At 37.2% G+C, this 72,089-nt stretch overlaps 1 protein-coding gene across 1 annotated transcript; it reads right to left on the bottom strand.

The window, feature by feature from the left end:
* Nucleotides 1–34,468: 34,468 nt before the first annotated feature.
* LOC149152665 (disease resistance protein RPS5-like) lies at nt 34,469–35,709 on the bottom strand. The gene is made up of 3 exons (XM_089443562.1): nt 35,586–35,709; nt 35,124–35,504; nt 34,469–34,911 (listed from the first exon to the last, which is right to left on the bottom strand). The coding sequence occupies exons 1-3, from the start codon at nt 35,707–35,709 to the stop codon at nt 34,469–34,471; spliced, it is 948 nt and encodes a 315-aa protein (XP_089299688.1).
* Nucleotides 35,710–72,089: the final 36,380 nt, after the last annotated feature.

The following is a 72,089-nucleotide window of genomic DNA, read 5'->3' as shown; positions in this document are numbered from 1 at the left end:
TTTTCTATTGATTTCTTTTGCGTCATAAAACATCATCAGTTTCACTCTCATAATTCCCCCTGACTTAAAGAACAACTATATAAAATCAAGTGATCTAATAAAATGAACGAGAACTTTTATTGTTGTCATTAATAAACACCAACAAGTTTAGGTTCACTAGGGCCTTGGAATATGTGAGTGGAGAGTTAACTCTCCAAGGCTGCTCAAATTACAAAACTTAGAAGTTGAATAAAGAGCGAAACCTAATATTGTTAGAAACATCAAGAAAGCTCTGTGACTGAGAGTTAAACACGAGGGAGAGTGAAGACAAGGAAGAGAGATACCCCTCTCCTACTTGTTGGATCTCGCCTCACAATTGTTTTGCCAAGATTTTGATACGAGTTGGTATCCATAGTTTCCTTTCCTAGGGATTGCATAGGTGGCTGCAGAGGGGAATCCCATGGCACCTTAGGCTAACGTTGCATCACATTCAGTAGTACTTCTGGAGGGTACCCTTGCAAAGCTTGGGTGCTTGCACCAACAAAGGTTGTTGTTTGGAGGTCAGTGTAACTGCTCTCGATACCTTCGCTAGTAGGCTCGGGGCGTAATTACCCCAGACTATTTTCGGAAAGCCTTGATTTTGACTTCCTTGTATTTTGGTGTCCGGTCCTAATCACCCGAAATACTTGAAAATTGTTTCATTTATTGTATCTTTAGGGACTTTTAGAGAGTTCTCTTTGCTCCTAGTTGGCCGAGCTTTAATTTTTTTGTTCTTTAAGTATATCTCTTAAAAATAATTCAAAGTGGTTGATCGACTGACTCGTCGGTCCAGGAGACTTCTTGGGTTATCACCTATGAGTCCTGAGCCTTCGCCTCAAAGGCGTAGGAGAAATCCTGCTAGTGGTTTTCATCCGGTGGCAGTAGGTGCATCGAAGGTTGATCCTCCGGTTGGAGTTATTGATTCACAAGATAGACCTAGTACAAGTAGAGAGTTAGAGAGGAACACTCCAGTTCTTTCTCGAGTCCTCTTCCAATTGGAAGAAAAGTATTGAGCTTGAAGAGCTTTCTGAGTCTATTGCAGCTCCTAATTCTCCTCTTCCTCCTGATTATCCAGATGTTTTATTATACGTCGGGACTCCGACCAACAGGCCTTCGAGCCTAGGTCATTGATATTTTCCTTCGGTGACCACTACTGGAAGCATGGCATCCATGACAAGTGTTACGAGTATGCAAACTCTTGTATCCGTACAATGAGGAGGAACCATTTCTATACCTTTTGTTACTCCTAGCACTGCTATATTTGGTTCTACTTCCATTCCATCTTTGAGTGGAAGTTGTCAAGTTGTTGCCTCTAGCATTGGCTTTTTCCCTTTTGGAATACCAACCAGCGTGATTCCTTCGGTTCCTTTAAGTATTCCATCAGCTGCCTCCACATCCATGGCAAGTGGATCATCTTCTTTTCAGGGTTTCCCTTTTAGGGGTGGTCATATACCACATTCAAATCCAACTTTGGGATCGATGCCTCTTTCCTCTACGGGTCAAAGTTATAATCTGTTTCAAAGTTGGGCAAACCCTGCGGTTAGTGGGTTAGGAGTCAGGAATCAATATTATTTAGGCCAACAAGGGAATATGTTGTATTCTTTTGTCAGTTCTTTCCAGAATGTTTCTCCCTATGCTAATGCATGGAACCCTTACCAAGGGCTCTCTGCTTCTTTTAACACTTCTCTAGGGGGCAACTTTACTAGTTACAGAGGTTTTTCGGCAAGAGTTGGTCAAACTCCGGTTTTTTCTAGACCACAAGGAGCTCCTTATGGTTCAGCTGGGTCTACGAGTTACTTCAGGCAACCTGGCCCCTTCACAAATCCAGGCCATTCTTTTCAGAACGTTGGGTGTTCTGCCCACACTGGGTGGAATCCTCAGGGTCCACCATGACTCCCTTTTTTGGCAATGTTAAACTTGCCAGATCTCTCTAAATTGACTAATGATCTGATTAGGTATAACCCGGTTTGGCCTCCGGTCCCAACCAAAATTCCCTCAGATATACCAAAATTCGAGGGGAAGAAAAGAAGAGTGAAAAATTAGAGTTTGTGCATACAGATGTATGGGGACCTGCTCAGGTATCATCTCTCTATGGCTCTCATTATTATGTTACTTTTATTGATGATGCAACCAGAAAGACCTGGATTTATTTTATTTGAAATAAATCTCAAGTATTTGATACTTTCAAGACATGGAAAGCTTTGGTTGAAAATGAGACAGGAAAAAGGTTGAAGTGTTTCAGATCAGAAAATGGAGGTGAATATTGCAGCAAAGAGTTTGATATGTACTTTTTAGAGAATGGAATTCGTAGAGAGAAGATAGTTCCAGGAACACCAAAAGAAAATGGTATGTCAAAAAGGATGAACAGGACAATCATGGAGCGTGCAAGGTGCATGAGATTGCATGAAGGATTGCCTTTACAATTTTGGGCAGATGCTGTAGATATTGTTATTTATCTAATAAACAGAGGGCCTTCAAGTTCCTTGGATGGTGGTATTCTAGAGGAGGCATGGATAGGTAAAAAGGTAAATTACTCATTTTTAAAAACTTTTGGTTGTGAAGCCTTTGTCCACATTAATAAAGAAAATAGAACAAAGCTTGAGGCAAGATCAAAGAAATGTACCTTTATTGGATATGGTGTTAATGATTTTGGTTATCGCTTTTATGATTATGAAAAACAAAAAATAATTAGGAGCAGAGATGTAATATTCAATGAAAAGGTTTTGTATAAGGACCAACTACAGGAAAAGAAACAGGCAAAAGAAAACAAATAATACATAGTGCTTGATGAGATCACAGAAAAAGTGATGGTGCCTAAAAATCATAATGATCAACAACTAGAACAAAAACCACAACAACAACAAGCACCTCAAACTCCTGAAAGTGGTGTTAGAAGATATACCAGGATAGGTAGACCCCCTAAAAAATACTCTCCTTCATTATATTATGTATTTTTTTACTTATTCTGGTGAACCGGAATGTTATGAAGAAGCATTGTAGGCAAAAACCAAGAAGAAGTGGGAGCAAGCGATGAAAGAAGAGATGGAATCCTTAACACATAAACAAACTTGGGACTTAGTCAGGTTGCCTATAGGTAAAACAAGACTGCAAAATAAATGGGTTTCCAGGTTGAAGGAAGAACATGGAGGTAGAAAAAGGTATAAAGCTAGACTTGTGGTGAAAGGGTTTGCACAGAAAAAGGGTATAGACTTTGATGAGATATTTTCCCTTGTTGTTAAAATGACTTCAATCCGAACTATTTTAAGTCTAGTAGCAGCTGAAGATTTGCATCTTGAGCAGTTAGATGTAAAGACAACCTTTCTCCATGGTGATATGGAGGAAGAGATATATATGTAGCAGCCACAAGGATATGAGGTAAAAGGGAAGGAGAAACTAGTGTGTAGGTTGAAGAAGAGTTTGTATGGCTTAAAACAGGCTCCAAGGTAGTGGTATCTAAAATTTGATAGGTATATGTCTGAACAAGGTTATACTAGATGTCACTCTGATCATTGTGTTTATCTCAAAAGGAAAAATGATGGAAACTATATTATATTGTTATTATATGTAGATGACATGCTTGTTGCAGGTTCTAACATGCAGGAAATTAATGTACTCAAAAGAAAATTTGGAAACTCGTTTGCAATGAAGGATTTGGGTGTTGCAAAACAAATCCTTGGTATGAGAATAACTTGAGACAGGAAGAATCACAAATTAACAATATCTCAAAGTGAGTATGTACAAAAGGTGTTGAAAGGGTTTAATATGTAGAATGCAAAACTAGTTAGTATACCTTTGGCTAGCCATTTAAAAATAAGTAAGGAAATGTGTCCCAAGACTTAGGAAGAAATGGATTATATGCTTAAAGTTCCATATGCATCAGCAGTTGCAAGCTTAATGTATGCAATGATCTGCACAAGGCCTGATATTGCACATGTAGTGGGAGTTGTAAGCAAGTACATGAACAATCCAGGAAAGGAACATTGGATGGCAGTGAAGTGGATTCTTAGGTATTTGAGAGGTACCACAAATCAAGAATTATGCTTTGGTGGTTCAAACATTGCTCTACAAGGATATGTTGATGTAGATATGGCAGGTGATAGAGATAACATGAGGAGCACAATAGGGTATGTGTTTATTGTAGGTGGAACAACTGTCAGTTGGGTTTCAAAACTGCAAAGTGTTGTTGCACTCTCAACAACAGAAGCAAAGTATGTTGTTGCTACAGAGGCTAGTAAAGAAATGATTTGGTTACAAAGGTTTCTGGATGAATTGGGTAAGAAGTAGGAGTTGGGAAGGTTATATAGTGACAGCCAGAGCACCATACATCTTGCAAAGAACTCTACATTTCATTCCAAGATAAAACCTACATCTCAAGTATCATTTCATACGGTCAGGGTTGGAAGATGGACATTTGAAGCTGGAAAATATACACACTAGCCAAAATCCTGCAGATATGTTAACAAAAGTTGTAACCAGGGAGAAACTGAGATTCTTCTCAGTTTCAATTGGTATTCAAGTATGATGAAAAAGATGAGAAACAACCATGTCCAAAGTGGAGCCATTGTCCAGCAAATGAAGAAGTGATGGAGTTGCTATAATCAGTCTCCAAGTGGGAGATTGTTGGGTGTGGAGCCTGATTATCTTCTTTATTCAGAGGTATCACTGCATTGGACCCCAGTTCATAATGTGGCGGCAACACCGCTCGTGATATTTACGCTGCAGGGGGTCAAGGGGGGGGGGTTACGACCTTTGGGAGCCCCCCTCTAGCAAGGGGATTTGGGGCAGTTTCCCGGAAGCTAAAAATAGATGTAAAATTGCCTTGTAAAATTGTAATTTCGTAGTCAATCTGAGCTGTTAATTAGGCAAAGATCTGATGGTAGAAGTTATGTTTAATTTAGGGCTTTTTTCCCTAGAAGGCAACCCCTCGCTATATATGAGGGAATTGTATTACATCTATGGAGATCTCTATTCTGAGTGAGAAAGAGAGAGGAGATTGTGTGAGAGTGAGGAGGGAATTACAGCAGATCTGTGGTAGGTTTTATCTCTTCAGTTTTCTAGATAATATAAAAGGAAGGGCTGGATGTTTCTCCATGGACATAGCCCAAATTGGGTGAACCACGTATATCTATGTCTCTCTTGTTTTATGTTTTTTCTGTGTTTTGATTTCTGCAATATATTTTATGTGTTCCGTTGCTCTGTAATATATAATTTCTAATAGCACCCCGCTCAGAGGAGTGCATTACTCTCGGCAATCGGAGTAGTAGATCCAAAACTCACTTCTAATATGTCAAACGTCAAAAAGAGACTCCCCCATCATATGGATTTTCAGATAAAGTGTACATATCGAATGACCAACATCTTTTGAATCGTTATCGATGAGGGAGCATCCCCATGTGTGAAGTCCATGTCATGTTGGAAGGCCACTGGATCGACTCAAGTTGTTCCTTCCCCAACCTTATTGACAGAATTTGATGGACATTCTCATAGGCCACATGAGATTATTCCAGCCTTTCCCATCTATGTTTGGGGAAAGGTGGTAAATATTGAGGTAGAAATAGTCGATGCGAATCTAGATTACAACCTCCTCTTAGGCAAGAATTGGATTTACGAGATGGATGCCATAGTTTCATCATTATTTTACATCCTTTGTTTTCCTCATGAGGGGAGGATTGTAAAAGTTGATCAGATGGACTATTCTCCGGGTGACTCCCACACATCTTCTGATTCTATTGTTCCATTAGTGGACAATCCCAGGCAACCTATAGAGAATTTAGGAGTTGGGATGTACTCTTCTTTAATGGGTATTTTTGATCTTCCTTCTCCTATAGCTAGAATCAATGATATTTCATCCTCCAAGGGACCTTCTTGAAGAGACTTCTTTCGAACTCATTATTTTTCAGACCCTTTGCCTTTACCTTTTTCTAACACCACATTAGATGGAGGGCAGGTAGGTAGAATGGCATGTCCTATGTCTACAACAGAGATTTATTATCAATCTATTGTTAAATTTGTTGAATCCCATCCTACTCCTTTCTCATCAGAGGAGTTAGATGGAGATGTGGCTTTGGCCTGGACCCTTGATTCAACTTAAGCTCATGATTTCTTAGATACAACCTTACCATCTAAGGAAGCAATCCTAGAAGCAATGATGGGTGTTGATAGACCATGGGATGATTTACATCATCATTCATATTTCCTCCCTCATTTGCAATAAATTGAGTTGAGTTTGTCCAGTCCTTCTACTAGTGATGTTCATACCGTTTTAAACCCTTTGGCCCAGCACAGTTTTCTGCCAAAGGTAACATGTCTGTCATCTTACAAACTGTACCAGTGAACATCTCTAGGAATCCTAACATAATCGAAAATGTCTTCACTGGAGCTGACTGTTCCCCTAAAGAAATCCAAATTTATATTGATCTCTTCGAAGAGTTTCATGATGTGTTCGCTTGGTCTTATGAGGAAATGTTTGGAATAGATCCATCTATTATCCAACATGAGATCAAGACATACAAAAATGCTAAACCTATTTGAAAAAAAAATTGACCGATTAACCCTAGAAAAGCAGCTATCAAATCTGAAGTCAAAAATATGCTAAAGGCGAGTTTCATATACCCCATTCCTCTAACTGAGTGGATCTCTAATCCAGTCCCCGTAGACAAAAAGCAAGGAATGATTCAAGTATGTATTGACTTTAGGGACTTAAATAAGGCTTGTCTGAAAGGCAATTACCCCATGCCCTTTATTGATCAAATTATTGATGAATGTGTGGGTAAATAAGTTTTTTTGTTCATCGATGGATTCTCTGGTTACAATCAAATTACTATCTGTCTAGAAGATCAACACAAGACAACATTTATTTGTCCTTGGGGTACGTTTGTGTACAAAAGATTCCTTTTGGCCTAAAAAATGCTAGAGCCACTTTTTAGCAGACCCTGTCTTATGATTTTCACGACATCAAGCATGTTATCGAAGCATATATGGATGATTTAACTGCTTGTTATCAAAAGAAAATTGATCGTCCTAAGCACCTTCGGTTGATTTTTGAGTGGTGTCATTTTTATAAAATCTGTTTGAATCCGAATAGTCCGTTTTCGTGGTCACATCCGTTCGGTTGTTAGTAATCATCGTGTCAATAGAGGGGATTCGTGTTGATCCCTTCAAGGTTGAGGCAATACTTCAGTTGCCTCCCTCGTCGTCCATACATTAACTTCAATTTTTTCAAGGAAAATAAATTTTCTTGAGGAGATTTATAGCCAATTATTCCGAGATCACAAAAGGATTTACGTGTTTTCTTAATTAAGGGGTACCATTTTTATGGGATGATTTTGCGCAACGACCATTTGATCCTTTGAAAAAATCATTAAGCTCTGCTCCATTATTGAGTCCACCTAATTATAGTAGAGAATTCCTCTTGTATCTCACTGCAGCAAAATCAACCATTGGTATGGTTTTGGTTTAGGAAGATGATGCCTTATGTGAGTATGTGATCTACTATCTAATTCGAGGCTTGGTAGGTCCTGAACCACGCTATTATCCCATTAAGAAATTATCTGTGGCAGTTTTACATGTTATCCAAAGGCTTCGACATTACATTCTGCTTCGAAAAACATTCGTCTTAGCAGCCATCAATCCATTTTATTTTGTTCTAATTAGGGAAGTGATTGGGGGGAAATATAATAGATGGATTGTCATTTTGCAAGAATTACATCTCGAAAGAATGCATATACAGAAAGAATGCCTTACAAGAGCCCATCAGAAGCTCAGACCATTCCGACATGATCCTTACAACATTACCAAGGTTATGGGAAACAATTCTTTGGAGCATAGCATTCCTCCATTCCTTCACTTGGACTGAGTGTTCAATGTGGAATTCCCTCAATCATGCTTCCCACCATTACTGGACACATCGGAGATAGCAAAACAACTCACTAGGGACCAAGATCAGCAGATGGAGGAACTCAACGCAATTGGGACCACTGCTTCCTAAGGGGGGAGGAATGATCCAGGTGGATGTTTGCGGCAACCCACCTATCCCACTTAGACCCCCACAACTATCTCTTTCATTTTTCCAGTTTCCGTAATTGTAGCACAATTTACTATTTTTAGTTGTTTTTCGGGTCTTGAACTTCCGAAGCTATTTTGAGGCCTAAACGATGCGTTTTCTGAAATCTAGGAGCAACATGGGTCGATCGACTAATGTTTCTCTTCCCAAAGTTGTAATGCTCAAATATATCTTTCTAACGAGCTATTGTATGAGTCAAACTGAGATCGGGTGCCAAAGTTACGACCTCGGGAAGTTGATCTACCAACTTACCCAAAATGGGGCCCACAATTTTGGTGTTTCATCTTCTAGGGTTAAGTTTCTAGATTTTTATGGTTTTCCATTGTTTATCAACAATAAATAGGCCTTCGAGCCTCATTGTAACACAGTTCAGAGGCACAGTTTTCTGTCGAAGGTAACGTGTCTGTTATCTCACAAACTGTACCAGTGAACATCTCTAGGAATCCTAACATAATCGAAAATGTCTTCACTGGAGTTGATTGTTCCCCTAAAGAAATCCAAATTTATATTGATCTCTTCGAAGAGTCTCATGATGTGTTCGCTTGTCCTTATGAGGAAATGTCTGGAATAGATCCATCTATTGTCCAGCATGAGATCAAGACATACAAAAATGCTAAACCTATTCGTAAAAGAATTTGACCAATTAACCCTAGAAAAGTAGCATCTATCAAATCTGAAGTCAAAAAGCTGCTAAAGGTGGGTTTCATATACCCCATTCCTCTAACTCAGTGGATCTCTAATCCAGTCCCCGTAGACAAAAAGCAAGGAACGATTCGAGTATGTATTGAATTTAGGGACCTAAATAAGGCTTGTCCGAAAGACAATTACCCCATGCCCTTTATTGATCAAATTATTGATGAATGTGTGGGTAATGAAATTTTTTCCTTCATCGATGGATTCTCTACTTACAATCAAATTACTATATGCCCAGAAGATCAGCACAAGACAACCTTTGTTTGTCCTTGGGGTACGTTTACATACAAAAATATGCCTTTTGGCCTCAAAAATGCTGGAGCCACTTTTCAGCGGGCCATGTCTTATGATTTTCATGACATCAAGCATATTATCGAAGCATATATGGATGATTTAGCTACTCGTTCTCGAAAGAGAATTGATTGTCCTAAGAAACTTCGGTTGATTTTTGAGCGGTGTCATTTTTATAAAATCTGGTTGAATCCGAATAAGTGTGTTTTCATGGTCACATCTAGTCAGTTTTTAGGAATCATCGTGTCAACAGAGGGGATTCGTGTTGATAGCTTCAAGGTTGAGGCAACACTTTAGTTTCCTCCCTCGTCGTCCATACATTAACTTCAAATTGTTCAAGGAAAAGAAATTTTCTTGAGGAGATTTATAGCCAATTATGCCGAGATCACAAAAGGATTTATGTGTTTTCTTATTAAAGGGGTCCTATTTTTATGCGATGATTTTGAGCAATGATATTTTGATGCTTTGAAAAAATCATTAAGCTCTGCTCCATTGTTGAGTCCACTTGATTATAGCAGAGAATTCCTCTTGTATCTCACTACAACAGAATCAACCATTGGTATGGTTCTAGTTCAGGAAGATGATACCTTATGTGAGTATGTGATCTTGCTAGGTCTTGAACTACGCTATTCTCCCATCGAGAAATTATTTTTGGTAGTTTTCCATGTTGTCCAGAGGCTTCGACATTACATTCTTCTTCAAAAAACATTCGTCTTAGCAGTCGTCAATCCATTTCAGTTTGTTCTGAGTAGGCAAGTGATTGGGGGAAAATATAATAGATGGATTTTCATTTTGCAAGAATTTGATCTCGAGTTCATGTCGACTAAATCTAAGAAATATTTAGTATTTGTAGAGTTGATATCAGAGATGCCTTGTGAGGAAGAAATTATTCACGAGGAAAGTTATCCTAATGAACACTTATTTCTTATTTTTCCACAAGATCCTTGGTATGGGGATATTGTTATATATCTCCAGACTTCGAAGTTCCCACCCGCTTTTTCCAAAGATGAGTGTAGAAATTTGTGCCACTTTGGTAAGAATTATGTTATTATAGGTGACACATTGTATCGTCACAAGACTGATTCAATCCTTGGGCATTGTTTAACCTTGGAATAAGTCGAGTCAGTTCTTAATGATTTCCACAGTGGAGCTTGTGTGAGTCATCTTTCTGGGCTTGCAACAAGCCAAATGTTTTTGCGAGCAAGCTAATTTTGGCCTTTGATATTCAAATATTGTATTGAAGCAGTCAAAATATTCCATCCTTGTCAAGTTTATACTCGGAAAATGCGCGCACATCTAACTCCTCTTTTCCCTGTTATCACTGTCGGTCCTTTCACGAAGTCGGGCATTGATTTTACTACTTGTAATCTGCCTTCGACCAGAAATCACAAGTATATCGTAGTGGCTGTAGACTACTTTACAAAGTGGACTGAGGCCATGTCTACTTTTAAGAATGACAATGAAACAATGGCCTTGTTTTTCTTCAATCAGGTTATTTCCTGGTTTGGTATCCCTAAAGAGATTGTCACTAATCATGGCAGTCATTTCCAAAATCAAATGATGTTTGAATTGGCTCTCAAGTTGGATTTTCGACAGGATCATTCATCTTCGTATTATCCTCAGGCCAATGGGTAGGTTGAAGCCATGAACAAATCCCTTAAGATCATCCCTCAAAGGATGATTAACAAAGCTAGATCCAATTGGCACATCATGTTGTATCTGGCACTTTGGGCATACTGAATGTTAGTTAAGACAGCCACTGGCTTTACTCCTTTTCAACTGGTTTACAGGTCAGAATCTATCTTCCCTATTGAATGTGAAATTCCTTACCTTAAACTAGTTGTTGAACTTCTTCCAAAGACTTCTAGTCTCGAGGAGCACCTCGTTCATTTGGAGCATCTTGATGAGTAGCTTCGAGATGCTGCCACAATAAATGAAGCCCATAAAAAGAGGGTAAAAACTCAATATGATAAAGTTGTCCGTCCTAGAAATTTTTCTAAAGGTGACCTTGTCCTAGTCTACGATCAAGACAAAGACGCCTTGGGGGCAAGCAAGTTTAAGTCTATGTGGTATGGTCCCTTTATAGTCAAGCAAGTTTTGAAAAAGGGAGCTTGTGAATTAATTGACTTCGAAGGAAACAAGTTGGTGGAGGCCAGAAATGGACTCTATCTTAAGAAGTACTTTGTTTAGGCTTCGGCCGAGCACTTACTTGTTTATATATATTGTATGTTTTTACATATCTATTTATTGGTTTTAGTGATGTCAATATTTTTTATCTGCTTTTGCAGGTATTAATGGAAGATTCAATATATTTAGGATTCACCGATGGTTCGAGTAGGCATACCCGAAACCTTGCTTCCATGGCTTAGGTGATTTATTATCCATTTGGCCAGTTGATGGTTTCGAGAGGAGTATGTATCGATCCGGCTTCGAATAATATTGTCGAATATACTGTCGTTCTTAATTTTCTACCTGAAGCGATATCTCTTGATATTGCTTCATTAGTGGTTTATTTAGACTCACAACTGGTGGTATCTCATCTTAATAACATTTATCGGGTACGAGATCCCTATTTGTATCGCCAATTTCTGAGAGTACGATTGTTGCAACGATAATTTATTTATATCACATATGTTCACATTCCATGATCAGAAAATTCCTTAGCTGATTCTATTGCTAATCAAACATTGGACTGGCATATAAATCATTCATCAAATTAAAAAACATAAAAAAATAATCGAAGTATCATCTGTATATATGATCATCATAATATATCATGTATATAGATAGAGTGCTCATGCCCAAAATAATATACAAAAATCGGGACAAAATGCCCTACAAAATTTGGGCTTATGCCCATCATCATGTCTAATCATAAAAAGATATGATCATCTATCTGGTTAGCTCAGGATAAGCAACAAGAAAATAAACAACGGCATTGGCCACATGTCAGAAGAGTTGCACCCAGTTTTGTGGCACTCCCACCACGCGACGATGCATCTCCTCAGGTAAGTCCTCTATGGATATCATGGGTACTTGGTGAGTCAGTCTCACCAAGCTCCTCTAAATTTCATGGAGAACTCTCTATGTCTCAGCTGTAGCTCCTTCGGCATCTCTTCCACAACACCTATGTCCGGAAAATCCGTCAGGTCTCGTTGGCCCCACATTTGAAACATGATCATATATTATTTAAGTTTCTTGTCTCATAAAAATATTTTTTCATTTATATTAAAAATCCAAAAAATCTTAAGAAATTCAAAAAATAAAAAATTGTTACCTATGGTGCCCCATTCTACATCTGGTGGTAATACTAAATCTGGATCTCCTCGGAAATCCATTTTGGCGTAGGAGTAGTTATCGACTGCGATGACCTGTTGATCCCATCATGTGAAAAACTCATCATGAAAGGTCATCTTTGGGACATCACCACCCCCTAGGCGTTTCATCGGGTCAGCCCATCTACCCATCTACGAATCCCTCGGGCTGCTGATGGTCGATATTACCTTGGGTTGAAGCCCAGGTACTTTCTCAAAAAATAACGAGCATAATATTGTGTCGTATCCAAAATTATTTGTCTGACCCTTCTGAATGGAAGTGAGTTGGTTCTTCATGTTGGTCAGTAGAGGTGTACACCAATCAAACACAGTAGTGAGGAATTCCACTGCTAGGCTCATGCATACTCATGAGGCTTAATGTAAAGCAGCAGAACTATTTACCCTAGTGATGGTAAATAGTAGGATCTTCGAGGATAAGCTCTCTATGTGCTTGATTGGAATATGACTTCCAATATTTTCAAGATGACCAGGATAGTATATGTGGACACAGTCTTCAACACTAAGACTACCTCCTGTCCTGCCAGTAGAATGCACTATCTCTCCTCCGAGAAAGACTGGTAATGAAGTAAATATCTTCGATCTCGATCCTTAGGGGCATCTGATCGATCATGAAAGAATCATCCTCCACACTCCAGTAATGAATTAACAACTCAAGCAATCGTGTGTTTGCTTTCATATTTGGCATTTAACATAATTTTAGCAAGCCACGGTCTCTCAAAGCATCCAAAGCATTTTGATTCTCCATTACTTGGTTATCAATGGCACTATTCTCCCTTTCCGTCCAGTTGATTGTCATCATGCCCAAAAAAGATGTTTCAAATCATTAGATATATGTTTTAACTTTTTTACTCATGCACACGCGGGTTAGCTTTTTACATAGTCACGTGTAGGGCCCTTGTATATGCGGGTTACCTTTATTCAACTCACGAGTACACAGAGTTGAAAATTTTAACATATTTTTCTATGGTCAGATTTTCAAAAAAAAACATTAGTCACGTGTAGTGCCCTTGTATATGCGGGTTACCTTTATTCAACTCACGAGTACACAGAGTTGAAATTTTTAACATATTTTTCTATGGTCAGATTTGAAAAAAAAACATCTAAAAATTATCACAAATGATTAAAATCATGATAAAAGGGTTACTTGGAAGTTTTGGAGCGATTTGAACGGTTGAATTGGATGGAGGAATGTTGTTTTAGTTTCTCTGCATAGCTCCTTGCTCAAAACAAAAATGACAAATATGTGAGCCCAAAAGTCCTTATATAAGTTGCAAAATGAAAATTATTTTTCCAAAAGTTGAATTTTATCTTATGAACTTTTTGACCTTTTGGCTTTGAGTGTCAGGAATGGGTTGTCTTTACAGGAAATTTTGGATACTTCTTCGAGAAAGCTTTTTGGTCCCATGACTGTAGAACCATCATGGCAGGTATCGTTTTCTTACTGGCATATAGGTTAGGGAATAAAACTCTCCGCTGCATTTTGTATAATAGCCTCCATATTGCGATATGTTTTCCATAGGGTCGACCCTATCATGTCTTGGTTCACAAACCAATTTCACTCACTGACTTTAAAATCATGAAGTGATGGTAGAGCCAACCTTTACATGGGCATCATTGTTAGATCCTCGCTGACATTTGTTGCCCATGCTGCTATATTGAGTAGGCTCAGGAGTCCTCTTTAGTCCCACCATGACTTATGCGTTGAAGACTCATTATCGTTCTTCTGCCCTATTTTTTGGCCTTATACCCTAGAGGCTCCTTTGTGTTGATTTATACTGTTGCATTGCATATTGACTATTTGCACCTTTTGGCCTTGAGCCGGCTTCACTTGGACTCGTGTTTAAGCCATTTTTCAACCATGTCTTTTGCAAAATCAACCTTGCAATCACTTAGCCTTTGTGACTTGATGCACCCTTTTACTCATGGAAAGAGAATTCCTTTGAGTGTCCTTGACCAATTTCGCCACCTTGCATTGAGCATAGGAATGTCCCCTCCCAGGAACTAGAGCATATGTTTTTTCGACAGTCGTTCTTTCCATTGTACTATAGCATTCTTTTATTATTTTTCAAGCTTCATATAAAATAAAAAGACAAAAAAATATATATATTCCAAAAAGAGCGGGAACAAGACATTATTTCCATATTTGATGGTAGCTAGAGTCAATTGTGTCACCCTTGAACAAAGCACTCAAAAGAAAGTCTTTCCTCCATTAGGATGGGCTTTAGTTTGACTTAGGAGAGCCTTAACCTTGTTATTGAGTCAGTACTCCTCCGATCGGTTACCTCTTCCAATCATATGGAGAGTTTGCTTATACCTCTTGCAAGACAAACTTATAAAAAGTTATCATATGCTGCCATGTAGTCACAGTTGAGTCGTGCTTTTGTTTAAGGGAAGTAAACTTGAGATGGCCTCTTTGTGGTGTCTCTTGACCTATTTTTCAATCAGTCATCCCTAGTTGTCAGTGTCATGTTCGTTATCACATTAGATATATTGGTCCTTTTCTCGTGCTAGTTTGGGAAGGTCTCCATTGACTTCTTGCTGGCGGATCTTGCTCTTATCAACTACGACAAATTGCTCTGAGGGAAGATATAGAGTTGCACACTGGACATATTTTCGTTATTAATAGATCACCTTGTGCTCAACATCAATCAGTATCATGGGGCTTTAACTGAGTGGTTTCCCTTGTGTTCGACATCAGCTTTCATTATCACACATTGGGATTCGTGCAATGCCTTGGTTATTTGACCCTATTCGTGGATTCCTTGCCTCTGTGTCATCTTTCATTATTGGTTGGTTCAAAGGGTTTCTATCATGCGCTAGCCACATCTTGTGTATGCCGGAAATGTGCTTCAATTGCATTACTACATCTTTGTTTATCTAATTCCTTCCACATTATTGGCCTACGGGTTACACTCACACTAGATTGAAGAAGGATGCCTTAATTCCTTCCTTCTAGCGGATCTTTTCCCATCGACTTCAACTCATTACTCTGGGAAAGAGATCTAGATTCCATTTGGTAGTACCTTATGGTTTGCAATCATCAATGGCATATTTGATCCAGGTGGATGTTGGTGGCCACCCACCTATCCCACTTGGACCCCCACAATTGTCTCTTTTAGCTTTTTAGTTTCCGTAATTGTAGCACAATTTACTATTTTTAGTAGTTTTTCGGGTTCTGAACTTCCGGAGCCGTTTTTAGGCCCTAAACGAGGATTTTTGGTAAATATGGGAGCAACATGGTTCCATGTTCTAATGTTTCTCTTCCCAAAGTTGTAATTCTCGGATAGATCTTTCTAACAAGCTATTGTATGCATCAAATGAAGATCGGGTGCCAAAGTTATGACCCTGGGAAGTTGATGTACCAACTTACCCAAAACGGGGCCCACAATTTGGCGTTTCATCTTCTAGGGTTAGGTTTTTGGATGTTTAGGGTTTTCCATTGTTGCTCAACAATAAATAGGCCTTCAAGCCTCATTTTAACGCAGTTCAGAGGCATGTATCCAACACATCTCTTCTCAGAGATAAGCTACCATCACCCTAGCTGGTTTATTTACATTTCTATTTGTAAGCATATTTCAGTCTTTTACATTAATGAAATGGAGTATTATTTCCACCGTATCTCTGTATTTATGGTTATCTTTTTAATTTATTGCATTCCAGCTTAAATCCAAATCAGTGGTATCAGAGCGATTTGCTTTTTCTCTATTTTTCTTTGCATGTCCCCAACGAGGTCGAGATATAAGGAGTTAGGGCTTGAACTGGTCGAACCTTTGCAAGACCAGCCTCCAAAATCCCGACAACCTCCCATGGTGGATGAAAATAAAGATGAGGGGGCAGGAGATCCTATCAAAATCTTGCTCGAAGAAGCCCTTGAGTGACAAAGGAATGCGATGATGGGCAATTTTGCCTGGATCCTTCAGTGGCTACCCAAGGGCGACGCATCAACTTCCAATAGCTACTCTGGAAACGCCACACTATTTAAGGTACAAGTTAAATTTGAAATCCCCATATTTGAGGGTCAGATAGATGCAGATGCATTAGATAAATGGCTAAATCTGCTAGAGGGTTATTTTTCTGTTCATGATTTTCCAATCGGGAAAAGAATATTTTTGCTCTTCTCAAAGCATCCCCCCACGTCAAGGACTGGTGGGAAACCTACTGTGAGCAGAATGATGAAAGTACAGGGTCACTATTTTCAGTTGCACCCACTTGGAATTCATTCCAGGATGTTGTCAAGGAGCAGTACCACCCTGTCAAAAGATATGAGGAAAAATACATAAAGTGGACCACGCTGCGGCAGGGAAAAGACCAAGATGTGCCAGAGTTCACAAAATTTTTTCATACCCTTTGCACATAGTTGGGTATCAAGGACTCTGCGATACATTTGGTACTCAAGTACTTCGGCTGCCTACACAGATACATCCAGAAAGAGATGGAGTTCCTGAACATCTTCTCGCTCGGCATCGCGTACCGATACGCTGTCAAAATTGAGCAAAAGTTCAAACAAAAGAAGTGAGACTTTGGATCTGCAAATCTGAAGTAAGGGAAAGGCTTCCCCAAATCGCAAAACCAAGGACAAAGCCAATACGGGGCAACCCAAGACAACCCATCGAAGCCGCAAGAAAAGAACAACACCACGAAGTCGAATAAGGACATAAGAAAGTGGTGTGAGTTCCGCAAGATCCCCACTCACAACACAAGTGAGCGTCGGACCAAGCAATCATTATTGGCCAAGTTGAAGGCTTCAGAATTAGATGCATGTTCCGACCCTTAGTTAGAACCCGACAAGGGGAATGGAAAAGGGAAGCAGATCATTGATACAGAGCCCAACGTCACTGTTTCCACCACCAAGATCCAAAAGAATGCGCCTAAAGATCCAGAGGAGGGGGAACGTCTTTTCCACTCACAAATGTGGGTGAAGGGTTCAGCACTACAATTCATTGTTGACAGTGGAAGCCAAAAGAACCTCATTTCAACAAAGGTCGTGAAGCAATTTGGCCTACCGACTACACCACACCCGCAACCGTACAGTATCGGGTGGCTTCACGAAGGATGAGATCTCTGAGTTTGCCAGCAGTGCCACCTTCCCTACAGCATCAAACCCTTCACAGACGAGGTATTGTGAGATGTTACACCTCTGGATTTTTTTGATGTATCATTAGGCCAGCCATACTTGTGGAGGAGACATGTTGTGTATGAGTCAAGGCCTCGCTCTATTATTATTTCTTTGGGTAATTCATTATAAAAGATACTATAGGTAGCCCCACCTACTACCACCTCTTTGATCGCTGCTAAGAAAGGCAGCAATCTCATCTCACAAATTAGGAAATTTATTTTATCTCTGGTTTGCTCCTAAAGTAAGGGGAATATCGTTGCCACATCCATGGCCCCCGCGAAGGGTTCCTCCACGCAGCAATAGCAGCAAAGGGATATGGTCATGATAGAACATAGGAACATCTTCTCCTCACCCACATGGACACCGTTTCATTATCAGGTACCACGTAAGTTTCAAGTGGGCGACAAAGTCTGGTTGCATATACAGAAAGAATGCCTTACAAGAGCCCATCAAAAGCTCAGACCATTCCGACATGGTCCTTACAGCATTACCAAGGTTATGGGAAACAATTATTTGGAGAAAAACATTCCTCCATTCCTTCACTTGCACCGAGTTTTTAATGTGGAATGCCCTCAACCATGCTTCCCACCATTACTGGACACATCAAAGATTGCAGAACAACCCACTAGGGACCAAGTTCAGCAGATGGAGGAACTCAATGCAATGGGGACCATTTCTTCCTACGGGGGGAGGAATGATCTAGGTGGATGTTTGTGGCCACCCACCTATCCCACTTGGACCCCCACAACTATCTCTTTCATTTTTTCAGTTTCCGTAATTGTAGCACAATTTACTATTTTTAGAAGTTGTTGAGGTCTTGAACTTCCAGAGCCGTTTTGAGGCCCTAAACGATGTTTTCTGGGAAATATGGGAGCAACATGGGTCCATCGAATAATTTTTCTCTTCCCAAAGTTGTAATGCTCGAATATATCTTTCTAACGAGCTATTGTATGCATCAAACTGAGATCGGGTGCCAATACGACCCTGGGAAGTTGATGTACCAACTTACCCAAAATGGGGCCCACAATTTTGGCGTTCATCTTCTAAGGTTAGGTTTCTAGATGTTTAGGGTTTTTCATTGTTTCTCAACAATAAATAGGCCTTCGATCCTCACTGTAACACAGTTCAGAGGCATGTAGCCGACACATCTCTTCTAAGAGATACACTACCATCGCCCTAACTAGTTCATTTCCATTTCTCTTTGTAAGCATATTTCAGTATTTTACATTAATGAAATGAAGTGTTATTTCCACTGCATCTCTATATTTATGGTTATCTCTGTAATTTATTGTGTTCCTACTTAAATCTAGACCAGTGGTATCAGAGTGGTCTGCTTTTCCTCTATTTTTCTTTGCATGTCCCCAACGAGGTTAGGATATGAGTTAGGGCTTGCACTGGTCGAACCTTTGCAAGACCAGCCTCGCAAATCCCGACAGCCTCCCATGGTGAATGAAAAGAAAGACAAGGGGCAGGAGATCCTATCAAAATCTTGCTTGAAGAAGCCCTCAAGTGACAAAGGAATGCGATGATGGATAGTTTTGCCCAGATCCTTCAGCGGCTACCCAGGGGTGATGCATCGACTTCCAACAACTACTCTGGAAACGCCACACCATTTAAGGTACAAGTTAATTTTTAAATCCCCATATTCGAGGGTCAGATAGACACAGATGCCATAGATAAATGGTTAAATCTGCTAGAGGGTTATTTTTCTGTTCATGATTTTTTCAATCGGGAAAAGATTATTTTCAGTCTTCTTAAAGAAGCCCCCCACGTCAAGAACTAGTGGGAAACCTACAGCGAGCATAAGGATGAAAGTACAGGCTCACTATTTTTAGTCACTCCCACTTGGAATTCATTATGGGATGTCGTCAAGGAGCAGTACTACCCTGTCAAAAGTTATGAAGACAAATACATAAAATGGACTATGCTGCAACAAGGGACCAAGATGTGCCAGAGTTCACAAATATTTTCATACCCTTCACACACAGTTGGGTATCGAGAATTCTGAGCTTCATTTGGTACTAAAGTATCACAGCTGCCTACACAGATACATCCAAGAAGAGATGGAGTTCCTGAACATCTCCTCGCACGGTGTACTGATACGCTATCCAGAGGTTGTCAACAAGATGATAATGTACATATTATGCATGTACAAATCTAAGCATCCATGAGCATGGGATGAGAGACTCCCCTATGTGTAACACAGCTACAACTAAGCTCTCCATAACTCAACTGGACACAACCCTTTCATGTGGGCCTGAGATTTCAACTATTGTGTCCCATTGATGTTGGAATGCCTCTTGCAACTACACAGACAAAATTTTCACATGTCCAAATCGAAGCTAACAAGCCCATCAAGTTTATTGAATGCATTTAACACATCCACCAACAGGTTCATGATATCCTAGGTGAAGCCAATACTAAGTAGAAAAATGTCATGATCAACATCGGGTGCCACATAAGTTTCAAATGGGTGACAAGGCTTGGTTACATTTACAGAAGGAACACCTTTTCGAAGCTGTCGGATGCTTTGGCCACTCTAATATGGGCCTTACACCATCACCAAGGTTGTGGGTGACAACGCTTTTGAGCTAAGTATCCCCCTATTCTTTATCATGCACCTAATATTCAATGTGGACCTCCTTTGACCATAGTTTCCACCATTGTTGGACACATTAGATATTGTTGAGCAGTTGACACCAACAAAGCTCAACCCAAATTGCATTGAAAAGACCACAAATGATGAGATCATGGAAACAAAAATTAAGAACAATTGCTAATAGAGGATTCAACTGTATCGAGTCGTCAAATCTAGCGAGCTCCTTAACCAAGGGATGTGGTTAACTAGGGACCAAGTTGAAAAGAATTTCCCTCACCTTATGGAGGCACTCAATCCAATGGGGACCTTTGCTTCCTAAGGGGGAGGACTGGTACAAGTGGATATTGGTGGCAACCATCCTATTTTACATGGATCCCCAACACTATTTTCTATTAATTTCTTATTTTTTAGCATACTTTCCTATTTTCGTAGTTTTCTATTTTTGATAGTTTTCTAGTCCTGAACTTATAGAGCCATTTTAAGGCCCTAAACAACTTTTTTTGGGGAAATGAACATTCGATCAATCCTTGCAATAAAAAGTTGTTTTTCCTGGATATAAATTTTTAATTGGATATCATGCATGCCAAACAAAGAATGTATGTCAAAGTTACAACCCTTGGGAAGTTGATGTTGCAACTAACCCCATCTGGGCCTCTACCTTTTGGTGTTTCATCTCCTAGGTTTAGGTTTTTTCATGTTTAGGGTTTCTCATTGTTTCTTCATGATGAAAATGCCACTGAACCTCATTGTAACACAGTTTGGAACACATGTATTTGTCACATCTCTTCTCAGGGATAAGCTACCATTGCCTGAGCTAGTTTGTTTTCATTCTGCATGTAAACAATTTCTAACATTTTATATTTATTAATTGAAGTTTAGTTTCTCTGTGTTTTTTTTAATCTATATTTCATTTCATTCCTTCAATGTATCTAAGTGTTTATGTTTTAATTTTGTATTTCATTTTTTCCCTTTCATAAATCCAGATCATCTTCCATCTTCCTAATAATGTTGTTTGTATCTTTCAAAAATGTTATATTCATACACTATCTTCTTCTATGGAAAATGACAATTAAATTTACTACCAATATGGATGGGAATAGATAAACTAGCAATGGCACAAGGGTGGCTTTTAAGAGAACTAAGGGCTTTGTTATGGTGTGTAAAAAATCTGAAATGTCTACATATTTACCTTCTCATATGATGTATTATGCTCATTGCTTAATAGCATTCAAGTATTGGTTCAAATTCATTAACAAACCACCTTGATATTCCCTTATGTAGAGTTATTGTAGGTTACCTATATATACTACTCATAATAGGGGGAATTATTTCTTGAGTATCGTAATGAAATGTTAACTATGAGAAAAGTCAGTGAACAAGGATTGTCTAGCTTAAATACAATTATAATTTACTTATACTATTGGTATAGTTATATATTATTCAAAGGTATTAACATTTAAAAAAGTAATAGAACAAGCTATTTATACCATCTTTTGGATGCAAAATATCATTTCAATGTGGATCATCCTCTTGTTTCTCAGAATGAGCACTTGGTAGTTGATGGCTTAAAAAATGTCAAATGTTGGTCATTTCGTTACCACTTGTCATTTAGCCAAAAGTGCATTGTTCTATTCAAAAGAAATTTAAGGCAATAAATATTGTTATAAATAAAGGAAAGAAAATTTAGAAGACAAACAATAGAATACATAGGAGGTGAAATATCAATGGTGTTGTGATAAATGATTATCTAATCATCCGTGAGATGTATGCTAAGATAACTGAAATGTAATCAATATTTTATTTTGTTGGTAGCTTTGATGGAAGCTTAATAATATACAAGGTTTATACAAAAAAATTAAAAAAGAAAAAAATTAAGATAAGGCAATATGCAGGTCATTGCATTGAATTTGGTGAATAGTTTACATTATTATTACAAGTATATCTAACGAACTAGAGTTCCTGCTATTGATCCAACAACTTTCAAATTCCTTTTCTGAGCAAAAGGACGTAGGTAAATCTCATTATTTAATGGAGCTTAAAAATTATTTTAAGCTTTGGTTTTTATATCAAAATTAATATTGATAAATTAGTATAGTTTCATAATTATTTTTTAACTTTTAGAATATGTGTTGTAAAATTAATCTATCTTCAATTGTTTCCTACCACTCTGATGTAGCCATAACATGACACAAATAGTGAAAAATAAGGCACAAGGCACATTATTTTCACCTTTGAAAGACTTCGCTTAAAATTTCTCAAAAATCCACTTCTTTAGTGATCAATTTGAATGCCTCACTTCATTCATTGAAATTATTTACATATTTTATGAAAAGATGGACTATCTTGACATCTTCATAGTAAATATGCCCCAAGAGTTTTTGTATTTTGAATGAGGCCATAAAGATTGTCCCATTTACATGCTTAAATATTCTTCTTTTATACAATTGCTTGTATAAAATAACTAATCATAGTCTTCTTAATCTTAATTGCTTGAGAAAAGAAAAACAATACCATACCTATAAATCATTAAAACTATGTAATAAAGTATATAGAATCTTCATAGATGTATTCTTATAAGTAGTGGGAACCTAAGCTGGTTTATTATCATCTCTATTACAAACTTGGAAAATGAAATAAGAAAATACTAGCAATACATTGGAAAATGAAATAAGAAAGCACTAGCAATACATCTAGATTTTAAAGTGAATTGCCACAAAGGTTGGCATGTCTCTAGAGACTTGAACACACTACTTGGAACACAAATCACGAATCATGCCACTAAAGCTAAATTCCTTTAACTATTTATTTAAATAAAATTAAAAATATAAAATTATTAACATTTTAAATTATAATTAAAAATACATATTAATTATTACTATATTATTAAAAAAATATTAAATAAATAAAAGCTATATTTTCGAATATTATTTATTTCCATTAATAAAAAAAAATATTTTATTAAAATTAAATTTTGTATCATTATTTTAATGTATTAAAATAACAAATATAATTAATATTTTTTTTCTTATTAAATCTTAAAAAATATTAAATATAAACCGGTTATTCATATTTTTACATTTTTGCATATAAAAAATTGAATCCAATTTCTTTTCCAGATATTATTACTCTCACATTCTATATAAAGTAAACTCTTATAGGTAAATAACACATTAGAGTTTTAATATTTTGGATGCAATGTGGAAAATATAAATTCATTGTCAAATTAAATTCCTCACTTTCCCTATTAAATAAATTCTCATTCATAGATAAATAAATAATTATTGAGTTAATAACATATTTAAAAATAGGGAATGCGGGGAGCGACGGAGGCAGAATAAACTAGGGTTTCAGGGCTGTTGCAGGGGCGACTCTCAATGGATGGGTGACAAGGATGGAGCTCCAATCCCTCCTTCAAACAGGTTGTGACCAGCAGGGGTAAAAAACCAATGGAATATGACAGAGGCGCTGCAATGGGAAGGAATAAGAACAGTGACGAGGAACAATATGGACAGAAGTCAAAGGAGAACAACATCACTAAAGAAAATGAGGAAGAAGACAAGGAACAAGGAACAAAAAACAAAGCACACATGGGTCCATGTAAACCTTAAGTTGTTGTTACTCCTAGAGTTTTTTAAATGAACCTGCTCTGTAGGAGCATAGGGACCATATGCAAACTTATGCTATCATTTTTAAATTCATGGGTTTATGGCCCACTGAAAAAGCCTTACAAATGTGGATAAAATATCATTGGAAACCAAAAGGAAGCATTGAACTACACCTTAGGTCGAAGGGTTTCTTCATAATGGTATTTGCAAACATCGAAGACAAGGATAGAATTTTTGAAGGCAGGCCCTACTTTTATGCTGTAGCGGGTCTCTATATGAGACCATAGATCATGAATTTTGTTCTAGAACATGAGACCTATACTTCGGTCCCAGTTTGGGTAAGACTCTATTCTCTTCCTCTCGATTATTGGTAAACAGAGTCCTTATCGGCCATAGGAAACAAGTTAGGACGTTTTTTCAAAGCTTCTGAAGCCACTAGGAGGGGAAAGTACACTTCCTTTGCTAGAATATGTGTGGAGATGGATCTCTCTGGAGCTCTACCAGATGAGGTAATATTAGAAGTTTTTGATGAAGAATGGGTGAAATCTATGGAATATGAACATATTCCATTCAAATGCTGCAAATGCCATGAGCATGGGCATCTATTTAGGGACTGCCCTCTCACTAAAATAGAGAATAAGTGTAAAACTAACGCAATGAAAGACTCTGAAAGCTTTCACAGAGTGGCACACAAAGGAAAAGGAAGCAAGAAGGGATCAAAGATACAAAAATATGATGGACAACAAGTCAGTCAAAACAAGTTCGAAGTCCTGGAAGGGGAGGAAGGGATTACTACTGCAGACTAGATGAAGGGAGAAGGTTTAATGGAGGAAGGGAAAGAAGAGGACAGGGAACAAACACCAGATAAAAATCATCAGACAGAAATGATGGTGAGTGATGAAGAAACAAAAATGGATCATGAGATGACCCAAAACGAGATGGAAATGGAGGACCAAGAACTTCAGGAGATTCTTGAGAAAGAAAATCTAGATCTAGAGGATTTCTTGATTCAAGGAACCAACGAAGGAATAGAATCTTTACCTCCAAAAGAGTTTAGCAGAGTCTAGTAGTTATTTATATGGAGAACCCAAAACAAAGGGCCGGAGAGGCAAGGAGACAAGGAAAAGAAGAATAGCGAAGGGGTTAAAATGATGAAAACCACACCTAGATTAGCACCCATAAACCCAGGAAAGAAAAGAGGCAGGAAAAGGAAAAACGAGCTATTGATGGAATGTGGAAAGCTAATGACAGACTCAAGTAAGATGAAAGACCTAAATAGCTACTCTTTTACCAATCTTTAATAATGAAGTTTACTTCTTGGAATATTAGAGGACTTAGTAGTAAAAGAAAACAGAGACTGATTAGTAATATAATGAAACAAACAGCACCAGATGTGATCTTCATCCAAGAAATTGAATGTTCCATACAAAAAATAAAAGAGATTCACAGTAAATGGCTCAATAGTTATGAGTTTCTGGAACTCAAAGCAGAGAATACAACAAGAGGTATACTCACCCTTTGGAATCCAAAAAAATAGACATTTTAGATGCTGAGGCATCTAGAGAATATTTATCAGTGGTCATACAGCCTGTAGGAGATAAGGAAACCTACCTGGTTACAAATTTTTATGGTCCCCAAGTACTGGAGGGTAAACTCAAATTTCTAGATTCTCTGGAGAGCCTCAGAGATAGACATTCAGGAATTCCTTGGATTTTGGGAGGTGATTTCAACATGATCAAATCACTTTCAGAGAAAAAGGGTGGAACCAGAGTTCTAAACAAAGACTCTCTGAAGTTTCAGACTTTTATAGATACTATGAGATTAGTGGATATAGTAACGGGTAATGGCATATTTACCTGGAACAACAAAAGAGGAGGAGAGTCTTAGGTGGTTTCAAAACTAGACAGATTCATGATTTCAGAAGACCTTATGCTCAACAAGAAGCAAATATCAGCAAGAATTCTCCCCTTTGGAGGCTCTGATAACTGGTCGGTTCATTTGGAGGTGCAGAGCATTGGTACTCCCCAGAACAAACCTTTTCAATTTGCAAACATCTGGCTTTCCCATCTAGATTTAAACAACAACATAGCCAAGTGGTGGTCAGAGGATTTGAACATTCAGGGCACAAGAATGTTCCTTCTTTAGAAAAGACTAAAACACATCAAGCTTGGGCTCATAGATTGGAATAAGAATGAATATGGAAACATTTTTTAGGCTAAAAAAGTTATGGAGGGCAAAATGCAGGAACTCAACCAAGCCCTTATCACAGATGGCTTCGATGTAGCCAAAAATTATTAGTCTACTAAATATAATCAAGACTGGGAGAATTTATGCAAACAGGAGGAAATATTTTGGAGGCAAAAATCTATGGTTCAATGGCTCAAAGAAGGAGAACGCAATACCATATTTTTCCATAGATCCACTATGGCTAACAGAGCACACAATAGAATTTCACTGATCAAGGATGAGAGAGGTAATCAACATAACTATCATACAGATATAGAAGCAGTTCTTGTTAATCGCTTTCGAGATATAGCCAAGGAAACCTGTCATGACAGAGAAAACTCCATCACGGACTTCACCAAACATATTATTAAGCTGGTGTCCAGAGAAGAAAATTCCAACCTTAACAAGCCAGTGACCGAAGAAGAGGTCTATGAAGTGCTCAAAGAAATGAAAAATGGTAAAGCACCTGGCCCAGATGGGTTCAATGTAGATTTCTTCAAGGCTTGCTAGAATATTATAAAACAGGATATTCTGCATGTTGTAGAAGATTCTAGGTTGAACAAAACTATTTTGAAAGCTCTGTACACCTCCTTCATCGCCCTGATTCCTAAACAGGAGGCAACCCAAACTCCTGACAAGTTTAGACCAATAACTTTATCCAATGTGGTTTACAAGATTATCTCAAAAGTGGTGGCCAAAAGACTCAAACCTCTCCTTCCTACCCTTGTTTCCATGGAACAATCTATGTATGTGGAAGGAAGGAAAATTATTAATAATATTATTCAAGCCCATGAGATGGTTCACTCTATGACTAGCAATAGAAAGGCTGGTATGATCATGCAATTGGACATAGCCAAGGCCTATGATAAACTGAATTGGAATTATACCAGGAAAGTTCTTATTGCTTTTGGGTTTGATCACACAACTGGGTGAGATGGGTCCTAGCCCTGGTCACTTCCTCTAGCTTCTCAATTCTAGTTAATGGCTCTCCATCTGAAACTTTTCTTCCTTCTAGAGGCCCTAGACAGGGGTACCCACTCTCTCCCTTTCTCTTCATCCTCATGATGGTAGGACTGGGTCAGTCTATCAAGCATGCTAAAGAAGTGGGTAAGATCAAAGGTCTCAAACTTTCTGATAGGGGACAGGCTTGGACACATCAACAGTTTGTGGACGACACCATGCTGCAGGGAATCCCCACAGTCAAAGAAGCTCTCGCATACAAACAAATTCTAAATGACTTTGCCAAGGCTTCAGGTATGGAGGTTAATCTCTCCAAATCTAATATTTTTTTCTTCAATACTCATATTTGCCATTAACAGAAACATTGCTAAAATTCTGGGCTTTCAAAGGGATTCTCTCCCCTCAAAATATTTGGGGGTTCCTCTAACTGCTAAGCCATTATGGAAGTTGGTCATTAATAAACTGCAAGACAAAATTAGGAAATGGACCATCAGGACCTTAAACTTGGCTGGCAGGTTGCTGCTCACGAAGGTCGTTCTACAATCAATCCCAGTTTTGATGCTTTCTGCTCTCCTTGTGCCTAAAGGAGTCTTGCATCTATTCATAACCATACAAAGAGATTTTCTCTGGGGCAAGGGGGAAGAAAAGAAGAAATGGGCCTTGGTAGCTTGGGAAAAAATTTGCAAACCCAGAAAACAAGGGGGTATTGGTTTGGATGATCCTGTAATTTTAAGCAAAGCTTTAGGGGCTAAATTATGGTGGCATTGGATAAAAGAACCAAAGGCTCAATGGGCTATAATTTGAAAAGAAAAATACGCCAGCTCATGGCAAAGTAATGACCATATTTGAATGGATGGAAATATTAAGGGATCTCACATTTGGAACAAGGTCTAGGATAATAGAAGACTTGTCCAAGACAATGGCTTCTAGGAAATCAAAGAGGGAAACTTAGCTCTGTTATGGGAAGATAGATGGCAACAAGAGCCCATTCTATTAAGTGAGGATTTGAAGGATCTTAAGGCAGAGACAGACGCTAAAGTATTATACAAGGTTAAGGATTTCTTCGATCAAACCAACAGTATAGGAAAATGGAGAAATTGGAGGAAATTTGATTTTAGGGATGACAATCCCTTAAAATATAGAGTTGAGCAGCTAATGCAAGAGTTAGATCAAAGCAAAATTTTAGTGTCAGAAGAGAATGACCAGCTGAGATGGGGCAATAAAAACAAGGGCACCTTTAATCTTAAGGAAGCTAAACTTATTCTCTTTGGCTTGGCCTCCCAGGCTCAGGACACAACGTGGCAAAGAATATGGAGACATCAAGGTTAGATGAAAATAAAACTTTTCATGTGGCTGGTTTAGGATAGGGAGATTTTGACTTAGGAAAACATCCGGAAGAGGGGAGTTTTGGGGCCTTCCAGATGCCAGCTTTGTGAAGCTCAAGAAGAAACAATGGAGCACCTCCTCAACAACTGCACCTTTACCTCCAGGTTATGGGATTCTTTTGCCACCATTTTCCAACAGTCAGATAGAGACAAAGGAAGCATCATCAATACCCTTAACAAGTGGAGAAGTAATTTTTCGAATAATGAAGTCCTCGACTCAGCTTGGGCCCTTACGCCAAGCTTCATTATTTGGAATATTTGGAAAGAAAGGAATAACAGAACCTTCAAGGACATAAAAAAACAAGCCCTTCACCTTTTGGATCAGATCTTAAAACAACTTCAGGAGACCATGGGTACTATAGTCTGAAATCTCCCTAAGAATCCACCTTTAGCTCCAGATTTGAGGATTCTCTATCAGCTAGGGTTGCAAGGTCTCGTTCCTTAGGGTCTGGAAAGGAAGATTCTCATTAGAGACTCTGAGCTTGATTTTTGGCACCCACGCCCCAAGGGTTTTTTAAAATTCAATATTGATGGTGCCTCAAAGGGGAACCCGGGTAATGTGGGTCATGGCAGGGTTTTAAGAGATGAAAGAGGAGATATTTTGTTCATTTTCCATGGTCACCTAGGGAGAGCCACCAATAACATGGTAGAAGTTATGGCTATGGAGCAATGTTTAGAATTCATGATTCAGGATAATCGGCACAATGTGATTGTGGAAGCAGATTCCAAGTTAATCATTAAATTAGTTAAGAGAATTAGTTGGGGTACAACACCAAAAAATGCCTCAAGGAACTGGAGGCTCATTCAGATCTTTCAATAGATCCACAGCCACCTTCTGAGCCTCCGCACAGTTAATTTTAAACATGTGCGCAGATCGGCCAATAAATTGGCAGATCTTCTAGCCAATCAAGGAGTGAACTACACAGAAAATAGGTTTGCAATGAAATGGCAAGATCTACCTCAACATAGGCTAAAAGCGAAGTGCCATGATCAGGCTAAGGAAGATTGGTTGGAATTTTGGAGCAGGGCCATGTAGGAGAGCATAGATGACTCAGAAGTGTTATGATCAACGGAGGCTACATGATTGATTATCCAACGAGTGTTTTTCTTCGAAAGACCTTTTTTGTTCGGAGCAATATGCTCAATCACGTTATTAGTGGTTGTAAAGTGGGAATTTTATTTCTCTGGATTTCAGGCAGGCTGGCGGATTCCTCTTCTCACAATGGCACAGGTAAAGTAGATATAGCGAGAGATTGGATGCAGGGATCCTGTGGCGTCCCTGATACCCTGATTCTTTAGACTTTGTTCGAAATACCACGGCTAGAGCGGTTTTGGGATGATTGCAAGCCTCATGAGCAGGAACAGTTTTCCCTTTTCTGTAGTGATCCCATTCAGTGAACGCCACGTGGCAGAGGGGCCGGAGGAAATACTGCTTTGATCACACACTAATGTTCGACGATGTTGATTGGAGCGATATGATCCTCAACTATAGGATTTCGCGAAGAGGATCTACGACTCGTATGGATCGTGAAAGCTGGTGGGTCCACAGGAGCAAATGGTGGCTGTATTACCAGGGGTTATCCACCCGTCAACGTTATACCGGTTTGGGCGCTGTTTTTCGGCGATCGCGGGCCTCGCTAGTGGTTAGTGGTATTTCCGTATTGGGAGCAATCCCATACAGTAGGCTACACATGGCGGTGAGGTTGACCAAAATAGCGCCCTCATTGAAAGCTAAAGTTCAGCATTTTGGCCATCGCGATATGAACCTTTGATATCGGATCAAGAGAGGTGGATCGACGGCTGCGATTGATCGTGCAAGTTGGCCGGATTGGCGGGTAAGTTTTCTTCTTTCTAAATGGGCGAATCAGTCCGCTGCCATCGGATTGGGTCAGTGGGCTCTTCAACAACAATGACATTTAAGGCGGCTTGTTTGGGAGTTAGCGGGAAGTGTCAGTGCTCCTCTTCTTGTCGGGAGGTTTTGGTCTCAGGCGGGAGGCTTGTTGTTTTGGCTTCATTGCAGGCTTCTTCTTCATTTTGACTTTTATAAAAACTTAGATGTAGGGTTTTCAGGGTTGGGGATTTGGCCTCGGGATCGTTCACTGTCGAGGTTGGGGGTCTCTTCCTTGGTCCACAACTCCTTGTGGACAGTTGTAAATTTTGTACTTTATTAATGAATTGAAGGTTCGACTCTTGCATTAGCAAAAAAAAACATATTTAGAAATAGAAAATAATTTTGTAAAATATTAACTATGGTAAAAAAATTGATAAGAAATAATATGATTTATATATAAAATAATTAAACTATTTTATCAAATTATAAAATAAAATGTAATCTATATTTATATATAATATTTAGAATATTTAATAAAAAATTTAAATAAAAAATAAAAGTTATTTTATTAATAACATTTTTCTTTAATAACATTAGGGATCATTGAAAAAATGGAATATATTTCAGACCAGAAATAAATTGATTGTAATAATAATTCTTTCGACATTCTCATATTTTCTTTAATTCTATCTATATTCTACAATAATTCGACCTTTTCTTCCAGGCAAAATTTTATGTTATGATCTGCCTGAATGGATCTTTTGCATACATCAGCGTCAATTTCTATGTTTTTTAAATCTGAGAGCTTCTTGATTCCTACCGACAATCTCTTGAGTGTCTAGCAACCCTGTATCAGCAAGAATTGAAGCTTGTGCATTGTACCCTTCGTCCACACAACATTTGATGATGATGCAGAGCTTGATATACTCTCTAACACAGGCATGTTCTGTATCTCCAAGTGCTCCAACATCGAAAATCCACCAACGCTTCCCCTGATCCCTAACTCCCTCACTTTATTTAACACCTATAATTTCAATACCCTCAAATTTGGCAATCTCTCCAATGGTGGAAGCTCTTCCAGTTCGTCACAACTGATCAACCATAGGTGTTCTAGTCGTTCAAAGTCACAAATACAATTGGGAAAACTTATTCCTTGATATCTAAAGAGACCAAATGTCTGCAGGTTCTTCATGTTTTTCATGTCCGGGGGAAGATCCTCCATTACCTTACGCTCATTCCTATCAAATTGCAATACCAAATGCTTCATCTGCAACCAAGTTCCCATTGGACCCACTTTTATTCCCCACCTTTTTCCATCTACTATCTTTCTCGCTTTGACATGTACACTTGAACTCCATCAAGTTTGGAAAATTTGTAAAATCCTTCAAACTGCACATACCATTCTCAGCTTCGTCCATGCCCAGCACAACCTTTCCCATTAACAAGAAAAATCCTAGCTTGTTCAATGACATAAGTTGAGAGATCCCACGTGGAATCCCCGATAACCTCTCACAATAATTTGGATTTAACTTCTTGAGATTTTTCAACTCTCTTAATGTACATGTCAACGATTTTAGCTCTCGACAGTGTCGAAGATGCAAAAATTGAAATCAAGAAAGATTGCATACCTCAGCGGGCAGAGTACTAATGTTGGTGCCATTCAACCCCAGAAACTCAAGCTGTTTGAGTTGCCACATTGAATCTGGAAATGATGTTATATTGGTGTCGCTAAGATCCAAAACCCTTAGAGAGGGGAGATTGAGTAAGAAGGCATTTGGAACTTCTCTTAAACCCTTATTTTGGGCTAAGATCAAAGTTCCAAGTGTTGGACATCTGAAATCTGTGGGCAGAAATGCGGTATTATTATAATAGCGAATTGCCATTCTCTTGCAATTGTCCATCACTTGTTCTGCAGGAAACTGGTCCAGCGTTTGACTTGTTCTAAATAAACTTTTCTCTTCCTTGTCACCAATATGGAGCGCCATATCACGAATAATGTCATGAACTTTATCCACTTCTTTTGGCCAATAATAGTGTCATTGCTAACATGCTCAAACAAGCAACGTTCTACTAAAATATTTACATACCTGCCTCCTACTACCATTAATTGGCTTTTGTCTATGCTACTAACCAATCCCTCCCCTATACACATCTCCACCAATTGCTCCACTCGAACGCTTTCATATTCAACAAAGAAAACACTAGCAATACATGTAGATGTCAAAGAGAATTGCCATAAATGCAATACACTACATGGAACACAAATCATGAATCATACCACTTGAGCTAATTCCTTTGACAATTATTTAAATAAAATGAAAGATATAAAAACATCAACGTTTTAAATTATAATATAAAATAAATATAAATTTAAAATAAATATTGGTTAATATATTATTATTTATAAAATCATTTAAATAAATAAAATTACATTTTCAAATATTTATTTATTTATATTAATAAAAAAAACAATACTTCACTTTATTAAAATTCAAATTTTTTCTATCATATAGATGAAAATCACAAATCTAATTAATTTTTTTTTATCACTTATTATTTAATAAATTATTAAATATAAACATGTTTTTTATATTTTAAAATATAAAAATTTGAATCTAATTTCCTTTCCAAATATTAAGTATTCTAACATTCTATATTAAATAAATTCCTTATGTAAATAACACACCTAAATATAAATAACTTCTTTATATTTTGAATGCAACATGAAAAATTTAAATACACATTCAATATGAAAAATTTAAATACACATTAAATTTTATTTTGGCATATTAATTCCTCTCTCATTTTAGATTAAATAAATGTTCATAAATAAATAAAATCATTTTTATGGAGTTAATAACCTATTAAAAAAAGTTATAAATTATTAATTAAGATAGAAAAATTAATAAAATCATTTTTACAGAGTTGATAACATATTAAAATTTTTTTATAAAATATTAATCAAAATAGAAAAATTAATAAGTAATTAATAAGAAGTAATATGATTTATGTATAAAATAATTAAACTATTTTATTAAAATATAAAATAAAGTGTAAAAACATAAATTAATATTAAATATAATATTTAAAATATTTATTAAAAAATTTAAATGAAAAACTTAATAGTGATTTTTTTTAACAACCTTTTTCTTTCATAACATTAAGGATAATTGTGAAAATGGAATATATTCCAGGCCAAAAATAAATGAGTTGTAATAATAATTCTTTCTTTAATTATTCATTTACATATGACATTCTCATATTTTCTTTAATTCTAACTATTAATAACATTTATTATAAATGTTATTATTACAATAATTTGAGCTTTTCTTCCAGGCAGATTTTTATGTTATGATCTGCCTGAATGGATCTTTCCCATACACCAACGTCAATTTCTATGTCTTTTAAATTTGAAAGCTTCTCGATTCCTACCAGCAATCTCTTGAGTGTTGCAATACTGTATATTCAAGAGTTGAAGCTTGGGCATTGTACCCTCCGTCCACACAACATTTGATGATGAGGAGGAGCTTGATATATTCTCTAACACCGGCATGTTCCACATCTGCAAGCGCTCCAACATCGGAAATCCACAACGCTTCCCCTAATCCCCAACTCCCTCACTTTATTTAACATCTATAATCTCAATACCCTTAAATTTGGCAATCTCTCCAATGGTGGAAGCTCTTCCAGATGGTCACAACTCAACAAGCACAGCTGCTCTAGTCGTTCAAAGTCACAAATACAATTGGGCAAACTTATCCCTCCATAACTGAAGAGACCAAATGTCTGCAGGTTCTTCATGTTTTGCATGTCCGGGGGAAGATCCTCCATTACCTCATGCTCATTCCTATCAAATTGCAATACCAAATGCTTCATCTGCAACCAAGTTCCCATTGGACCCACTTTTATTCCCCACCTTTTTCCGTCTACTCTCTTTTCCGCTTTGACATATATACAGAGCTCCATCAAATTTGGAAAATTTGTAAAATCCTTCAAACTGCACATACCACTCTCACCTTCATCCACGTCCAGCACATCCTTTCCCGTCAACAAGCCTAGCTTGTTCAATGATGTAAATTGAGAGATCCCATGTGGAATCTGCGCTAATCTCTCACACTCATTTAGATCTAAATGCTTTGAGATTTTTCAGGTCTCCTATTGTACATGGCAATGATTTTAGCCATCGACAGTCTCAAAGATGAAAAAATTGCAATCGAGAAAGATTGCATACCTCAACAGGCAGAGTACTGATTTTGGTGCCATTCAACCCCAAAAACTCAAGTTGTATGAGTTGCCACATCGACTCTAGCAACGATATTATATTGGTGTCGCTAAGATCCAAAACCCTTAAGAGGGGATATTGAGTAAGAAGCCATTTGGAACTTCTCTTAAACCCTCATTTTGGGCTAAAATCAAAGTTCCAAGTGTTGCTGGACATCTAAAATCTGTGGGCAGAAATGCAGTGTCATTATAATAGCGAATTACTTTTCTCTTGTAATCGTCCATCACTTGTTCTATAGGAAACCGGTCCAGCTTTTGACTTGTTCTAATTAAACATTTCTCTTCCTTTTCACCAATATGGAGTGCCATATCACGAAGAATGTCATGAACTTTTATCCACTTCTTTTGGCCAATAACAATATCATTGCTAACATGCTCAAACAAGCAACGCTCTACTAAAAGATTTACATACCTGCCTCCTACTACCATTAATTGGCTTTTGTCTGTGCTACTAACCAATCCATACCCTATCCACATCTCCACCAATTGCTCCACCTCAATCTCTGCGTCTTCGGCAAAGGCACCACAATATAGAAAATAGTTCTGTAAGTTACGATTATAACTCCATTTGAGTCACCCATAGAGATCTTCATCAATAGCACTATACAACTTTAGAAAATCAGGATCTACATTTTTCATTTGAGTTAGATTAAAACTCCACTCATCAGCAGAAGTATTGCCTTTCATTGCTGCTGCAACAACATTATCGCCAATAGTAGACCTTTACACTCTTCTGCAATTTCTCTAGCAATATCCTCTACAATTTGTGTAGGATCATGGCTTGCATTGAAGGAAACTTTGCCAAACAATCCCCATCCTTCTTCCATGGATAGGGGTTTTATCTGTATGGAGTAGTCATCATTTGCCCCCATTTTTCGAATCACTTCTTTGCTACGGGTAGAGATTACCACTCTACTACCTTTACAATTTCCCAAGGGGATTCCCAGTTCTTTTTCCATGTGGATTTGATTCCACACATCATCCAGAATGAGCAAAAATTTCTTCTCCTTGAGATAATTAGAAAGTTCCCTCTTTCGCATATCAAGAACAGCAGAACTGCTCTCAGCATTAGAACTGCCCATCCCCAGGTTTAAATTGATTTCTTTCACAATAACACTCTACAACTCCTGAATGTTAAACTTTTCTAAAACAGTTAACCAAATCACATTTTCAAACACATTACCTTTCTTGTGGGTGTTAAAGACCATTCTCAGCAATGTCATCTTGCCAATGCCACCCATGCTAATGACGCCTATTACCTGAAATTGATGATCTTCCACATCTTCAAGCCTTCTATTCAGCCACATCTCCGCTTCTTTTATCCTAGAGCCCACAAAACCAGACTCCGGTACTGGCTGAAGTAATGCCCCTGCTTCCAGTGGCTCAGAAGAAATAATCCCTTGAGTAGAACTTCTAGTTGAAATGACATCTTCAAGATTGCTAAGGCGCTCAATGATATTTAATTTGCATTCTCTAATTTTCCCACACAGTCTGGGCTTGCAGAACCGGAAATCTAAGCAACCTTTCCGTTGTTGGGATCATTGTATGATGCTCTCCGCATCTTGCAGGGAATGTCGGAGCCTTTCCAACCCATCATTCAGAGGGGGAGGGATAATTCTTTGCTGATGTTGAAATTGGTTGACCGTGTCATCTAAGAAGACCCTGGCACTACTTAGCTTTTCTTGCAGAAACTATGTGTTTCTTTCCAAGTGAATAACATCATCTATGGTTTGGACTAGTGGAGAAATAACAACACTAACAACGCTGCTTATGATGTTGGCTACTGCTCCAGTGCAAACGACCTCCATGACTTTTGCAATGATGAAGCACGCAAAGGGAAAAAGCAAAAACAATATGGAAAATAAAATTTGAAAATAGAGAAAAAGAAAAAACAATATGAAAAATAAGTAGATATTTGCAGATAAAGTAATATGTATCGAAGGCGAGGTGAATAGGTACAACAATGAATCCAATAAATATAGAGCAAGCAGTGGTCATTTCCCCTGATTTTCTTTGGGCAGAATGTGACGGAAAAAAGGAAAAGTGAGAATAAAAGGAAGGAAGGAAGCAGTATGAGTGTGACCAAAGGAAAGAAAAAGAAGGAGAGTTGAAAACCATGAAGGCACATGAGTGCGACCGAAGAAAGAAAAGGGGGAGAATAATAAACAGGCAAGGCTAGCAATGCAATGAAAAACAAACTTGCAAACAGAGCAAAAGCAGAACAAATATTGAAGGAAGGAAGGAATCGAGGAAGGAAGCAATATGAGTGTGACCAAAGAAAAGAAAAAGAAGGAGAGCTGAAAACCATGAAGGCACATGAGTGTGACAAAAGAAAGAAAGAAACAAGCACATCTTGAGATGGACAAGGAAGGAAGGAAGCAATATGAGTGTGACCAAAGAAAAGAAAAAGCAGGAGAGTTGAAAACCATGAAGGCACATGAGTGTGACCGAAGAAAGAAAAGTGGGAGAATAATAAACATGCAAGGCTAGCAATGCAATGGAAAACAAACTTCTTATACATATACATATATATATAACTTCTTATCGAATTCTATTTTTACACAATATTACATTTGTCCAAATACATATAAATATGCTCAAGATAAACATCACAAATATATATATATATATATATATATATATATATATATATATATATATATATATATATATATATATATATATATATATATATATGAACAAAAAGTATATGTTCCACACAGGTGAAACAAACACTCAAGTAGAGATTCTACTAGTTATATTGGTTTTTTTTTTTTCCAAAAAATACAAATTTGTAAGTATCAATTTTAACATAGTGCTATTCTTTTTCAAAAAAAATATTACAAATTTGCAAGTATCAATTTTAACATAGTCCCTAAGCATATAGATATTTTGAAAAATCATGTAAAAACAAAGCTACACATGTTTGATATCTATGTCCATATTGTTCTAATGGACTATGTCAATGGCTGAAATTTGGAGTTGTTTGAACCAATTCACCATCACTCTATACAATTGACTATGCAATTAAATGCATCTAGTTTTGAATCATGCTTTGAAAGCTCTATATCTCATCTATATTCTTTTAGAGAAGGTGATTCCATTATTATGGAAGATTCCCTATCTAGTGTATCTTCTTGAGTTCTAGGCTTTCACAATGACAATGGCATTTTTGTATAAGTCCAATCTTTTGAATCTTCAATTACTTTTTGACCTCTTAAATTTCACATGTAAAATATTTGTCGTCATGCTTACACCCAAACAATACCTATTTGATAAAGGAGTCCTATTAGTCCATGCATAAAGCTTTGACTTCTGACTCAAAGTCTAATGTAAATTACTAAACTCAAGTAATTCTAATAATAATAATAATAATAATTTAAAACAACAAAGAATGAAAAGTTATAATTCCAAACTAAGGCAAATTTCTTAACTCCTATAAATACCAACATGAAAAACTTCCAGCAAAAAAAATTTAAACATGCAAAACAAAAACAAAAATCCGCAACAAAACCAAAAACCAAAGAACAAGCTCCATAAAACCAAATTTAAAGTCCTTCAAAGTAAGTATTGAGATCTCCAAACATTATGGAAGCCCAAACACTAGTATTAAGGAGAAATCTCCTACAAGGATGAAGGAAAAGGACAATTGATTGTATAAAGGTATTAATGGGCCTTTAGATATGAATTGAGGATAGAGTTTTGTTTCAAAGACTTGTTTTTTAACGTGTCTCGTTCAAAACACATGCTTTTTGGGGTAGAATATGCCTTCCTATCCAAGATTCTTAAGATATGACAGTGTTTCATCTTATATAATTTTGTTTTTACTTTCCTTATTCTTTATATATTTTTAATAAAATTATTATAATTTTATCAATATTATTCATTGCACTTTTAGTTATAAATTTGAGATTTCCTATTAATTTTAATCCCATATATAAATCCAAAACCTCAATCTCATTATTAGTTAATCATCCTAAATCCCATGCAAATGATATTCTTTCCTTTCCTTTAAGATAATAAACAATCTCAATCCCTCTATCTTACCATTCCTATTTAAGAAATGATCATTTGTATGTAAAGAAATATATATTTGTAGATGTCAAAGTAAAGATGAAATTTTATTTCAAAAAACGATGTACCTTAATGTGATTTGGTCCAGCCACATACTTCTTTACCTTTTCTATTGTCTCAAATCTTATTTATTTTTTCGTTATTTTCTATACATTTCTAATAAAATTATTCTTTACCCTTTTCATCGTCTCAAATCTTATTTATTTTTTCATTATTCTACATACATCTATAATAATATTATTTTAAACTTGAAAATAATTTCAAAAAACTTAATATCATAATACTGAAATAAATTTAATTCCATATAAATGAGCTTAGAATCCTAATCAATTAGATTTAATCCCATTTATATGGCCAAAGTCTCAACCTCATTATTATTAGTTTCTCTTTCTAAATTCTTTCCTCGATCTTATTATTAGTTTCTCTTTCAAAATTCTTTCCTTTAAACAATCTCTTGTGTCTAGCACTCTTAAATTAATATGTTTTACTTTAAAAGATATTAATTTTTTTTTATTAAACTTTTGGAATAGTTTTTTAACATCGCTATGGTGTGCATATATCAAGTTGATAATGATGTGGATGTCTGAATCATCTTAGTTGATTTGTTAGCATCATCCATATCATATCAAATCCTAGATCTTTGAACAAAAATATACAGTCACTTAAGAGCATTCTATGCAATATTAGAGATTTAGATGATTCTATTACAGTGAGTATGGTTAAAGCCACAGGCTTCCACTCAGGTCGCTAAGAATAGCCCTAAAATTGACAGTTATCCAAAAGACACTTTTGTCAGAAGATAATTTTGGAAAATATAGAAATACAAGCTACCAAAATTTATTATGGGGGTATGTGCTTTAGTTATGCTAAACTCCCTTTGATGTTGAGATTATGAGCAGGACGGTTCTGAAAACAAATCACAGGTCAAAACAAAATGTAATATAATTTTATAGTCAGATCAGTTCAACTGGGGTTACTTAAAGTGATGAAGGTGTAGAGGCCGTGGCCCCATAATTAGTAGGGTACATCTTAGCAGGGCTGACATGACAATTGTACTCATGTAAACCAGCAAAGTGCTCGTTCTCTCCATTTCAACGCGTTTTCTTTGGCAAGCCTTATCTACAAGAGGCAGTGCCCTTACAGTGGGTTTTGGTCGCCTTGATATGGGGATTCCCATCTCCCCGCTTATGTATGCTCATACATACCATCCTTGAAAGAAAGAAAAAAGCAGGAGAGCTGAAACAGGTACATCCTTGAAAGAAATAAAGAAAGAAAGAGGCACATCTTGACATGGACAAGCGAGGAAGGAAGCAGTATGATGTCGATCCGGAATCATCTTAGTTGATTTGTTTGAATCATCCATATCATATCAAACCCTTGATCTTTGAACAAAAGTATACAGTCACGGTTAAGAGCATTCTGTGTAATATTAGAAATTTAGATATCATATCAAATCCTTGATGTTTGAACAAAAATATTAACAACATTCTATGCAATATTAGAAATTTAGATATCATATCAAATCCTTGATTCTGTGCAATATTAGAAATTTAGATATCATATCAAATTCTTGATCTTTGAACAAAAATATACAGTCAGGTTAACAGCGTTATGTGCAATATTAGAAATTTAGACATCATATCAAATCCTTGATTCTGTGCAATATTAGAAATTTAGATATTATATCAAATCCTTGATCTTTGAACAAAAATAGATTTAGACAATTCTGTTATAGTGAGATTAATGCCACCGGGTTCCACTTAGGTTGCTAAGATTAGCCCGAAATTTCATAGGCACTTATGTCACAAGATAATTTTGGCAAATATAGAAACGCAGGCTACCAACTTTTATTATGGAGGGTATGCTTTAATTATGATAAACTCCTATGTTGAGATTATGCGCAGGACGGTTCTGAAAACAAATTACAGGTCAAAACAGAATGTAGTATAATTGTATAGTCACATCAGTTCAACTGGGGTTACTGAAAGTGATGAAGGTATAGAGGCGATGGCCCCATAATAGTAGGGTACGTCTAGGGTACGTCTTAACAGGGTTGACATGAAAGCTGCACTCACGTACAACCAACAAAGTAAACGCAAATGCAGAGAAAATCTCAAGTCAGGTTAGCAGAACAACACTTCATGTTGTGCTGCTGCAGGGTATAATAAGGTGTTTAAGAAGGCGTAGTCTATAATGTGATTCCAAAAAGTCTAGACGACGCCCTGTTAAAATACCAAATTACACAGACCACTCAGCTTCTCTGTTCCACACTCTTTTCTCCTTTTTTCTCTCGACCTCATTTCTGCATTTCGATCCCTTTGCCCTGCTGCGGAAATGTTCAAAAACAGGTTACAAGAGTATGCCTAGAAGAATTATTTGCCTTTGCCAGTTTACACCACCGTAAACGAAGGCCAAGACCATCTTCCTGAGTTCAAATGCAGTGTGACAATGAACGACGCACGATATGATTCGCCTCCGGGATTTAAATATAAGAAGGAAGCAGAGAACGCCGCCGCTCAGGTAGCGGTTGAAGATTTGGATAAGCTGGGGTTGGATATCCACTTTAAAGTAAGATTGACTTCCACCCAAATTCTCCGAAAACACTGCGACAGAAGCTTGAGACTATATCCAGCTTGTTGTTGTGTAGTATATTAATGAATATCTCTTCAATCACTACCCAGTAACCCAAACAATGTTTCTGTTCTGTTCTGTTCTGGGCCTCTGGCAAATTCTCTGTTTTAGTAGGAAAATCATTATAAATTCTGTTCTTTATTTTTTCATGAATTAAATTATGAACATTTTCCTCTGCCATTTTGTGGAAGTATGGATATGGCTTGTTTTATTATACTGCTCAGTACTCTTTCGGCACAATATGTACCATAAAGATATCTGAACATCCTTATTTATGCATTTCCCAGAATGATAACTGAACATTTTCCTCTGCCATCCTGTGGGAGCATGGAGATGGCTTCTTGTTATATATTATATTGCTCGGCTGTGTTACCAAGAACGGGATGGTAGCCACCGTTTCCGGAAAAAAACGCACAAGAAACACAATGGCATGGGAAACACCGTTTTCTATGGCCTTTTTCGTTAACCTGTATTTTTCCAGAGCTCAGTTCGTTGTAATTTGTTTCTTTAGAGTTCGTTCTCAGCTCTGTTTTTTTGCTCTTTGCATATATTTATTTAAAAATTTTAGGTACCAAATTCCCTTCCTATATGTTCATAGTTTCCTGCAATGAAGCATATGTTTACCAATGAAGTACCAAATGCACCAAATTTTAAAAGAATCCACAGGGACGAGAATTTCTGCAAGAGCTGTGCTGAATTTCAAACGCTCTGATTCGACTGTCTTTGGGCCTTCGGATCCTTCGCCATGCATCTCATCTAAGGATTTTTCTATCATATTCTGAATTTTCTGCTAGATTCGGACACCGAAAAGTCCAAAAATTTGCACTAAAGAGGATTCCTATATAATATTCAAATATGTAAAATGATCTTGTAAATTTAACAATTTTGTGACATTCCTAAAATATTGTTTCCATGCATTCAAATGTTGAAAAATTAAGTAGAGAAATCATATTTGTAGTGTTTTGGATGTATAACTTCTACCGACTCATCTCTCACTAGGCGTACAACAATAATGATAGGTAATAGACTTATTTCAACTGTGTGAATGCTTTTTTTGGAATTGAAAAATTCTTTTAGAGTAGCTTTGGGTAGAGTCTTGTTTTCAGATTGTAGATAAGAGGGAAACTTGCAACTAATGGTTCAGGGATATATGACTTTCAAATGGCATTGATTCTTTGTATATATCTATGTACTTAATTAAGTTTTAAAATTTATACATTTAAATTTTTTAATGATGTTTTTGTGTTTCTGTTTGCACTATTTGAATTGAATGGATTTCGTATTTACCAATTTTGAATGTGTTTATGAAGAATTGACAAATTGTTGGATTTGAGTATTTTTCAAAAAGAATAAACAGTGTGATCTCACCACAAATATCTTTTCCTTGTTTGGCAGATGTGGACAAATATTTCTTATTTCTTTGTTGAACTCAAGCTTTCTATTTTTTCAAGGGAATGAATAAGTTTTCTATTTTTTCAAAAGAATATAAAGATTGCAATTTTGCTACAGATTTTTCTAACAGAACTTGAAATGTCTTTTCCTTGTTTGGCAGATGTGGACAAATATTTCTTATTTCTTTGTTGAACTAAAATTTTCTATTTTTTCAAGGGAATGAATAAGTTTTCTATTTTTTCAAAGCAATATAAAGATTGCAATTTTGCTATATATTTTTCTAACAGAATTTGAATGAGTCTTTTCTAAAAAGAATGAAATGATTGTGATCTTTTTTATGAAAAATAAAGTTCTATGATTATGATTTTTTTCGTCGTTGTGTAGGGAACATCTTCAAGCACATAATGTTTCATTGAATATATTTTTTTAATTAATTATATATATATATATATATATATATATATATATATATATCTATATATATATATATATATATATATATATATATATATATATATATATATATATATATATATATATATATATATATATATATATATATATATATATATATATATATATATATATATATATATTGCAATAAATGTTGGCTTGTTGGTTCAATAAAAAGTTGTTGTTATTACTCTGCGTTTATATTTATGTAATGTTTTTGAACAATAGATGGGAGCAGGGACAAGAAGCAAAATAGCTTAAGAATATTTGATTTAAAAAATTAGATAAAAAATAAGTTTAAATGTATAATATATGAATAACAGGATGATTACATTAATTAGTAGCCTTAGCATTTTATAGGTGTCAAGGCCATATTTTATGTAATGTAACTTCTCATAATTATATCAACATCCTAATTTTTATTGTATAGGCATATATATTATAAATTATGTCTTTATTTTTTGTTTTTTTGATACTACATAAAATATCATTCTTTTTTGGCAATGATTTATCCTCTAACAATCTTGGGTGATTTTGTTTTTCATTTTGGAGTCATTTTGATTATGGGCTTATGCTTGAATACTTTCATTTGAATTTCATAAATTGTTTTGGGAAATTTGTGGCATAGGTTTTTATTTGCATTATCATTTTGTTTCTAACACCATGTCAATCTGATCAAGTGGTAGAGCACAACATTTAGTTTGTAATTCTAGGCTTCATATTTATATGTAAACTTCATAGCACCAACTTATTCCTTTGATCTGTTGATCACCAGCAAACATAACAATGGGATTTTTCATAGACTACGTAAAAAGATCTAATTGTTTTGTGAGATTAATATCCAAAAAAGTGTAATTATTTTCAAAAGTTTTGAAAATAGTGATGCCTTTATTCTTTATTCTTCCCTTTGGTTTCAATATCATTTGTTCCATCCTTTCTTAGAATTGTTGCAAGTGGTATTGTGGGGTTCTTGTTGTGAATGCTTTAGCTATATTGATGGTTCCTTAAGTGAGATATGTATCTTACTATAGATGGTTTCTCATTTTCATTTTGCCATATAACTTTATTACAATTTCTCGTGTTTTTTTTCTCGTTCTTTCTTTCTACGTGATTGTTGTAAATATCTTTTATGATTTTTCATCTTCGTCAAAGTTTAGCATGTCTACTTTATTGGATACCTCTACATTCTTTTCATTTATAATTTTGCAATGATATAATTGATTGGACCTAAAATTTAATTCTTATCCCATCTACAATAATTGTTTTCCTTCTCTTTCTTTTCATTGGAGTTGCTAATGGAGGTGTATGATTCTCTTTCAATTTCACATTTATGTGACTTGCAATTATTTTTGTGTTTGGTGATCGCTTGTTTCTACAATATTGGAATTTGTCCTCCCTTCATTGTTAGAGTTCCAAACTATAATTATTGTTCAACTTTGATGGGGTGGAATTTTTTGCTAATTTTCAATATTTTTTTACATATTTATTAATAATAATAGGTAGATACTATATTAATCAAAGTTTGTGGTAAATGTATGTGACAAAATTACAAAAAGGAACTTTCTAACATTGTCAATTTGTCAAAACAGAGGGCACTAGTTTATAGCATACATCAAGAACTATTAGATAGGAAATCAATGTTTCACAAAAAAACCTTATAGTTTAAATGTTATAGTATATAACGAGACTTTGATAGATTTTACAATACATCAAATTCAACTTGCTTCATGTAGATTATCGATGATCTCAATTGATACTTGATTAGGCTTAGGGGCTTGCCCATTTAAATTTGGGAACTAAATGGTGGATTGTTTTATATTTTCCAATCCAAAATTTGTTGTTAGAGCTAAATTATGATACTCGAGCTAATGTTCCAAAGAAAGGCAATCGAATTTGTGTTTGAGCAGATCACATTTTTCTTCTATCTGTTGTATGATTTGCTATCGTTGAATTAGGGTTTACATGGTTGTCTCCATCTAAGCTACTAAATTGACATCCTCAACTTCAAGTTGCCTAACCCAACGTTGCAAAACATCCATTGTTTCCTCATTGTTAGAGAAACATCCACATCTAAATTTCACAACTATCCATTGAAGAAATTGTGATGAGAGGATCACACTTTGATAGAGGAAGATCCAAAGCAATTGTAAGACGACGAATATGTCGAATAAAGGGAAGGTGTGGAACTGGAATATCAACATGCACGTAATATGATCTCAAGGATTTCTCAAATTTGAACTATTGACATTGTTCGATCATCCCCATGGCATCATTATCATCCATAGTTACAACCCTAATTGTATAATGATGAAGCATTTGCATGGAGAGATCCATCACTCAAAGAGAAATCCCACCATGAGACTAATTTTTTATTTATGGAAATGGCATAAATTGGAGGGTGAAGTATGCCATAAAGTAATGCAAGAGTACTTGTGTTAATTACTTATTTCAATAAACTTGAATGTGAGCCACATGCTTATCAATTAAATGCATAATGAACATGGTGTGGAACATTATGATATTGATTGGTAATATAACTTGGAGCTAATAATAATTTCACTTTGTTTTCCTTGCGATTTGTTTGTTGGCAAAAAATCTGCTTACATATTGTTGCCTCTTTAACACATGATATTATTTAATAGTGGGTATGTAACTCAATACATATAGAGTTTGTTTGAAGATTGAACCTAATTTAGAGTCTTGAGAAGTGCTTTCTTGTATATGCTTTCTTATATATTCCAAGCATGCAAATGGATTTTACCATTGTTAACCAAACCACTCAAAATTCTAATAAAAAGATTCAAAATTTCCTTGAATTGAGATGTAATAATGAAGGAAGCCCCACCTATCAAGATAATATCATTAGTGAAATATGAGTGATATATGTTTTTGACTCTTGACTATTTCATGTTCTATCTTTCGGCTCAAGGATTTAGCCATTAGAATATACATAAGCAATGATAAAGGGAATCCTCATTGTAAACCCCTGGTTGCTATAAAGAACATTGTAGATTATTTGTTTACTAAAGCAGCAACCCACAGGTTACTTATATAGGTTGTGTCCAATGAATGCAATTAGATTCAAAGCCAAATTTATGAATCATTTCAAATAAAAAAACTATGCTTGAATTGGTTAAAGGAATTTTCCATGTCAAATTTGATTATGATCCCCTTTTACCCTCTAGTTCTGTTGACGTAAATGGCTTTCTGTGCTAAAATTATATTCTCTATTATTTTCATTTTCCCCACAAGGCCATTTGGTTATTCGAGATAATTTTGTGGAGTAGACTTTTCAATCTATTGCACAATGTAATTTCCCTAAATCTCAAGAAAGAAGAAGGATTTACCTCTTTCAGAATCAACACTAAAATGTTGAAATCATTTGGAGTAGGAATTTTATTTGGTTCTAAATCATTTATAACTTCCACAACTTCCTCTTTAGTAATAACTTGAGCTAATCTTGCATCATCCTTTTGACTAGTTAGTGTAGGGATATGTTCTAGCATACTTTTTGTATCCCTTCTAGTAACACTCCCTTTTTAAGAGTACAAACTTCATAATGCTTGAATACCATTTGTTTGATTTTTGTCTCTCTTCCATCCCTCTTGATTTACTTAAAATTATTTCAAAAAAAACCTAGCTTTTTCTTGTTTATGAAAGAATTTCTTATTTTGATCTCCTATCCATAGCCACAAACTTCTAGATTTTAGCCTCCAATTTTCTTCCTTTGCTCACACGCTACCTAATAATGATGAAAATTTCCTTTTCCTCGATGGGTAGAGCTTGAATGACTTGTTCATTCTCCATTTTATTTTGAACAAACACTAGATTTTCATTTAATGTACTAATCACCTGATCAAGTGATAAAAAATGGAACTTGGTCCATATCTTCAATCCATACTTGGTGGCTCTAAGATTTTTCTCTTAAATATGGAGAATGGAGCCAATCATCGACTGGCTATAAGTTTAGGAAACTATGTCAAACTAGGAAGAATCACGAATCGAAAGTGGATTAAAATGAAAAGGGATGGAACCATAGTCTAAAGAATTCAAAAAGGAGAGGGAAATTGGGTTATGATCAAATCCAATCCAGGGGATGATTTGGGATGATTGCGTTGAATTTGTAACTATAGCCGGTATTCATAATCTACTCAAGGTCACTTGATGTAATCATATTTATCATTGTAAAGCATATTTATAAATGCTTGAGTCAAAGGAAAATTTATTTTGAGTCAAAGTCCCATTGCGGCTTTTAAAAGATATAAATTTGAATTTTTGAAATGTAATTTTTGGCCCCAAAAGTGACAAGTTGGCTTCCCTCCAAGTCAAGTTGTCCTTGGCTAGACATGTATTTTCACCCTATACATACTGCTATATAAAGGTAGCTCGAGCTCGTCATTTGGTAGATTCACATTCCCCACTCAAGACAACTTGTAGGAAAGAGAAGGAGGGCAAAAAGGATGCAGAAGGACAAAGAAAGAAGGAAAAGTTTCACCCTCTCCTATCTCATCAAATCACACAAGTGGATATGAGTCTCTCTCTATGATTCACATCTTTCTGGGGCAACAACATCAGGAGGGCCACCGTTTTTTGGGTTATTAGGCAACTTCAGGACGACCGAAAATTTATGGATTAGGCATGTTGAACAAAGTGCAAGATCAGTTTGGGTGACTTGACTTGGAGGAGAATACCAGGTTTGACCATAGGTTTAGGCGTGTCTCTTATTGAACAAGAAGAATTTCTCTATTGAAAGGGTTGCTGGGTTTTTCCCCGTAGTGTGTTTTCCTAGGGTATATCTTGTCACCATTTTGTGCAGTGTGATCTCTACTGTTCTACTATTGAATATTTGAAGTATAATTTCTAAATGATATATTGAAATAAGATAAAATAATATCTACATCAAAGTTAATTATCAAAATTCAGAAATATTGTGCTAACCTTGCACTAGAAAAATCAACATGGGATCAAAGCATTGGTGACAAAAGGAAGGAATATTGAGATCAATTTTACAGAAAACTTAGAGAGAATTCTATTGAAGTCCTCTTATACATTGGAATCTATGGTTTCCTCCATGAAATTCGAAAACAAGTTAGAGGGAGCATCAAACTTCACGGCTTGGAAATTCAAGATAGATCTTAGCTAAAAACAAAGTATTGGATATTGTGACGGGAGAGACTATTGAACCATCCGATGCAGCTCGAAACGAGAAGTTCAAGGAAGATGATATTATTTCCATGAGTCTAATAGTGGAACTCGTTAGATATCATCTCATTCCTTACACTACAAAGGATGATACCTCCAAGAAGATGTATGATGCCTTAATAAATCTCTACACTATCAAGAATGTTGGTCAATCCATGAGTTTGAAGATTGAGCTCCAAAATACGAGAATGGAAAATGATGACACTGTGCATTCATACTTCGTATGGATTTCACAAATAAGAGATCAACTTTTAGCTATTGGAGAAACTACCTTTGATCAAGAACTTGTGACTACAACACTCAATAGTAGGAAAATCATTATAAATTCTGATCCTTATTTTTTCATGAATTAAATTCTGAACATTTTCCTCTGCCATTTTGTGGAAGTATGGATATGGCTTGTTTTATATTATACTACTCAGTACTCTTTCGGCACAATATGTACCATAATGATATCTGAACATCCTTATTTATGCATTTGCTGGAATGATAACTGGACATTTTTCTCTGTCATTCTCTGCGAGCATGGAGATGGCTTCTTGCTATATATTATACTCCTTGGTACTCCTTCGGCACAGCATGTGCCACAATGATATCTAAACATCCTTATTTTATGCATGTGCTGCAATGATATCTGAACATTTTCCTCTACCATTTTGTGGAAGCATGGAGATGGCTTCTTGTTATATATTATATTGTTCAGTAGCCACAATGATATCTGAACATCCTTATTTATGCATGTGCCACAATGATATCTGGACATTTTCCTCTGCTATTTTTTGGAAGCATGGAGATGGCTTCTTGTCATATATTATACTGTTCAGTACTCCTTCGGTACAACATGTACCAAAATGATATTTGAACATCCTTATTTATGCATGTGCCACAATGATAACTGAAAATCCTTATTTATGGGCCACAATGATATCTGAACATGCCATAGCAGTTTGTGGAAGCATGGAGATAGCTTCTTGTTATATATTATACTGTTTTTCTCTCCAAGTGTATGATGTGGTCTTCTCATAGAATGGAAAATTTAGATGCATATATAAGCACCTGGGTCCTAGTTGATCCACAACATGTCATAATGAGCTAGATGTGATGAGTTCCATTTGATCAGAGGTCAAGTGGTGAACAAGTCTTAGAATGTATCCTCGAACACTCGAGACCTTTGTCAATCTGGTAAAGAGTTTGTTCATTCGTTATGTTATCACAAAATCAGGTCCTGATAGGATGCTGATCAGGTAGACCTTGTGTAACTCTTTCAAACCAACTTTTGGCTGAGGCTTAGCCTACTCAACCTGAGAGGGCTCTCTCAAAAGGATTAATGATATTGATAATGGATTAGATGGCTAACTCTAGTAAACAAATGACAAATGAAAGAGGTTGAAATACAATAAGAATGATCCAGATTTAAGCAGGAACGCAATACATTACAGAGATAACCATAAATAAAGAGATGCAATAACCATAAACACATAGATGCAGCGGAAATAATGCTTCATTTCATTAATGGAAAATACTGAAATATGCTTACAACCAGAAATGGAAATAAACCAGCTAGGGCGATGGTAGCTATCTCTGAGAAGAGATGTGCGGCTACATGCCTCTGAACTGTTCCGAACTGTATTACAATGAGGCTCGAAGGCCTATTTATTGTTGAGAAACAATGGAAAACCCTTCACATATCGAAACCTAACCCTAGAAGATGAAACGCCAAATTGTGGGCCCCGTTTGGGTAAATTGGTACATCAATTTCCCGGGGTCGTAACTTTGGCATACGATCTCCGTTTGACGCGTACGATAGCTCGTTAGAAAGATCTATCCGAGTACTACCACTTTGGGAGGCAACATAGGGCTCGATCGCCCCAGAATTCCAAAAAAACGTCGTTTAGGGCCTCAAAACGGCTCCGGAAGTTCAGGACCCGAAAAACTGCTAAAAATAGTAAACTGTGCTACAATTAAGGAAACTGAAAATGCTGAGAAAGACAATGGTGGGGGTTCAGGTGGACCTGGCAGGTGGCCACCAATATCCACCTGGATCATTCCTCCCCCCTTAGGAAGCAATGGTCCCCATTGCGTTGAGTTCCTCCAGCTGCTGAACTTGTCCTGCAATCTCTGATGTGTCCAGTGATGGTGGGAAGCATGGTCGACGTTGGTCCACATTGAACATTTGGTGCAGGTGAAGGAATGGAGGAATGATGTGCTCCAAATCATTGTTCCCCATAGCCTTGGTACTACTGTAAGGACCATGGCGGAGTGGTCTGAGCTTCTGATGGGTTCTGGTAAGGCGTTCTCTCTGTTGATGCAACCAGACTTTGTTGCCCACCTGAAACTTATGTGGTACCCCTGTGGGTGAGGAGAAGTTGTTCCTGTGTTCTGCCATGACCGTATCCCTTTGCTGCTGATGCTGCGTTGAGGAACCCTTTGCAGGGGTCATGGATGTAGCAACGATCTTCCCCTTATTTTGGGAGTGAACCATACATATGAATTTCCTGGTCTGTGATATGAGCTTGCTGCCTTTCTTGGTAGTGATCAAAGATGTGGCAGTAGGTGGGGCTACCTCTGGTATCCTGTATAATGAATCACTCAAAGAAATAATGACAGCATGAGGCCTTGACTCATACACAGCATGTCTCCTCCACAAGTATGGCTGGCCTAATAATACATCACAAACATCCAGAGGTGTAACATCACACAATACCTCGTCTGTGAAGGGTTTGATGCTGTAGGGAAGGCGACACTGCTGGCGAACTTTCAGATCTCGTCCTTCGTGAAGCCACCCGATCCTGTACGGCTGTGGGTGTGGTGTAGTCGGTAGGCCCAACCGCTTCACGACCTCTGCTGAAACCAAGTTCTTTTGGCTACCACTGTCGACAATGAATCGCAGCGGTGAACCCTTCACCCACATCTGTGAGTGGAAAAGACGCTCCCCTTCCTCTGGATCTTCGGGCTCATTTTTCTTAATCTTGGCAGTGGCAACAGTGGCGCTAGGATCCGCATCAATGATCTGCTTCCCTTTGCCATTCCCCTTGTCGAGTTCTGGCTCAGGGTCGGAACATGCATCTGATTCGGAAGCCTTCAACTCGGCCACCAGTGACTGCTTGGTCCGGCACTCACTTGTGTTATGAGTGGGACTCTTGTGGAACTCACACCACTTTCCTGTGTCCTTCTTCGGCTTCATGGTGTTGTTCTTTTCTTGCGGCTTTGACTGGTTGTCTTGGGTCGCCCCGCCTTGGCTTTGTCCTTTGGGCTTCGGATTTGCAGATCCAAAGTCTCGCTTCTTCTGTTTGAACTTTTTCTCGATTTTGACAGCGTATCGGTATGCTGTGCCGAGTGAGGAGATGTTCAAGAACACCATCTCTTCCTGGATGTATCTGTGTAGGCAGCCGCGGTATTTGAGTACCAGATGCAACTCAGAATCTTTGATACCCAACTGTGTGCGAAGGGTATGAAAAATGTTTGTGAACTCCGGCACATCTTGGTCTCGTCCCTGCCGCAGTGTGGTCCATTTGATGTATTTGTCCTCATAGCTTCCGACAGGGTAGTATTGCTCCTTGATGGCATCCCGAAAGTCATTCCAAGTGGGTGCGGCTGAAAATAGTGAGCATGTACTTTCATCCTTCTGCTCGCAGTAGGTTTCCCACCAGTCCTTGACGTGGGGGGCTGCTTTGAGAAGAGCAAAAACAATCTTTTCCCGACTTGAAAATTCATGAATAGAAAAATACCCATCTAGCAGATTTAACCATTTATCTACGGCATCTGCGTCTATTTTACCCTCGAAGATGGGGATTTCAAAATTCACTTGTACCTTAAACGGTGTGGCGTTTCCAGAGTCGCTGTTGGAAGCGGATGCGTCGCCTCTGGGTAGCCGCTGAAGAATCTGCGCAAAGCTATCCATCATCGCGTTCCTTTGCCGCTCGAGTGCTTCTTCGAGCAAGATTTTGATAGGATCTCCTGCTCCCTCGTCTTTCTTCTGATCCGCCATGGGAGGCCGTCAGGATTTGCGAGGCTGGTCTTGCAAAGGTTCGACCAGTTCAAGCCCTAACTCCTTATATCCCGACCTCGTTGGGGACATGCAAAGAAAAACAGAGAAAAAGCAGACTGCTCTGATACCATTGATCCGGATTTAAGCAGGAACGCAATAGATTACAGAGATAACCATAAATATAGAGATGCAATAACCATAAACACATAGATGCAGCGGAAATAATGCTTCATTTCATTAATGGAAAATACTGAAATATGCTTACAACCAGAAATGGAAATAAACCAGCTAGGGCGATGGTAGCTATCTCTGAGAAGAGATGTGCGGCTACATGCCTCTGAACTGTTCCGAGCTGTATTACAATGAGGCTCGAAGGCCTATTTATTGTTGAGAAACAATGGAAAACCCTTCACATATCGAAACCTAACCCTAGAAGATGAAACGCCAAATTGTGGGCCCCGTTTGGGTAAATTGGTACATCAATTTCCCGGGGTCATAACTTTGGCATACGATCTCCGTTTGACGCGTACGATAGCTCGTTAGAAAGATCTATCGATCGCCCCAGAATTCCGAAAAAACGTCGTTTAGGGCCTCAAAACGGCTCCGGAAGTTCAGGACCCGAAAAACTGCTAAAAATAGTAAATTGTGCTACAATTAAGGAAACTGAAAATGCTGAGAAAGACAATGGTGGGGGTCCAGGTGGACCTGGCAGGTGGCCACCAATATCCACCTGGATCAAAGAAAGTATCCATTGGGCTTATGGAGTCAGATCTGCTTCAGTATTGACAGTGAAGTTGGATTTGCATAGAAGTCAGGGCATTCAGAATCCAACATATGTAAAACATATCAAACACATAGAGGACCAACACAGTTTATGAATGCATGTAGGAAATTAGAGCACTTTAAGTAATTTCTAAGTGATCATACATTCATAACACTATAGATAATAAGAAAAAGAAAACACAAGACATTCAGAACATCGAATTCTTCATGATTCCTGAGAAGCAAGGCCAATACTATATTACTAGAAAACAAAGTCTGTACATAAAGCCAAATAAGAGAGCTTTTCTCAATAATTTTCCAGCCCTTGGTACATTTCTCTTTCTCCTATATATAGAATTCTTTTACAAAGCTTAGATTCCTCCTCCAACATGAGGGGAACTCGAATTCTACTTCTTCTGACACCTATTCAAATTTTAACTACCTATTAAATGTAACAAACTGCTAACTAGAGTCTTTAGAGATCTAAGGCAAATAGGAGTCTAACTCCATATCATGCTAATAATAGCCTTGATTACAATCATTCTCGTTCTTTGACAAGTGGTCTTTTTTAGTTTGGCTGTGGTAGGTGTTTGTAGCTACCTGCTGGCCCTTAATGTCACATCTTCTCCATTGCCCCTCAAAAGTAGGAAACTGCCCATGTTTATCTGCCTTTGGTTTTCCTCAAAGATATTCGAATCCAATGAACCATGCCCTTCATCTTTGATTATACAAAATATATCAAAATTCCACGTCCTTGATGTGTTGTCAACCTTTTCCATGTGTGAAGTCAAAAGCTCTGCCAAGTTGTCTGACATATCATGGACTGTAGTAAATGTGATCACTTTATAACAAAAAGTTTAGAGTTGGGTTCGAATATATGTTTCCTCCACCTTTCTTGACCTTGTTGAAAGTTGATACCTTTAGATGATCCTTTGAATATATTCCCTTTTCAAAAAATTTCTCTCGGTCTCTAAAAATCGGTTGACTGAGTTTAAATTATGTAGCTTCAGCAGTTTCATAGCGCGCTACGAAACTGCTGTGCATTAGACATCATCTTCAGCAGTTTCGTAGCGCGCTACGAAACTGCTGTGTAATTCCAAAAAACACAGTTTCAACCCAAAATTTTGATATTTTGAGCCTCTTGATATGTAAACATTCTTTTTAACTATCCCAAAGCTTTTCAAATCTGAGTGGAAATTTATCATTCTTCAAGAAAGAATGCAACAAAGAAAATCATCAAAATTTGAGACATAACCTTACTTGATGTATGACTTCGTTAAGACAATTTCTTCTGCTAGCTTAGCTGCATCTTTAAATCCTCAATTTGCCTTTTCATGACTCTGGTCCCAGCTCTTAATTGCATATTAACCATTCTGATGAATTTTTCTTCCTTAATTTCTGGTACTGTCCAGGTATAGAATTGGCATTACAGTCAACCACCTCGGGTATTGAAGATGTTTTGTCTTCCCACAAGGCCTTCATTCTGTTAAAATTATCTTGTTGGATGGCATGTTTCGTTGAAGCTTTCTTCAATTTACCAATTTCCAGGTTTGCTAATTTCAACTTCCTCTTTAACTCTTCCACACTATCTTCATCTTGAGGGATAACTATCTTACCTTTATCTTTCTGATGCAGCTGAGATGATATGTTCGGTGAAGTTACAAGTGCTTCATGAGACTGTGTTATTCCCTCTGTTTCACTTGCCTCTAGCAATGTCTCTTGAATCTTTTTTGAATGTCTGGTGACAGGTCTTCTTGGTTTGAAGACAAACTTGGCAACCGGATCTTCAAACTTGAGCTTCTTCGAGGCTTTAATTCTTTTAGTCTTATCCTTTCCTGCTTTTATCAGATCTGCCTAGACCAATGGTGATTCTTCAATATCTATTGCCTGTAATAGGTCGTTAAGACTTCCCTTTGAAACCGGGTTGTCTTCAGTGACCACTGCTTTGCTTTTTTCCTTAGCTAATTGGTCTCTTGTCATTCTTCTCTGGACTACTTCGCTTGTGGATGATTCATGTGCACCTTCTCTGATTTGAGTTTTCTCTTTCTGGGATTGTTGGGGTGTATCTTGGATTATCAGTGGCTTGATGGGTTCCCTTACCTGTTTCATAGCCTTCACCTGTACAAACTTCCTGGGTCTTGTTTCTGCCTGATGATCAGTTGTTGCTGGAAAATCTTTTGCAGTTTGAGGACTGAGACCAGTCTCGTTCTTGAAACCAGACATGAAGATGAACGTGGGCCAGTCACTACCTACCCTTTGGATTTCATGCAGAACAATCAACTTAACCAAGCCATGGTGGAACAATGAAGTCTCACAGGCTTCTTTTCTTAGCTGCACTTTGTCACACATTTTGCTTAGGCTATGAAATAAGTAGAAAGGTAAATCAATAGATGTCTTTCCTGTGAAATGAAACAGAAGTTTAAAATGATATGAATACACTTTATTATATCTCCCTTCACAGGTAAGGTACCTCTGTATGCAGGTAAGCAAATCGGCATACGAGTCCTTGACATAACTTCTAGGAACAGACTTGTTTAAATCTGAGTTAATGAACTCCTGCTTCAGAAATTCTTTGCATGGGGTCATATCAAATTTGAAATTCTTAAACCAAATTTCTTGCCCTCTTTGAATCTCCGTAACTATGGATATTACGTCTGGTAAGACCTGCAATTCAAGCATACCAACCTTTGAGTTCAGTCCTGTGAAATTCAAGGCAAATTCCTTCGTGACTTGTGCATGACCTCCATGGAGTTTCTTGCAAAAATTCCAACAACCAGCTTGCTTGAATGCATGCTCAACTTCTCTGTTCTTCAGGGTTATGTCTAAACCTTCAGGTTCGCTCCTCAAACACCTGCCTGATCTGTGATCCTTTCTTTCTGCAGACCCCTCCATGAAACTCCAGCAGAATGATATTTTTGATGACTGGCACTGTCTCAACCTTTGATCTCTGCCTCGCTTGATAGCTGCCTCGCCTGGTGTTCAGTGAATTCGAATTGAAAGTTTGCAGATTTGTTTCTCATGCAACGAATACAATCATCATTATGACTGTGAATACCTGGCTCTTTTTGAAACTTGCAATATGAACGTACCAAGGTACCTAACGACTCAAATGATGGAGATAAGCGGTTGGACATGATAGGTGAAGTGCATAAGATGACAGTGGATGATGTAAACATAACTGACCTTGACAGATATGATAGCTAAGAAATATTTGTTACGGATTGCACGAATCTCTGATTTCGTAGTGCAGCCATTGTAAAATCTGGGTTTTGTGTTGCGAAATCACCTAAAGTATGTTGCATTGCGAAAACACCTAAAAGGATTTATTCGCTACAAAATCACCTAAAGCATGTAACACATAATAATTTTTTGAACAAAGCTAACACATGGAGATTGTGTGAGTTATGAGACCAGTGATGAATGAGAATGGATAGTTGACCTTTTGAGCATACCACCAAGACTCCTAAGACTTAGACTCTAAGGTAAACAAAAAAAAACAAACTTGGACTAGCACCAACCTTTACCATCAAACTAATGTGAGAAATTTGGGCATTATAATTCTTAAGTGATAACACGTTACCAAACCTAATGAGTTTGAATATGTTGGAGGATTGTAAATTTGTTTGTCTTATTTTTTATGACCAAGCAGGAGAGAAAACTACTCAAGAACGTGTTTAGCGAGCTTGCTGTAAAAAAGAACATTCCACTTCCTACTTATCAATTTACAAAGGAAGGAATCACACACTGCCCAACTTTTACGGCAACTGTGGAGATTAACGGGGAGTTGTACACCAGAGCTCCTGGAAACAATAAGAAGGAGGCCACAAGAAACGTTGCATATGAAGCAATCTGATCAATTCGCACCCAAGATTGTGAGTTGCTGTAGATAGAAAACAAACTATTTGCATTCTCCGTAGTTATCTCTATGTAATTTGTAATATTGTTAGTTTCCTTCTCTCCATTGTGCTATTTATATTTTTTGATGCCACTGATCCATTAGATTCTCTTTTCAGGAAATTCTTTTCCACAGATTGAACTTCATGATGAAACCAAACAAAACAATGATTCTAAGCAGGAATGAAAGGTCACCAATGTTGTATCAAAGCCACCTACTGATAACAGTACATCTAATAATCAACTATTGGTAGAAACGGGTTCTCATTCAGCTCAAAATACATAAAAGTTGAATGTTAAGGATTTTCCTACTGTTCCAGAAAATATAAATGTGGAGAACCCCATGTGAAGTTGGAGGGGCTTCCGAAAATCAATGGTGAAGGATTCAGGTGAAGTTGAAAATGGTAAGCCAAGTATAAATGATGCAAAGAAAAGCCTCAACAGGATCCTATACTGGTCGAACAACATGGACTGAAAGAGGAAATGATAGACCTCATTCAAAATATAAGGAACATGGATTTAAGCAGCTTGAAGGGATGCAACAAGGCAGTCAAGAGGTTGTTTTAACAGAATCGATTGTCAGGAAGATTAGAAGTGAACATGAGGATGCTTAACATATGTCGGAGAGAAAGAAAAAAATTAAAAATAAGAAAAAGGCCAAAGTGAGGAAGAGCGATGGCACAGCTTGACATAGCCAAGAGAGTTTATTTTTAGTCTGCCTAGGATTGATACGTGACAATACAAAATTTATTCATATTTTACAAATCTCTGATTTTATTTTAACTCTTGTTATATTTCCTTAGATTGGATTTTATAACTCATAAGTCTGTTGGCCTGCTCTCATAATTTCCTTAGATTGGATTCTATAACTCATAAGTCCGTTGGCCTGCTCTCATAATTGAAAGAATAAAGTAAAAAAACTTTTACATTATGTCAATGGCCTTTATGTTTAAAAATTTTGAAAATATCTAGAAAACGTTTTCTAGTATTTTTACATGTACGTTTTCATGTTGAAAACCTTTCCGATTCCTTGTTTGTCACATGCAATTTATTTTGGAATTTGAAAGCTGCAATCAAAATAAACATGCTGAAAGATTTTCAAAAATAAGCACAAACGGCTAGAAGTGAAACTTTGGCCAAAATAACCAAATCTGAAAAATCAACAAGAAGCTCAAACTAAGCTGAGTGTAAGTTGTAAATTGTTACAATGAGGTTTCTAATTCATTGAGGCTATTTCCCTGAGTTTTATTTTTTAATATTTCACTAAGAACACAACTTATACACATGGGATACAAAACTTTATCACTTCCCTTTTGGCACACATGTTGAGGCAATGAACAAAAAAACCAATTCTCCTCAGCTTCAATTTAGCCTTGTTCACATGTGCCAACCTTATCCATGCTTATGCTTATCCTTTGGCACGAGATTTGAGGAGGTTGTTGAACATTAGGTTGACTGGATGGAACCTCAGGTTTTTGACCCTCCATCTCATCCACCATATCCACTCATGCATACATACCTAGGTGGTGGATTCCACTATGAGGACATACTCCTTGCATAACCTTGTTCACAACTTACACATTTGAATTGAGTATTGATGGTTTGACTTGGTCAAAGGAGGTCCACCTGCGTATATTTTGAGGAGAGATCATGATTTTGATGTGGAACCACTTCCACAAGTACCTAGAGCACATGGTTTTGACCCTCCATCTCATTCACCATATCCACTCATGCATACATGCCTAGGTGGTGCGTTCCACTATGAGGACATACCCGACAGTGTATGTCCCAGAGATCCGATTTTCATTTTAAAAAGTGCCTACCCCATCGACTAGGAAATTTCTATTATGTTTTTGAGGTATTTATTTCTTGGAACACCCGGCACAAGAACTTGCTTTCTGAAGGAAGGAAGAGTTCTTGACTAGGTTTTACCCTACGCAGGAGTTTTGCCCTGGCTGCGTGCCTATATCTCGTGTCCTATTCTATTTATTGATTGGCATTAGTCTTGATGATAAGAATAAGATAAATTGAAAGAATAAAAACTAATAATGAAACATCACAAGATAATGTCATAATACGAGAAATCAATTAACTTGGCACCCAATTGGGTTTCTCAACATGTTATCAGAGCTATGGTGGAAGAATGTTGAAGATCACCTTATTGGAAAGAAGGAAATACAATTACTCCCTGACCTATACATTGAAGACAACTAAAGGAAAACACTAACTCTTGAGGTCCAATCTACTGATTCAAGAAGGCATAGAAAAGGTCTGAAGAAAGTACAAGAATATAATCATTACTACAAGGTTCAACCACCTCAAAACCAATGGAGACATGATCATTGTGATAAAGGATAACGAATCGAATAACATATCGAAGAAAGAGAGGAGTCATTAAAATATCAAAGAAGCAATCTGCATTAGTAGAAATCCTTTAGAACCTGTAGCAACTTCTCCATTATTATCATAGAAGGATACAAAGGTCATGATGGCAACATTATGGATATTGTTCCTCAGTTTATGAAAGAAATGTTGAGAAATCAATGCTAGTAGAGTTGTGATTAGATTTCTCTTTCTTGATAACTACTAGTGAATTATGTTGGCTTCTTTTACTTCTTTGTTATATTTATCTTTCATCAAGCAATTATTGTTGTTTTGACTAAAGTTGACTTTATGGTTAGGGCTGAAGTTTGACTGTAGAATTTGACAGGTTGATTTGACTTTGTATTGGGCTAGTCTATTTGACTTTTTTACTCTCTCTTTGTTGAACTATTGAATAATAATAAGAAGATTTGATCAAATGGTTTTCCCCAAATTGGGGTTTGGCATCCGCTAAATCTGGTGTCCTCTTGTCTTGGCTGGTCTTCTGCATTTGTTTTATGTTCTATCTGCATTTACTGTCAATGTGATTGCTACTGGAAATAATTGGAAATCGTTATTGGGTTGCTAAGCATAGAATATACCATTGTTGTATTGAAATTACATCATCAAACAAAGCTTTGGCGAAGACATGCTAATAAAGACTGCTATAGGCAAAAGTGCATCGCATTCAGGCATTTGCGCAACGCACTCAGGCAAAAACGCAGCGACATCTTGCAAAAGGCTTTTGGAGGCCTTCCGGTGCTCCAAATTAAGAACTTGGTGGCTCGTTGGAAATTTGTGAGTGTTTAGTTTTCATTTAACTTCTCAAGAAAGTTATTTGGACACTCCATCTAGCAGAAAAATAGATTTTCCCAAGGTCACTCCAAAAACACAGCACCTGTTTCAAAATAGTGCCAGAAAGTGATTGTTTGACTTGTTTTTGAGCTTTTTCTCCCAATATGTCCACCAAAAAACTTGAAAAAGTGGATAACGGATAAGTAGGGGTAATTATATATCCAGGCATATAAATTTTTTTGCATTTGGATGGCTGAGGAAAGCGCAGCGCCTTGGTAGGGTCAAAATTATGGGTTTTTCTGTGAAAATAGGACTCAAAGATGGAGATATATAACTCTAAAAATAAAAATAAAAAAATTAGAAAAAGGGCAGAGTTTTGGGTAGATAATATAAAAGGAAGGGTTGGATGTTTCTCCATGGACATAGCCCAAATTGGGTGAACCACGTATATCTATGTCTCTCTTGTTTTATGTTTCTTCTGTGTTTTGATTTCTGCAATATATTTTATGTGTTCCATTGCTCTGTAATATATAATTTCTAATAGCGCCCCGCTTAGAGGAGTGCATTACCCTCGGCAATCAGAGCAATAGATCCAAAAAATTCTCTTGTGCTCACTTCTAATATGTCAAACGTCAAAAAGAGACTCCCCCATCATATGGATTTTCAGATAAAGTGTACATATCGAATGACCAACATCTTTTGAATCGTTATCGATGAGGGAGCTTCCCCATGTGTGAAGTCCATGTCATGTTGGAAGGCCATTGGATCGACTCAAGTTGTTCCTTCCCCAACTTTATTGACAGAATTTGATGGACATTCTCATAGGCCACATGAGATTATTCCAGCCTTTCCCATCTATGTTTGGGGAAAGGTGGTAAATATTGAGGTAGAAATAGTCGATGCGAATCTGGATTACAACCTCCTCTTAGGCAAGAATTGGATTTACGAGATGGATGCCATAGTTTCATCATTATTTTGCATCCTTTGTTTTCCTCATGAGGGGAGGATTGCAAAAGTTGATCAGATGGACTACTCTTCGGGTGACTCTCACACATCTTCTGATTCTATTGTTCCATTAGTGGACAATCCCAGGAAACCTGTAGAGAATTTAGGAGTTGGGATGTACTCTTCTTTAATGGGTATTTTTGATCTTCCTTCTCCTATAGCTAGAATCAATGCTATTTCATCCTCCAAGGGACCTTCTCGAAGAGAGTTCTTTCGAACTCATTATTTTTCAGACCCTTGGCCTTTACCTTTGTCTAACACCACATTAGATGGAGGGAAGGTAGGTAGAATGGCATGTCCTATGTCTATAACAAAGATTTATTATCAGTCTATTGTTAACTCTGTTGAATCCCATCCTATTCCTTTCTCATCAGAGGAGTTAGATGGAGATGTGGCTCTGGCCTGGACCCTTGATTCAACTTAAGCTCAGGATTTCTTAGATACAACCTTACCATCTAAGGAAGCAATCCTAGAAGCAATGATGGGTGTTGATAGACCATGGGATGATTTACATCATCATTCATATTTCCTCCCTCATTTGCAATAAATTGAGTTGAGTTTGTCCAGTCCTTCTACTAGTGATGTTCATACCGTTTTAAACCCTTTGGCCCAACATAGTTTTCTGCCAAAGGTAACATGTATGTCATCTTACAAACTGTACCAGTGAACATCTCTAGGAATCCTAAGATAATCTAAAATGTCTTCACTGGAGCTGACTGTTCCCCTAAAGAAATCCAAATTTATATTGATCTCTTCGAAGAGTTTCATGATGTGTTCGCTTGGTCTTATGAGGAAATGTTTGGAATAGATCCATCTATTGTCCAACATGGGATCAAGACATACAAAAATGCTAAACCTATTTGTAAAAAAAATTGACCGATTAACCCTAGAAAAGCAGTTATCAAATCTGAAGTCAAAAAGATGCTAAAGCCGAGTTTCATATACCCCATTCCTCTAACTGAGTGGATCTCTAATCCAGTCCCCGTAGACAAAAAGAAAGGAACGATTCAAGTATGTATTGACTTTAGGGACCTAAATAAGGCTTGTCTGAAAGGAAATTACCCCATGCCCTTTATTGATCAAATTATTGATGAATGTGTGGGTAATTAAGTTTTTTTGTTCATCGATGGATTCTCTGGTTACAATCAAATTACTATCTGTCTAGAAGATCAACACAAGACAACCTTTATTTGTCCTTGGGGTACGTTTGCGTACAAAAGATGCCTTTTGGCCTCAAATATGCTAGAGCCACTTTTCAGCGGACCATGTCTTATGATTTTCACGACATCAAGCATGTTATCGAAGCATATATGGATGATTTAGCTGCTTGTTCTCAAAAGAAAATTGATCATCCTAAGCACCTTCGGTTGATTTTTGAGCGGTGTCATTTTTATAAAATCCAGTTGAATCCGAATAAGTGTGTTTTCGTGGTCACATCCGATCGGTTGTTAGGAATCATCGTGTCAATAGAGGGGATTCGTGTTGATCCCTTCAAGGTTGAGGCAATACTTCAGTTGCCTCCCTCATTGTCCATACATTAACTTCAAATTGTTCAAGGAAAAGAAATTATCTTGAGGAGATTTATAGCCAATTATGCCGAGATCACAAAAGGATTTATGTGTTTTCTTATTAAAGGGGTCCCATTTTTATGGGATGATTTTGCGCAACGATCTATTGATGCTTTGAAAAAATCAATAAGCTCTGCTCCATTATTGAGTCCACCTGATTATAGCAGAGAATTCCTCTTGTATCTCGCTGCAGCAAAATCAACCACTGGTATGGTTTTGGTTTAGGAAGATGATGCCTTATGTGAGTATGTGATCTACTATCTAAGTCGAGGCTTGGTAGGTCCTGAACTACGCTATTATCCCATCGAGAAATTATCTGTGGCAGTTGTGCATGTTGTCCAGAGGCTTCGGCATTACATTCTGCTTAAAAAAACATTCGTCTTAGCAACCATCAATCCATTTTAGCTTGTTCTCAGTAGGGAAGTGATTGGGGGAAAATATAATAAATGGATTGTCATTTTGCAAGAATTAGATCTCGAAAGAATGCATATACAGAAAGAACGCCTTACAAGAGCCCATCAGAACCTCAGACCATTCTGAAATGGTCCTTACAACATTACCAAGGTTATGGGAAACAATTCTTTGGAGCACAACATTCCTCCATTCCTTCACTTGCACCGATTGTTCAATGTGGAATGCCCTCAATCATGCTTACCACCATTACTGGACACATCAGAGATAGCAAAACAACTCACTAGGGACCAAGATCAGCAGATGGAGGAACTCAACGCAATTGGGACCATTGCTTCCTAAGGGGAGAGGAATGATCCAGGTGGATGTTTATGCCAACCCACCTATCCCACTTAGACCCCCACAACTATCTCTTTCATTTTTCCAGTTTCCGTAATTGCAGCACAATTTACTATTTTTAGCAGTTTTTCGGGTCTTGAACTTCCGAAGCTGTTTTGAGGCCCTAAACGATGATTTTTGGGAAATCTAGGAGCAACATGGGTCGATCGACTAATGTTTCTCTTCGCAAAGTTGTAATGCTCAAATATATCTTTCTAAAGAGCTATTGTATGTGTCAAACTAACGTCGGGTGCCAAAGTTACAAGATCGGGAAGTTGATGTACCAACTTACCCAAAATGGGGCCCACAATTTTGGTGTTTCATATTCTAGGGTTAGGTTTCTAGAAGTTTAGGGTTTTACATTGTTTCTCAACAATAAATAGGCCTTCGAGCCTCATTGTAACACAGTTCAGAGGCACAGTTTTCTGCCGAAGGTAATGTGTCTGTTATCTCACAAACTGTACCAGTGAACATCTCTAGGAATCCTAACATAATCGAAAATGTCTTCACTGGAGTTGACTGTTCCCCTAAAGAAATCCAAATTTATACTGATCTCTTTGAAGAGTCTCATGATGTGTTCGCTTGTCCTTATGAGGAAATGTCTAGAATAGATCCATCTATTGTCCAACATGAGATCAAGACATACAAAAATGCTAAACCTATTTGTAAAAAAATTTGACCAGTTAACCCTAGAAAAGTAGCATCTATCAAATCTGAAGTCAAAAAGCTGCTAAAGGTGGGTTTCATATACCCCATTCCTCTAACTGAGTGGATCTCTAATCCAGTCCCCATAGACAAAAAGCAAGGAACAATTCGAGTATGTATTGACTTTAGGGACCTAAATAAGGCTTGTCCGAAAGACAATTACCCCATGCCCTTTATTGATCAAATTATTGATGAATGTGTGCGTAATGAAATTTTTTCCTTCATCGATGGATTCTCTAGTTACAATCAAATTACTATCTGTCCAGAAGATCAGCACAAGACAACCTTTGTTTATCCTTGGGGTACGTTTGCGTACAAAAAGATGCCTTTTGGCCTCAAAAATGTTGGAGCCACTTTTCAGTGGGCCATGTCTTATGATTTTCATGACATCAAGCATGTTATCGAAGAATATATGGATGATTTAGCTGCTCGTTCTTGAAAGAGAATTGATCGTCCTAAGCACATTCGGTTGATTTTTGAGCAGTGTCGTTTTTATAAAATCTGGTTGAATCTGAATAAGTGTGTTTTCATGGTCACATCTGGTCGGTTGTTAGGAATCATCATGTCAACATAGGGGATTCGTGTTGATCCCTTCAAGGTTGATGCAACACTTCAGTTTCCTCCCTCGTCATCCATACATTAACTTCAAATTGTTCAAGGAAAAGAAATTTTCTTGAGGAGATTTATAGCCAATTATGTCGAGATCACAAAAGGATTTATGTGTTTTCTTATTAAAGGGGTCCTGTTTTTATGTGATGATTTTGCGCAACGATATTTTGATGCTTTGAAAAAATCATTAAGCTCTGCTCCATTGTTGAGTCCACTTGATTATAGTAGAGAATTCCTCTTGTATCTCACTGCAGCAGAATCAACCATTGGTATGGTTCTGGATCAGGAATATGATGCCTTATGTGAGTATGTGATCTACTATCTAAGTCGAGGCTTGCTAGGTCTTGAACTACGCTATTCTCCCATCGAGAAATTATCTTTGGTAGTTTTCCATGTTGTCCAGAGGCTTCGACATTACATTCTTCTTCGAAAAACATTCGTCTTAGCAGTTGTCAATCCATTTCAGTTTGTTCTTAGTAGGCACGTGATCTGGGGAAAATATAATAGATGGATTTTCATTTTGCAAGAATTTGATCTCGAGTTCATGTCTACTAAATCTAAGAAATATTTAGTATTTGTAGAGTTGATATCAGAGATGCCTTGTGAGGAAGAAATTATTCACGAGGAAAGTTATCCTAATGAACACTTATTTCTTATTTTTTCACAAGATCCTTGGTATGGGGATATCATTATATATCTCCAGACTTCGAAGTTCCTACCCGCTTTTTCCAAAGATGAGCGTAGAAATTTGTGTCACCTTGCTAAGAATTATGTAATTATAGGTGACACATTGTATCGTCACGAGATTGATTCAATCCTTAGGCATTGTTTAACCTTGGAATAAGCCGAGTCAGTTCTTAATGATTTCCATAGTGGAGCTTGTGTGAGTCATCTATCTGGGCTTGCAACAGGTCAAATGTTTTTGCGAGCAAGCTAATTTTGGCCTTTGATCTTCAAAGATTGTATTGAAGCAGTCAAAATATTCCATCCTTGTCAAGTTTATACTCAAAAAATGCGCGCACATCTAACTCCTCTTTTCCCTGTTATCACCGTCGGTCCTTTCACGAAGTCGGGCATTGATTTTACTACTTGTAATCCACCTTCAGCCAGAAATCACAAGTATATCGTAGTGGCTGTAGACTACTTTACAAAGTGGACTGAGGCCATGCCTACTTTTAAGAATGACAATGAAACAATGGCCTTGTTTTTCTTCAATCAGGTTATTTCCTGGTTTGGTATCCCTAAAGAGATTGTCACTAATCATGGCAGTCATTTCCAAAATCAACTGATGTCTGAATTGGCTCTCAAGTTGGATTTTCGACATGATCGTATTATCCTCGGGCCAATGGGTAGGTTGAAGCCATGAACAAATCCCTTAAGATCATCCCTCAAAGGACGATTAACAAAGCTAGATCCAATTGGCACATCATGTTGTATCTGGCACTTTGGGCATACTGAACGTTAGTTAAGACAACCACTGGCTTTACTCCTTTTCAACTGGTTTACGGGTCAAAATCTATCTTCCCTATTGAATGTGAAATTCCTTCCCTTAAACTAGTTGTTGAACTTCTTCCAGAGACTTCTAGTCTCGAGGAGCACCTCGTTCATTTAGAGCATCTTGATGAATAGCTTCGAGATGCTGCCACAATAAATGAAGCCCATAAAAAGAGGGTAAAAACTCAATATGATAAAGTTTTCCATCCTAGAAATTTTTCTGAAGGTGACCTTGTCCTGGTCTATGATCAAGACAAAGACGCCTTGGGGGCAAGCAAGTTTAAGTCTATGTGGTATGGTCCCTCTATATTCAAGCAAGTTTTGAGAAAGGGAGCTTGTGAATTAATTGACTTTGAAGGAAACAAGTTGGCAGAGCCCAGAAATGGACTCTATCTTAAGAAGTACTTTGTTTAGGCTTCGACCAAGCACTTACTTGTTTGTATATATTGTATGTTTTTACATATCTATCTATTGGTTTTAGTGATGTCGATATTTTTTATTTTCTTTTGCAGGTATTGATGGACGATTCAATATATTTAGGATTCGCTGATGGTGCGAGTAGGCATACCCGAAACCTTGCTTCCACGGCTTGGGTGATTTATTATCCATTTGGCCAGTTTATGGTTTCGAGAGGAGTATGTATCAATTCGGCTTCGAATAATATTGTCGAATATACTATCGTTCTTAGTTTTCTACCCGAAGTGATATCTCTTGATATTGATTCATTAGTGGTTTATTTAGACTTACAACTGGTGGTATCTCATCTTAATAACATTTATCGGGTACGAGATCCCTATTTGTATCGCCAATTTCTGAGAGTACGATTGTTGCAACGATAATTTATTTATATCACATATGTTCACATTCCACGATCAGAAAATTCCTTAGCTGATTCTATTGCTAATCAAACATTGGACTGGCATATAAATCATTCATCAAATTAAAAAACATAAAAAAATAATCGAAGTATCATATGTATATATGATCATCATAAAATATCATGTATATAGATAGAGTGCTCGTGTCCAAAATAATATACAAAAATCGGGACAAAATGCCCTACAAAATTTGGGCTTATGCCCATCATCATGTCTAATCATAAAAATATATGATCATCTATCTGGTTAGCTCAGGATGAGCAACTAGAAAATAAACAACGACATTGGCCACATGTCAGAAGAGTTGCACCCAGTTTTGTGGTACTCCCACCACGCGACGATGCATCTCCTCAGGTAAGTCCTCTATGGATATCATGGGTACCTGGTGAGTCAGTCTCACCAAGCTCCTCTTAACTTCATGGAGAACTCTCTATGTCTCAAATGTAGCTCCTTCGGCATCTCTTCCACAACACCTATGTCGGAAAAATCCGTCAGGTCTCGCTGGCCCCACATTTGAAACATGATCATATATTATTTAAGTTTCTTGTCTCATAAAAATATTTTTTCATTTATATTAAAAATCCAAAATATCTTAAGAAATTCAAAAAATAAAAAATTGTTACCTATGGTGCCCCATTCTGCATCTGGTGGTAATACTAAATCTGGATCTCCTCGGAAATCCATTTTGGCGTAGGGGTAGTCATCGACTGCGATGACCTATTGATCCCATCATGCGAAAAACTCATCATAAAAGGTCATATTGGGGACATCACCACCCCCTAGGTGTTTCATCGGGTCAGCCCATCTACCCATCTGCGGATCCCTCAGGCTGCTGATGGTTGATATTACCTTGGGTTGAAGCCCAGTTACTTTCTCAAAGAATAACGAGCATAATATTGTGTCGTATCCAAAATTCTTTGTCTGACCCTTCTAAATGGAAGTGAGTTGGTTCTTCATGTTGGTCAGTAGAGCTGTACACCAATCAAACACAGTAGTGATGAATTCCAATACTAGGCTCATGCGTACTCGTGAGGCTTAATGTAAAGCAGCAGAACTGTTTACCCAGGTGATGGTAAATAGTACGATCTTCAAGGATAAGCTCTCTATGTGCTTGATTGGAATCTGACTTCCAATCTTTTCAAGATGACCAGGATAGTATATGTGGACGTAGTCTTCAACACTAAGACTACCTCTTGTCTTGCCAGTAGAATGCACTATCTCTCCCCTTCGAGAAAGACTGGTAATGAAGTAAATATCTTCAATCTCGATCCTTAGGGGCATCTGATCGATCATGAAAGCATCATCCTCTGCACTCCAGTAATGAATTAGCAACTCAAGCAATCGTGTGTTTGCTTTCATATTTGGCATTTAAAATAATTTGAGCAAGCCACGGTCTCTCAAAGCATCCAAAGCATTTTGATCCTCCATTACTTGGTTATCAATGGCACTATTCTCCCTTTCTCTCCAGTTCATTTTCATCATGCCCAAAAAAGATGTTTCAAATCATTAGATATATGTTTTAACTTTTTTACTCATGCACACGCGGGTTACCTTTTTACATAGTCACGTGTAGGGCCCTTGTATACGCGGGTTACCTTTATTCAACTCACGAGTACACAGAGTTGAAATTTTTAACATATTTTTCTATGGTCAGATTTTCAAAAAAAACATCTAAAAAGTATCACAAATGATTAAAATCATGATAAAAGGGTTACCTGGAAGTTTTGGAGCGATTTGAACGGTTGAATTGGACGGAGGAATGTTGTTTTAGTTTCTCTCCACAGCTCCTTGCTCAAAACACAAATGAAAAAAATGTGAGCCCAAAAGTCCTTATATAGGTTGCAAAATGAAAATTATTTTTCCAAAAGTTGAATTTTATCTTATGGACTTTTTGACCTTTTGGTTTTTAGTGTCAGGAATGGGTTGTCTTTACAGGAAATTTTGGATACTTCTTCGAGAAAGCTTTTTGGTCCCATGACTGCAGACCCGTCATGGCAGGTATCATTTTCTTACTGGCATATAGGTTACGGAATAACACTCTCCGCTGCATTTTGTATACTAGCCTCCATACTATGATATGTTTGCCATAGGGTCGACCCTATCATGTCTTGGTTCACAAACCATTTTCACTCACTGACTTTAAAATCATGACGTGATGGTAGAGCCAACCTTTACATGGGCATCAATAGTTAGATCCTCGTTGACATTTGTTGCCCATGCTGCTATATTGAGTAGGCTCAGGAGTCCTCTTTAGTCCCACCATGACTTATGTGTTGAAGACTCATTATCGTTCTTCTGCACTATTTTTTGGCCTTATACCCTAGAGGCTCCTTTGTGTTGAGTTATACTGCTGCATTGCATATTGACTATTTGCACCTTTTGGCCTTGAGCCGGCTTCACTTGGACTCGTGTTTAAGCCATTTTTCAACCATGTCTTCTGCAAAATCAACCTTGCAATCACTTAGCCTTTGTGACTTGACGCATCCTTTTACTCATGGAAAGAGAATTCCTTTGAGTGTCCTTGACCAATTTCGCCACCTTGCATTGAGCATAGGAATGTTCCCCTCCCAGGAACTAGAGCATCTGTTTTTCGACAGTTGTTCTTTCCATTGTACTATAGCATTCTTTTATTATTTTTCAAGCTTCATATAAAATAAAAAGACAATATATATATATATATATATATAGATATATATATATATATATATTCCAAAAAGAGCGGGAACGAGCCATTATTTCCATATTTGATGGTAGCTAGAGTCAATTGTTTCACCCTTGAACAAATTACCCAAAAGAAAGTCTTTCCTCCATTAGGATGGGCTTTAGTTTGACTTAGGAGAGCCTTAACCTTGTTATTGAGTCAATACTCCTCCGATTGGTTACCTCTTCCAATCATATGGAGAATTTGCTTATGCCTCTTGCAAGACAAACTTATAAAAAGTTATCATATGCTGCCATGTAGTCACAGTTGAGTCGTGCTTTTGTTTAAGGGAAGTAAACCTGAGATGGCCTCTTTGCGGTGTCTCTTGACCTATTTTTCAGTCAGTCATCCCTAGTTGTCAGTGTCATGTTCGTTATCACATTAGATATATTGGTCCTTTGCTCATGCTAGTTTGGGAAGGTCTCCATTGACTTCTTACTGGCGAATCTTGCTCTTATCGACTACGACAAATTTCTCTGAGGGAACATATAGAGCTACACACTGGACACATTTTCATTATTGATAGATCACCTTGTGCTAAACATCAATCAGTATCATGGGGCTTTAACTGAGTGGTTTCCCTTGTGTTCGACATCAGCTTTCATTATCACACATTGGGATTCGTGCAATGCCTTGGTTATTTGACCCTATTCTTGGATTCCTTGCCTCTGTGTCATCTTTCATTATTGGTTGGTTCAAAGGGTTTCTATCATGCACTAGCCACATCTTGTGTATGCAGGGAACATGCTTCAATTGCGTTACTACATATTTGTTTGTCTGATTCCTTCCACATTATTGGCCTACGGGTTACACTCACACTAGAGTGAAGAAGGATGCCTTAATGCCTTCCTTCTAGCAGATCTTTTCCCATCGACTTCAGCTCATTACTCTGGGAAAGAGATCTAGAGTCCATTTGGTAGTACCTTATGGTTTGCAGTCATCAGTGGCAGATTTGATCCAGGTGGATGTTGGTGGCCACCCACCTATCCCACTTGGACCCCCACAATTGTCTCTTTTAGTTTTTCAGTTTCCGTAATTGTAGCACAATTTACTATTTTTAGTAGTTTTTCGGGTTCTGAACTTCTGGAGCCGTTTTGAGGCCCTAAACGAGGATTTTGGTAAATCTGGGAGCAACATGGTTCCATGTTCCAATGTTTCTCTTCCCAAAGTTGTAATGCTCGGATAGATCTTTCTAACGAGCTATTGTACGCATCAAACTGAGATCGGGTGCCAAAGTTACGACCCTGGGAAGTTGATGTACCAACTTACCCAAAACGGGGCCCACAATTTGGCATTCCATCTTCTAGGGTTAGGTTTTTGGATGTTTATGGTTTTCCATTGTTTCTCAACAATAAATAGGCCATCGAGCCTCATTGTAACGCAGTTCAGAGGCATGTATCCAACACATCTCTTCTCAGAGATAAGCTACCATCACCCTAGCTGGTTTATTTCCATTTCTGTTTGTAAGCATATTTCAGTATTTTACATTAATGAAATGAAGTATTATTTCCACTGTATCTCTGTATCTATGGTTATCTTTGTAATTTATTGCTTTCCTGCTTAAATCCAAATCAGTGGTATCAGAGCGATTTGCTTTTTCTCTATTTTTCTTTGCATGTCCCCAACGAGGTCGAGATATAAGGAGTTAGGGCTTGAACTGGTCGAACCTTTGCAAGACCAGCCTTGGAAATCCCGACAACCTCCCGTGGTGGATGTTGGGCAATTTATTGGGCTTAAATTGCTGCATTAAATTATCAACCAGGGAAACTCGTAAGCTTGTGATGATGCCAGCAAAATATATGCAGGAGTAGGCAACTAACTCTATGTCTAACTAAATTATTTACGATTAAATACAATATGCAAGGGAAGAGGCTCCTAACTAAGGAGGTCCTGGTTGTCCTTCCCTACAGTATCATAGAGAAATCATTGATTACATAAAACTAGAAACTTGAAATGAAGACAAGAGAATGAACTTAATTGTTGTTCAGATTCGAGTAGAGAGAGAGACTAACTTAGTCTCTTGTTGTCCTCTCATGTACTAATCCAAACTAAACTAAGATTCATTCACAAGCATAAGAAATGAAATAACTTGAAACATAAACACAAAAGAATGAATTCAATTACCATATAAATCAATGGAGAGAGAGCCTAACTTAGACTCTTGGTATCTCCTCATATGATACTTGAAACATAAAAGCAAAAGAATGAATTTTAATTATCATGCAAATCAAATGGAGAGAGAGCCTAACTTAGACCCTTGGTCGTTCTCTCATATGCTGATAAGATTCTAATTTAAAACTCATTCATCAATCTCAAACAAATCCTCAAACATCAAACATCTAAGCAATTAAATGAAATAAGATCTAATATGAAATAGCATGTTTCT

Source organism: Pinus tabuliformis, chromosome 9 (assembly GCF_031772625.1).
Source record: "Pinus tabuliformis cultivar Carrire ecotype Pingquan chromosome 9, CPIR1, whole genome shotgun sequence".
Lineage (NCBI taxonomy): Eukaryota > Viridiplantae > Streptophyta > Pinopsida > Pinales > Pinaceae > Pinus > Pinus tabuliformis.
This window is presented reverse-complemented; position numbering and strand designations above follow the sequence as displayed.

What these genes read in the sequence shown, in the direction of transcription:
- LOC149152665 (XM_089443562.1), bottom strand. Translation starts at nt 35,709, where the DNA reads ATGTGGCTGAATAGAAGGCTTGAAGATGTGGAAGATCATCAATTTCAG. An exon ending in CTTTAACACCCACAAGAAAG is followed by an intron (nt 35,505 to 35,585) that starts GTAATGTGTTTG and finishes TTATTGTGAAAG; the next exon opens with AAATCAATTTAAACCTGGGG. An exon ending in AATTGCAGAAGAGTGTAAAG is followed by an intron (nt 34,912 to 35,123) that starts GTCTACTATTGG and finishes CCTTTGCCGAAG; the next exon opens with ACGCAGAGATTGAGGTGGAG.